Raw genomic sequence first — 72,089 nt, 5'->3', positions numbered from 1 at the left:
AAGTGGAAGCTTGTGATAGTGATCATGAAACTTCGGATCAAGTCACTACCAAACCTCGTAGGACGACGAGGATGCGTACTACTTCAGAGTAATGCATGATCTTGTCTTGAAAATCATGTTGTTGGACAACGATGAACCTATGAGCTATGGGGAAGCGATGGTGGGCCCGGATTCCGACAAATGGTTAGAAGCCATGAAATCTGAGATAAATGAATCTTTAAGAAGAAGACGGACATGGACGGTAATGTTACCGTCTATGAAGCTCGACTTGTGGCAAAGAGTATTTCCACAAGTTGAAGGAGTTGACTACGATGAGATTTTCTCATCCGTAGCGATGCTCAAGTCCGTCGGAATCATGTTAGCATTAGCTGCATTTATGAAATCTGGTAGATGGATGTCAAAACAAGTTTCCTTACCAGTTTTCGTAAGGAAAGGTTGTATGTGATACAATCAGAAAGGTTTTGTCGATCCTAAGGATGCTAAAAGGTATGCTAGCTCCAGCGATCCTTCTAAGGACTGAAGCAAGCATCTCGGAGTCAGAATATACGCTTTGATGGAGTGATCAAAGTTTTTGGGTTTATACAAAGTTTGTTAGAAACTTGTATTTACAATAAAGTGAGTGGGAGCGCTACAACATTTCTGATAAGTATATGTGAATGACATATTGTTGATCCGAAATGATGTAAAAATTTCTGGAAAGCATAAAGGGTTGTTTGAAAGGAGTTTTTCAAAGGAAGACCTGGATAAAGCTGCTTACATATTGGGCATCAAGATCTATAGAGATAGATCAAGACGCCTGATGATACTTTCAAAGAACGCACACCTTGACATGATTTTGAAAGAGTTCAAAATAGATCAACAAAGAAGGAGTTCTTGGCTGTGTTACAAGGTGTGAGTATTGAGTAAGACTCAAGACTTGACCACAGCGGAAGAGAGAGAAAGGACGAAGGTCGTCCCCTATGCTTCAGACGTAGGCTCTACAGTATGCTATGCTGCGTACCACACATGTAGTGTGCCTTGCCATGAGTTGGTCAAGAGGGTACAATAGTGATCCGGGAAAGGATCACATGACAGCGGTCGAACTTATCCTTAGTACCTAGTGGACTAAGGAATTTTCTCGATTATGGAGGTGAAAGGGAGTTCGTCGTAAAGGGTTACGTCGATGCGAACCTTGACACTAATCCGGATGACTCTGAGTAGTAAACCGGATTCGTATAGTAGAGAAATTATTTGAAATGGCTCCAAATAGCGCGTGGTAGCATCCACAAGATGACATAGATATTCGTAAAGCACACACGGATCTGAAAGGTTCAGACCCGTTGACTAAATAACCTCTCTCACAAGCATAACATGATCAAACGAGAACTCATTGAGGTATAATCACATAGAGATGTGAACTAGATTGTTGACTCTAGTAAACTCTTTAGATGTTGGTCACATGGTGATGTGACCAGTGAATGTTAATCACATAGTGATGTGAACTAGATTATTGACTCTAGTGCAAGTGGGAGACTGTTGGAAATATGCCCTAGAGGCAATAATAAATTGGTTATTATTATATTTCCTTGTTCATGATAATCGTTTATTATCCATGCTAGAATTGTATTGATAGGAAACTCAGATACATGTGTGGATACATAGACAACACCATGTCCCTAGTAAGCCTCTAGTTGACTAGCTCGTTGATCAATAGATGGTTACGGTTTCCTGACCATGGACATTGGATGTCGTTGATAACGGGATCACATCATTAGGAGAATGATGTGATGGACAAGACCCAATCCTAAGCCTAGCACAAGATCGTGTAGTTCGTTTGCTCAGAGCTTTTCTAATGTCAAGTATCAGTTCCTTAGACCATGAGATTGTGCAACTCCCGGATACCGTAGGAATGCTTTGGGTGTACCAAACGTCACAACGTAACTGGGTGGCTATAAAGGTGCACTACAGGTATCTCCGAAAGTGTCTGTTGGGTTGGCACGAATCGAGACTGGGATTTGTCACTCCGTGTAAACGGAGAGGTATCTTTGGGCCCACTCGGTTGGACATCATCATAATGTGCACTATGTGACCAAGGAGTTGATCACGGGATGATGTGAGTTACAGAACGAGTAAAGAGACTTGCCGGTAACGAGATTGAACAAGGTATAGGGATACCGACGATCGAATCTCGGGCAAGTAACATATCGATAGACAAAGGGAATTGTATACGGGATTGATTGAATCCCCGACATCGTGGTTCATCCGATGAGATCATCGTGGAATATGTGGGAGCCAACATGGGTATCCAGATCCCGCTGTTGGTTATTGACCGGAGAACATCCCGGTCATGTCTGCATGGTTCCCGAACCCGTAGGGTCTACACACTTAAGGTTCGGTGACGCTAGGGTTATAGGGAAAGTATGTACGTGGTTACCGAATGTTGTTCGGAGTCCCGGATGAGATCTCAGACGTCACGAGGAGTTCCGGAATGGTCCGGAGGTAAAGATTTATATATGGGAAGTCCTGTTTTGGTCACCGGAAAAGTTTCGGGTGATATCGGTAATGTACCGGGACCACCGGGAGGGTCCCGGGGGTCCACCAAGTGGGGCCACCAGCCCCAGAAGGCTGCGTGGGCCAAGTGTGGGATGGGACCAGCCCCAGGTGGGCTGGTGCACCCCCCACCAAGGCCCAAGCGCATGGGAGAGTGGGAGGGGGCAAACCCTAGGTCCAGATGGGCCTTAAGGCCCACCCTAGTGGCGCCCCCCTCTCCTCCCCTTGGCCGCCCCCCTTAGATGGGATCTAGGGCTGGCCGCCTCCTCTTGGGGTGGGAACACTAGAGGGGGGCGCAGCCCCCTCCCCCCCTATATATAGTTGAGGTTTGGGCTGCCCAAGACACATGAGAACGTCTCTCTTTCGGTGCAGCCCTACCCCTCTCCCTCCTCCTCCTCTCCCGCGGTGCTTGGCGAAGCCCTGCGGGATTGCCACGCTCCTCCATCACCACCACGCCGTCGTGCTGCTGCTGGATGGAGTCTTCCCCAACCTCTCCCTCTCTCCTTGCTGGATCAAGGCGTGGGAGACGTCACCGGGCTGCACGTGTGTTGAACGCGGAGGCACCGTTCTTCGGTGCTTAGATCGGAATCAACCGCGATCTGAATCGCTACGAGTATGACTCCCTCATCCGCGTTCTTGCAACGCTTCCGCATCGCGATCTACAAGGGTATGTAGATGCACTCCCCTTCCCCTCGTTGCTAGATTACTCCATAGATTGATCTTGGTGATGCGTAGAAAATTTTGAATTTCTGCTCCGTTCCCCAACACTCAGGTGTGTACACCCATCCCACTGAACATATGCAAATTTTGTTGAAGAAGATAAGAATTGGGAAAATTCAGTTCATAGGTGCTCCACTAGGGGCTAGTAATTCAGTTCATAGGGCATTTTTAGGTGCTCCACTAGGTCCATGCTGATCTAGTTCTAGGTATTTTTAGGTGCTCCACTAGGATGTTTGAGTTGCACAACATGTTTATGCTGCTGTATACTACTGTAATGTACAGTTTATGGTGCTGAGGAATTTAATACCATGGCAAAACTGGTTACAAAACAACCAAACCTGAAATTGTGGGTCAAGTTCATCATAATATGCTGCTGTATACTACTGTAATGTACAGTTTTCAGCCTATTTTTCATGTTTTTGAGGAGTTGATATTGTCCGGTGCATGATAATATGCTCATGTTGCTTATGTATATTTTTCAGCTATTGTAATGTATAGTTTTCCGCCTATTTTTTCATATATTTGAATAGTTCATATTGTCCAGTGCATGATAATATGCTCCTGTTGCCTATGTACTCTTTTCAGTCAATTTTTCATGTATTTTGGACAAGTGGTATGGTTAATATTCACCATATATATTTTGTTTTTCAGATTCTGATGGGAGCACTGGTAGTAAGTACCGGGGAGTCCCGACTGGTAGGACCGAGTCATCCGCCTCCCATCAGGCCACAACCGAGGCATCGTCATCATCGGATGGCAATGTCGGAGTGGACTTACATGCACCAGATCCGCTCGCTACCGAGTCAGGCGACATGGAGGCCTCGGACGGCTCGGGGTCTACCTCGAGCAACACTTCCAAGAGGAAGAAATCCGGGCGTGGTCCGGGGAATGTCCCGGAACCAACTGCTGCCAACAACCGTCCTGTCATTTGCCTGACAGGAGAGGGGTAAGCAAGCATTTCATTTGCATCATATTTTGGATGCCACAACTTTGACACTCACATATGCTTGTCTTTTATAACATGCAGTCAGTGGGAATTTATCCCGACACAACCTAAGGGGGCGCAGAACCACGTCATCGGCTCCCTCTTGAGGAAGCACTTCCCTGGATTGTCCAAGCCGGGTGATGACGATCCGCCGTCGGCAGGTTTAACCTGGGAGCATTAGCTACACAACAAGGATGAGCACGATGTCACCATGGACACTCGGGTCATGAATGCTTTTTTTGTAAGTATCTTCGCTCCGACCACTGCATTTTTCCATATCCAAATCCTTGCTTGCGTGGATGGTGAGAAGATGCCATATGCTTTCTTGTAGCAAACATTTACTTGCGTGGAAGGTGAGCAGCAGAAGGCGATCAAAGGCATCGTGAAATCTGCCCGAAAGATACTCTCTGACACCAAGCACACGCTGCGGTACAAAGCCGTGATGCAATGTCGGCCGCTCGATGAGAAGGGAGAGAAGATGACAAGGAAGACTGCTTGCCAGACCAACTTGTCGCGAGAAGAATACATGTCAGTGGTAAGTGACTACATCGGTTGCTAGTACTTTGATTCATCCCTCTTGTTCCTCAATTATTCGATTTTGTCTGACTAGGTGAAGGAACCCTGGATGAAGGACGGTTGTTGGAAGGCCCTGGTTTACATGTGGTGTGACCCAGCATGGCAGGCGCAGCATGTGGAGAAGGGAAACGAACGAGCCAAAATGCCAGGCCCGGCTCATGTCCAGGGGAGCCGGAACCTAACCGCTCTCAAGCAACACATGGTATGTGGATTAAGATGTTAACTTTTTCACACGGTGCATCTTGGTTCATTCAACTTGATGGTTAATTTTGCAGGAGGCGAAGGTTGGTCGCCCGGTCCACATCCTGGAAGCCTGGAGAGAAGGCCACAAGGGAAGGATGGCGCCGAGTTCTGCAGCGAGTCGGCGGAGGAGAAGTGGGGGGCCTTCAAAGAGGTCTTCCAGGAGGTGCACGGGCAGGAAGCCGAACCTACGTCCAAGCCCCTTGATCCTGAGCTTCTCATCATTGCCGGCGAGGGGAAGGGCCATGGCCGCCACCTCCTTTGCAACGGGGCGATTGCCACCTCCTCGCATCGCAAGCTGCACGAGATACACGCGTCGAGCACCAGCTCAACTCCGTCCATACGGAGTCGCCCAACCGCCGCATCACGTGAGATAGCGCGTCTCAAGGTTAGCATCCTAACCTTTCATTTATGTCCATGCCTCGAAATAGCACCGTTCCAACCTATATGAGCCTAATGCCATGTTACAGGATTTAATGGCGCATCGGGCTATTGAAGAGGAGCAAAGGCGGCAGGCTGAGCAGGAGTCCATAGAAAAGGAACGGGAAGACACGAACAAGAGGTTGAAGCTGCTTGAGGATCAACTACAGGTAGAACATTATCTAAACTAGAGTAGAAGATTCATTACATAGGGACGAACCACCCTCACGTGACTCTACTCTTATAGGTTCTTATGCAATCTCGAAGCAGTGCAAGTGATGCCCCTCCTCCTCCTCCGGAATGTTAACCCGATGGCCTCTCCTCCTCCAGATGATCTATATATGAACAAGTGTACTTCTATTGTGACGTGCACGTGTTTTGGAAGTAGTGACAATATGTATGAATTTGCGACTTGTGTGTGACGTCTACTAGGATAATACATTCGACTTGTGTGTGACAATATGTGGACTATCCCTAATTATGCCTATATATGTGTGGACTAGATCAAATTATGCCTATATATGATCAAATTATGCCTATATATGTGTGGATTAGATCAAATTATGCCTATATATGATACTTCTGTCAAGTAGTTGTTTTTATATGCAGGGATCAGAAAAGAAATAGCTTAAACATCAGAATGGATGGGAAAGATTTCCGAGAGCAACACTCGAAAAACTACATATTACCGATAGCCCCTCTTGAAAACATGGTCGTCTGGGAGATCTACTGTTGTGCCACACCTTTTCCGAGAGCAAGCTCTCGGAAAGGAAGGCGACATTGCCGAGACCAGCTCTCGGCAAAGCGATGTAAACTGTCAGCTCCCATGTGGGCCACGCTGTCCTACTGGTCAGGAGGATTGCCGAGAGCAGCTCTCGGCAAAGATATCGTCATTTTTTCAAGAATATTTAGGAAGTTATTTAAAAAATTTACTGATAAATGTGACCAGTGGGACCACATGTTAGTTAGAAAGAACACACACACAAAAATAAAATAGGATGTTGCATATGCTTTGCCGAGTGTCGTGCCGCGGCTCTCGGTAAAGTACGCAGTAATTGACGGAGCCGTCTGTTGCGGACGGGCATGCCGCGTGGCTCCTCTTTGCTGTGAGCGGCTCTCAGCGTCTGCAGGGTTTGCCGTGCGGTACCTCTTTGCCGTGAGGCAGTGACGATAAAGATGGTAGTTTGCCGTGAAGCTGGATTTGCCGAGAGTGACATTCGACAAAGTTTACTTTGCCGAGTGTCTGTGTTTTAGCACTCGGCGAAGAGCATTACACCCGGCGTACGTGAAAATTCCAGTAGTGAGTTCTAGGTACTCCCAAAGTATAATCAGGTTCGGTTACGGATACGAAAACACAGTGATATAATTGGTTTACATATACCCTCGTGAATCGGATCAATAGAACCATAAACACCAGATCTCTACTTGTACCGATCAACGCACGCAAGTCGATCTCAAGGCCAAGACCGAGAGCGTGGAGGCATCCATCTCAAGCTGAGCCATGGGTGCGCCCCTGCCTTCGCCCACTTACGCCGACGACGAGCAGACGGACTTCGTCCTCATCAAGAAATTTGGCTACGTCGCCGACCGCGAAGACGCCACCACCGCCACCGACCTCCTGCAGGGCCCCGACCTCAAGGGTAGCATCAAGGTCACATTCTGCGCCGCCTGCCCGCCGCGCATCTCCTACTTCTGCGTCCACGCCACCGAGTACGGCCGCGCCGACCTCGACCTCGACCCGTCCATCCTCGCCACGGAGGGCCCTCTCGTCCTCCTCAGCGCCTTCCTGCCCAGTTCATCCGACATGTTCCATCCCGTGGCGAAAGAGTATTTCGTCTACCACGCCGGCACCAGCGACACCGAGGGGGAGGGGAAGAAGAAGGCGAGCCGCCCGTCACTCATGCACCTCCCCAACCCTGGCCGCCACCACGAGTTCGTGGAAGCCTCGGCTACCCTCTTGCGAACCTGCAGCGAGCATCATAGCTCCAGCGGCTCCACCCTGCTCCCCCATGGAGGCAACCAGGAGGACCACAACTGCGAGGCATGCGAATTCGTCATCGCCGCGAAGCGTTCTGCGCGCGTTAGAAGTGTTAGAAGGGAGAGAGGGATTGGTGGAATAGTTTGTTGTATTGCTTGAGCCTCGTAGGCATATATATAGGAGTACAATCATCTACTTGGAGTACAAGACAAGCCAGAACAAATCCTAGTCTATCTCGTCTTTCCTAATAAACATTATACTCAACATCCCCCCGCAGTCACAACGGTAGCGACGCAGATGGTGAGACCGGAGAAGAATCTGAAGGCAAGCCGACGGACACCCCCCCACAGTCGTAACGGTCGACGCATCGCGGAGTCGTGGCTGGAGTGGCAACCGACGAGGTTGCTCAAGCAAGGCGGTAGCCCTTTCTGCCGTTTGTCGAGGTAGCCGAGAGCGTGTGTGTGGTGGAGCCGTGGTCGAGGTAGCCGTGCGAAGAATGCCGGGGTCGATGTCGAGTCGGGGTGGCCGGTGTCGAGGAAGTCGCCGTGGAGCCGCGGGCGCAAGAGAGGGCCGAGTTAGCATGGGCGCAGTGGTGTCGAAGTAGGGGTGCGCCGGGAAAAAAATGTTGTTGACGACGTGTCGCGGCGGGTTTGCCAAGCCCAGGGACACATCGTGGACGAAGGCACACACCGGTGTTGCCAGCACCGGGCATGCGCAGACGGACGAAGACGAAGTTGACGAAGCGCCGACCAGGCTTGCCAGGCCCGGGGACACGTCGTGGATGAAGGCACGCATCGATGTTGCCAGCACCGGACATGCGTAGACGAGGGACCTGCACGAGCTGTACGCCATGTCGGAGAAGTCGGAGGGGCCAGTAGAGAATAACTCGATGACGATTGCGGCGTCCATCGGCGTGGGGCCAATGTCGCCCACGGTTGTCGGAGTAGATGAAGCGGTCGGGATAGATGACGGCGACGCTGGCGACGAGCTGGTGCTGGGCGAAGATGAAGGGGGTGGACGGGTGGCGGCGGCAGCTACGAAGGTAGCGGCGGCGGCGGCCAAAGAAGAGCGGCGGCGGCTAGGTTAGGAGTGCGGCGGCGGTGCTCGAACTAGGCGAAGAACCCTGACAGCGTGACGAAGACCTGTGTGGACGGTGGTGTTCCCGCGCCAAGGGAGTCGGCGTGACACATACCACGGGAGGTCGACGCGCGGTGACGGCGGAGTGGAGCGCGGGCCGCGGCGCTACGGCCCGAAGGAGCGACGCAGCGGCGGCAGGCGGGTCGGGGCGACGGCGGGAAGACCTCGGGGCGACAGCGGGGACCGCGGGCCGCGATGCTGCGGCCCGAAGGGGCGACGCAACGGCGGTTCGCGAGTCGGCAACCGCGGGGACGGTCTCGGGACGGCGGCGTGGACCGCGTGCCACGCTCTCTACGACCCGACGGGGCGACGCAGCGGCGGCGCGAGGGTCGATGCAGCCACGGGACGGCCTAGAGCGGACGCCCTCGGGGCGGCAGGGGACCGCGGGCCGCGGCACTACAGCCCGAAGGGGCGACGCAGCGGTGACGCAGGTCGGTGCAGCCGGGAGAAGAACCACGGGGCGGCGGCGCTGCGGCCCGGCGGGGCGACGCAGCGCCAGCCTGATGCTCGATCGGTGGAGAGGCGCGCTGAACTCGGGGACGATCTTCACGGGACCTGCGGAGGCGCACGTAAACGACGGGCCAGGTCGGTCGCGCGGCGTAGATGAGGCGGATCGCGGCGGCGAGGGGGTGATCAAGCAGATCGCGCGCGAGGTCGGGGACGCCGCTCAATGGAGGCATGGTGGCGGCGGAGTCCGAGATGAAGCCGGCGCCGGCGGGCGGCAGAGCGGCTATGATTGGCCACAGCATGCCGCGAGGCTGCCGGGTCGGGGTGATGCAGGAGTCCCGGTCGGAGCAGGGCGGTGACGGCCGGCGTAGATCGACGGGCGGGCCGGCGCGCGAACGGCGGTGGTGAAGGGCCGCCGCATGACGCGAGGCCGCCGGGTCGGGGCGACCGGCGGGCCGACGCGCGGACGACGCGCGAGGACGCCTGGTCGGTGAAGAAGCCGGCCGATCGCGCCGGTGTTGGAGTAGTGGCGCACGGGGTCGACTGCGGCGGTGGGCGACGCAAACTGGATCACATAGACCGGAAAATCAAAAAGTAGACGCCGATCAAAGCAACCGGCGAGAGAGAGAAAATCCGGATCAAAAGATCAGGAAAAAAGACTCTCTAGGGCAGCCGGCCAACACGGCCGGTGGATGAACCCTAGGTACGGGCGGCGCGGCCCCCGGCGGCGGTCATGAAGGCCGACCGCCCCGGGGGCGGCGCGCGGGTGCGGAAGCGGCGGCGGCTAGGGTTTAGGATCGACTTGCGACAGATACCATGTTAGAAGGGAGAGAGGGATTGGTGGAATAGTTCGTTGTATTGCTTGAGCGTTGTATTGCTTGAGCCTCGTGGGCATATATATAGGAGTACAATCATTTATTTAAAGTAAAAGACAAATCCTAGTCTATGTTGTCTTTCCTAATAAACATTATACTCGACAAGAAGGGCACAGCACGAACTCTGCCTGTAGCCCTGTACCACTCGGAGAAGGAGGCCTGGAGCATCAAGACGGCCAAAGTATCAGGGGATGCTCCATACAATCATCATTGGACGGACAAAGCGATCGCCATTGGAAGGGACGACGGCGTGGTGGCATGGGTCAATCTCGGCCGGGACATTCTCTTCTGCGACGTGCTCGCCGAGACCCCCACGCTTTGCCCCATCGAGCTGCCGCCGCTGATCCCGCCGAGCAAGGGAGTTGGAACGAGCGGTGATCCAAGATGCAGCCGGGACGTCGCCATTGCTGATGGTTTCATCCACTACACCCAGCTGCAGACCCGGATCGTTCCCGGCTCGTTCATGGACGACGGAGCCGTCACATTCGATGGCTGGAAAGCTGCCAAATGCAGCATGGCGATCGACGCCCGTTCGCTGCCTTTGGCGGAGGCGTCTTGGCAGCACACGGGCCTCCTCGAGCTTGATTCCTCGCAGATTTCCATGTTGCTGCCAAGTCTTGTGGTTGATGATGGTAGCACCATAGCATTCGAGAGACTGCACGTTGGCCTACCCACCCTGAGCCTGCGAGATTGACGTTGTTTATTTCCTCGCCAAGATCGACTACCGGGAACGCACAACATATGTGCTTGCTGTTGACTTGAGAAACAAGACGATGAAGAGCGTTGCTGAGTTTGGAGCCAAACACACAATTGGGTTGGGCCAGGCGTTTATTGCAAGTAGCATCTCCAAATATCTCAAAGTTGCTCCTGGTGATTGATTATGTTTTACTGCTGCCACTATTAATTTCAAAGATCCTTTTACTCGGTATATTTGCTATGGATACCAGAAACATTCGGATTGCCATGCTTGCCGATTAAACTTGTCACCTCGCGTCAACTAAAGTTGTCATAAAAAACGTTCGGTTTGTCATGCTTAAAATCCTAATGTTCAGGATTTACACACGAGCAATCCACGCAGCGGATCGGGAAACGGTGACCGACGACCCCATCCGGCCATCTTATTAGTAGTAGCACCAACGACACAACGCAACAACGCACGCCTGACAATTGGGATCCTCTCCTGAGCGCCCCTTCCCCTCTCTGCGCCGGCGGCCACCAGATCGTCCCTCTCGCCTCCATAGCCTCGCGGGTCTCCCTCTCGGCGGGGTCCTCTTCCTCCTCTTCTGGGGGGTCGCCGCCCCCGCCAAGGCCGGCGCTCAGATCCGCCATTGTTGTTCCAGAGGTGCTTGGCACGGCGTTTGGGCCTATCCTCCAGGGGGCGGCGGTAGCGGTGGTGCCCAGAGGCCGGCGGAGCGGGCTTGGCAGACCAGGGTGGGTCGCCGGCCGCGCAGCCCGGCTTCCCCCCGCCTCGGCCGGCTACTAGGCGACGGATCTCACCGACGCTTCCCACCACCAGGCCCCCGCGGACTCGCATTGCGGCGGCCCTGCATGGGTGTTGTTACAACTGTGGAGATGACCGGCACATTTCGAGGGACTGCACAATTGAGACTCTGTGTGTGAGATGTGGAGGTTTCGGGCACATCGCCCGGGACTGTGAGATGCGGCGTAGCTTGTCGACGGAGGAGGGACAGATGAGGCCGCGGCCTGTGTCCCGGCTGCTTCAGCGGCAGGCGTGATACGTCTCCAACGTATCTATAATTTTTTATTGTTCCATGCTATATTATCTTCTATTTTGGACATTATTAGGCTTTATTATTCACTTTTATATTATTTTTGGGACTAACCTATTAACCGGAGGCCCAGCCCAGAATTGTTGTTTTTTGCCTATTTCAGAGTTTCGCAGAAAAAGAATATCAAACGGAGTCCAAACGGAATGAAACCTTCGGGAACGTGATTTTCAGAACGAACATGATCCAGGAGACTTGGACCCTATGTCAAGAAATAAAGGAGGAAGCCACGAGGTAGGGGGAGCGCCTACCCCCCCCACCCCAGGCGCGCCCTCGACCCTCGTGGGCCCCCTGTTGCTCCACCGACGTACTCCTTCCTCCTATATATACCTACATACCCCCAAACGATCAGATACGGAGCCAAAAACCTAATTCCACCGCCGCAACCTTCTGTACCCACGAGATCCCATCTTGGGGCCTGTTCCGGAGCTCCGCCGGAGGGGGCATCGATCACGGAGGGCTTCTACATCAACACCATAGCCCCTCCGATGATGTGTGAGTAGTTTACCTCAGACCTTCGGGTCCATAGTTATTAACTAGATGGCTTCTTCTCTCTTTTTGGATCTCAATACAATGTTCTCCCCCTCTCTCGTGGAGATCTATTCGATGTAATCTTCTTTTTGCGGTGTGTTTGTTGAGACCGATGAATTGTGGGTTTATGATCAAGTTTATCTATGAACAATATTTGAATCTTCTGAATTCTTTTATGTATGATTGGTTATCTTTGCAAGTCTCTTCGAATTATCAGTTTGGTTTGGCCTACTAGATTGATCTTTCTTGCAATGGGAGAAGTGCTTAGCTTTGGGTTCAATCTTGCGGTGTCCTTTCCCAGTGACAGTAGGGGCAGCAAGGCACGTATTGTATTGTTGCCATCGAGGATAACAAGATGGGGGTTTTATCATATTGCATGAATTTATCCCTCTACATCATGTCATCTTGCTTAAGGCGTTACTCCGTTCTTTTGAACTTAATACTCTAGATGCATGCTGGATAGCGGTCGATGTGTGGAGTAATAGTAGTAGATGCAGGCAGGAGTCGGTCTACTTGTCTCGGACGTGATGCCTGTATACATGATCATACCTAGATATTCTCATAACTATGCTCAATTCTGTCAATTGCTCAACAGTAATTTGTTCACCCACCGTAAAATACTTATGCTCTTGAGAGAAGCCACTAGTGAAACCTATGGCCCCTGGGTCTATCTTCATCATATTAATCTTCCAACACTTAGTTATTTCCTTTGCTTTTTATTTTGCTTTTATTTTACTTTGCATCTTTATCATAAAAATACCAAAAATATTATCCTATCATATCTATCAGATCTCACTCTCGTAAGTGACCGTGTAGGGATTGACAACCCCTTATCATGTTGGTTGCGAGGATTTATTTGTTTTGTGTAGGTGCGAGGGACTCGCGTGTAGCGCCCTACTGGATTGATACCTTGGTTCTCAAAAACTGAGGGAAATCCTTACGCTACTTTGCTGCATCACCCTTTCCTCTTCAAGGGAAAACCAACGCAGTGCTCAAGAGGTAGCAAAAAGGATTTCTGGTGCCGTTGCCGGGGAGGTCTACGCAAAAGTCAACATACCAAGTACCCATCACAAACCCTTATCTCCCGCATTACATTATTTGCCATTTCCCTCTCGTTTTCCTCTCCCCCACTTCACCCTTGCTGTTTTATTCGCCCTCTTCCTTTCGTTTGCTTGTATTGCCATGTGTCTTCTTTTTGCTTGCATCTTCGCTTGCTAAAAGTTTATGGATCCTCATCCACTTGCTAATCTCTTTAAGAGATCCAATTATGATGAACCTATTGCTAGTGAATTGAGTGCACTAGATTATCTTTACGAGGTTTTGCTTGAAATTCGTGAATCTGAAAATTGTGATGAAGTACTTTATGAAGCGATTCACGATAGATCTTTGAATAAAAAGCATGATTGCAATGATTTTATTGTAAATCCTATTGATTTAATTTGTGCTAATAATATGCAAAACCCTAAGCTTGGGGATGCTAGTTCTGCCATGTCCTCTACTTGTTGCAATGATCATGATTGGGGTGATTCTTCTTATGATCTTGAAAATTTATTTAAGCCGCATGATGAATATGAGATTGATAATAGTGTTTTCAATAATACTGAAAGTGGGTTTGGAAGAGTGTCAACTTTAGATCCTACATATTTGGAGAATGTTCAATCTTATGAAATGTTTGATAAAAGTGGGTTTGGAGAGGTCATGACTTTAGTTAATGTTAATCCCACTATTTTGGAAGAGTGTCAACTTTGCATGCATGTGGATCGTGTTGAAAATATTTTATGTGATAGCTATTTCGTTGAATTTGCCTATGATCCCACATGTAATTATTATGAGATAGGAAAATATGGTTGTAGAAATTTTTATCTTACTAAATTACCTCTCGTCATGTTAAGATTGCTATCCTCTCTTCCTTCTTCCTTGCATATGCTAATTTTTGTTTGCTATGATAATTTGTTTGCCTATAAGATGCCTATGCATAGGAAGTATGTTAGACTTAGATGTTTTTGTCACGTGTTTTATGATGCTCTCTTTGCGCTTCAATTCTTGTCTTTCATGTGAGCATCATTAAAATTAGCAATGCCTAGCTAGGGGCGTTAAACGATAGCGCTTGTTGGGAGGCAACCCAATTTTATTTTTAGTTTTTTTTTGCTATTTGCTTCTGTTTAGGAATAAATATTTGATCTAGCCTCTGGTTAGATGTTTTTTTATGTTTTAATTAGTGTTTGTGCCAAGTTAAACCTATAGGATCTTCTTGGATGATAGTTATTTGATCTTGCAGAAATTTCCAGAAACTTTCTGTTCACGAAATTAATTGTTAAAAATCACCAGAACGTGATAAAATATTGATTCCAATTGCTGCTGATCAATAAACAAATTGTCTAGGTCGTCCTATTTTGGCTGATTTTTTGGAGTTCCAGAAGTTTGCGTTAGTTACAGATTATTACAGACTGTTCTGTTTTTGACAGATTCTGTTTTTCGTGTGTTGTTTGCTTATTTTGATGAATCTATGGTTAGTAAAAGAGTTTATAAACCATAGAGAAGTTGGAATACAGTAGGTTTAACACCAATATAAATAAAGAATGAGTTCATTACAGTACCTTGAAGTGGTCTTTTGTTTTCTTTCGCTAACGGAGCTCACGAGATTTTCTGTTACAGTACCTTGAAGTGGCCCAGGGGGACGAGGCCCACCTGGCAGTGGCCCAGGGGGCACAGCCGGGCGCGGGCGTAGGTTACGGGCGAGGCGGCCGATCGGCGACCCGCACGCGGGGCGGCACGGCGTGGCCATGGCCGGAGCGGGGCGAGGCCGCGATGGTGCGGGGCCAGCCGCCAGAGGTGGCGCAGAGGGACGAGGCCACCGTGGCGACGGGGCGGAGATCTGCGGAGGTGAGGCAAACGACGGCGATGAGCACGGCCGTGGCGCGACGGTGCGGTGTGCGGGCGGAGGCACGGCGCGGTGAGCGCGGTCGTGGGCGTGACCAACGAGGCGGCTGGGCGACGGCGGCCAAGTGCGGCAGGCAGAGGCGGACGCTGGCGCGGTCGGCGAGTGGGAGGGCGCCGGCGGTAGCCGCCCGTGTGCACGAGCGGTGGTGGCGCAGGCGAAGCAGAGCCGCGGCGGGGCAGTGACGATGGGAGGCGGTGACGGGCAGGGGCCCGACGACGGGGTCGGCGCACGGACGATGCGAGCACAGGGCGGGCGCGGGCGGTGCACGACGGGGGGGGGGGGGGAGGGGGGGTGGGGCTGCGGGAGCGCGAGCTCGCGCGCAGCCACGGGCGCGAGGCAATGACGCGGGCCGCGCGACGGGGCGAGGGAAGGAGAGGAGGGGCGTGGAGGCCGTGGCCTCACCGGGGGTGTAGGGACGGGGCAGCGGGGCTCGTGGAGGGGGTCGGGGACGACGCGACGCAGGGGAGGAGGCGAGGCGACTCCGGGCGACGATGATCCGGGCGGCGGCGGAGAGGTCCAGGGGCGGCGGGGCGAGCGCGACGGCGAGGGCCTCCTCCCGATCCAGATCGGGGGAGAGGGGGGATATTTCGGGGGGAGTGGGGGGCTGTCGGTGGGGAGTGGGGGGAGGAGTGGATAAGGGAGAGGAGTGGGGGCCGACCTGGTTGGCCCAATGGCCAGCTGGGCCGTGGTCCAGCAGGGGGGCTTCTCCTCCTTTTGTTTTTGTTTTTGTTTTTTTTTTCTGTTTTAATTCATTTAAACGTATTTAGGCATTTTATAAAAATGTGTTTACTTCACCATAATTACCGATGCAATAATTGACATAGCCCAAACACTTTTATTTTAATATTTGAAAACTTTTGTCGTTTGACTTATCTAGGGTTTAAATTTGAAATGGTTTTGATTTAACCCGAGACTAATTACAGTGACAGAGGTGACGTGCCACCATTAACGTGAGATTACTGTAGCATGATTATCCGGGCGTTACAAATCTCCTCCACTACAAGAAATCTCGTCCCGAGATTTAGGAGGTAGAAGGAAACAGTGCGGGGTATTCTTCGCGCAGACGATCGCCTCGTTCCCAAGTGGCGTCATCTTCAGAATGGTGCGACCACTGGACCTTGAGAAGCTTGATCGCCTTCTGACGTGTGCGGCGTTCAGCTTGGTCGAGAATGCGGACCGGATGCTCCTTATAGGAGAGGTCCTGCCGCAATTCGAGCACTTCATGATCCACTGCTCGGATTGGGTCCTTGAAGCAACGGCGGAGCTGTGACACATGGAACACATCGTGAACCTGAGAAAGGTTCGGCGGAAGCTCCAGTTGGTATGCCACTTTTCCACGCCTTTCGAGAATAGTGAATGGGCCAATATAACGAGGAGCTAGTTTTCCCTTGATCCCGAAGCGGTGAGCACCCTTCATAGGTGTGACTCGAAGATAAGCCTTTTCGCCAGGTTGATAGACCATGTCTTTATGATGACGGTCATACTGACTCTTTTGACGTGACTGAGCAGTCTTGAGATTCTCGCGAATAATGCGGACTTGTTCTTCGGCATGTTGGATAATATCCGGACCGAAGAGTGGACGTTCCCCAGTTTCTGACTAGTTCAGAGGGGTTCGACACTTTCGTCCATATAACACTTCGAAGGGGGCCATCTTCAGACTAGCTTGATAGCTATTATTATAAGAGAACTCAGCATACGGGAGAGATTCCTCCCATTTCTTGCCGAAGGAAATAACACAAGCTCGAATCATGTCTTCGAGAACTTGGTTGACGCGTTCAACTTGCCCTTGCGATTGAGGATGAAACGCAGTACTGAATGACAGATGAGTTCCCATGGCTTCTTGGAAACTTGCCCAGAATCTTGAAGTGAATAAGCTGCCACGGTCTGAGCTGATAACCAATGGAATACCGTGGAGTGAAACAATCCTGGACATATAGAGCGTTGCCAGCCGACTAGCAGTGATCGTTTCCTTGACCGCCAGAAAATGTGCAACTTTGGAAAGCCGGTCAATGACGACAAGAATAGCATCATTACCTTTCTGTGATTTGGGAAAACCAGTGACGAAGTCCATCTCAACATGGTCCCATTTCCATTCAGGAATAGAGATAGGTTGCAGAGTTCCAGCAGGCCTTTGATGTTCTACTTTGATACGACAGCAAACGTCACACTCAGCAACATAACGAGCAATGTCTTGCTTCATATTAGACCACCAGAATCTCTGACGGATGTCTTGGTACATCTTTGTACTACCAGGATGGATACATAGAGGCGTATCACGAGCTTCTTTCATAACTTCCTGTGTCATATCCAGGTTTTTCTCTGCACATGGCACCACTAGGCGGCCCTTAAAGTATAGGGTGCCATCTTCAGCAATAGTGAAGAATGAGGGTTTTCCTTCTGCGAGGTAGCGCTTAATCTTGTGGGCTTCAGAGTCATACTTCTGTAGCCTTTTGATGCTGTCCTCGAGATCTGGTTTAGCAATTAGGGTATTGAGGGAACCCTGGGTAACAATGTGGAGGTTCACCTTGCCAAACTCCTTAGGAGGAGGAGCGAGTGCACCCGAAGGAACAATATGGAGGTTCAGCTTCCTGAATTCTTCAACAAGCGAGGGCTGAACTTTGTGAACCTGGAGGTGGTTGCAGTAAGACTTGCGGCTCAAGGCATCAGCCATTACATTAGCCTTGCCTGGCGTATAGGAAATACCCAAGTCAAAGTCTGCAACAAGCTCCATCCATCTCTGCTGACGGAGGTTCAGATCTGGCTGAGTAAACAGATACTTCAGACTTTGGTGGTCAGTGAAGATCTCGCAACGATTACCAAGAAGGTAATGTCGCCACTGCTTCAGCACATGAATGACAGCAGCAAGTTCGAGGTCGTGAACTGGGTAGTTCTCTTCGTGAGGGCGCAATTGCCGAGAGGCATAAGCAATCACTTTGCGGTCTTGCATTAGGACACAGCCTAATCCTTGACGGGAAGCGTCACAGTAAATGACGAAGTCCTTCTTAGTATCAGGTGGAGCTAGAACTGGGGCAGAAGTCAACTTGTCTTTGAGTGCCTGAAAACTTTCCTGACATTTGTCTGTCCATTGGAACTTGACGCCCTTATGTAACAGGTTAGTCAGAGGCCTGGCGATCTTGGAGAAGTTCTCGATGAATCGACGGCAATAGCTGGCGAGACCGAGAAAACTTCTGACTTGCTTAACGTTCTTGGGAGGAGTCCAATCAAGGATAGCCTGGACTCGTTCAGGGTTGACGGCAATACCATCCTTAGAGATGACATGCCCAAGATAGGTTACTTCTGGTAGCCAGAATTCACAATTGGAGAACTTGGCATATAGTTGATGCTCTCGTAGCTTCTCCAGCACAAGTCAAAGATGTTCAACATGTTCTTCTTTGTTCTTGGAAAATACCAGGATATCATCCAGATAAACCACAACGAACTTGTCGAGGTAATCCATGAATATATAGTTCATCAGACGAGAGAAGGTGGCTGGAGCATTGGTTAAACCGAAAGACATGACGGTGTACTCGTATGAACCATAGCGAGTCACGAAGGCGGTCTTTGCGATATCCTCTTCGCGAACACGGATCTGGTGGTAACCCAACCTCAAGTCGAGCTTAGAGAACACTGACGAACCCGCCAGTTGACATACAGATCATTGATCCGAGGAAGAGGGTATTTATTCTGAATGGTAGCTTGGTTTATAGGACGGTAGTCTTGAACTAACCGGTTTGTCCCATCCTTCTTCTTGACAAAGAGAGAAGGTGCTTCCCAAGGAGAGCAACTTGGGCGAATGAATCCTTTGCGAAGAGATTTGTCGATTTCCTCCTTAAGCTCAAGGAGTTCATGCGGCGGCATTTTGTAGGGTCGCTTGGCTATAGGAGTGGTGCCTGGTTTCAAGTCGATGATGAATTCGACAGCTCTAGCAGGGGGAATCCCTGGAAGTTCTTCAGGAAACACGTCGAGGAATTCACGCACGACGGGAATGTTTTCAATGCCCTCGAGTGGTGCAGCGTTCAATGCATTCAATGCATAGAGCCTGGCCTCGGCATTTTGCACCAGATGAGCTTGGTAAGCAACTATTTCATCTGAAGGGTGTAGCAGATGGACGGTCTTAGTGGCGCAAACTATAGAAGTAGTATGCGCTTTCAACCAATCCATACCCAAAATGAGGTCGATGTTAGACGACTTCAGGATAATGGGAGAGGCATAGAATTCCAGCCCTTCGATTTCCACGGGGACATCGATGCCAACCAAGGAGGTTTGACACTGTCCCACGGGGGTTTTGACCAATACCGAGGTGTTCATCTCCTCACATTTAACGTCGTGCTTGTATGCAAAATCTTCTGACATGAATGAATGCGATGCACCTGTATCAAATAAAACAGATGCTGGTACTGAATTTACGAGGAGTGTACCCATCACAGTAGCAGGCTGGTCTTGAGCTTCGTTGAGATCAACGTGGTTGGCATGAGCACGACCATAAGACTTAGCATTGTTGTTGCGGGGCTGATTGTTACCACGGCCAGTTGCTGGAAGGGCCAGTTGATTCTGGTTCTGGTTGCATTCTCTAGCACGGTGTCCTGGTTGACCACACCTGAAGCACAAGCCATTATTGGGAGTGGGAACAGGGGCTTGGGATGGTGGAGTTGGAAGTCTTGACTGCCTAGATGGTGGTGGAGGCAGACGAGGTGCAGCATAGGTCTGCCTTGGGGCAGATGCATTTGGATGGTACATGCTGTTCGGGATTCATATCTTATGCTTCTGTGAGGGCGAGCCCGAAGATGAGCCCGTGTCACGGTTGTGCCTGTGAGAGCTCTGGTATTCATGCAGACCAGTTTCGACATTGATGGCCTTGTTCACCAAGGTGGCGAAATCAGCAAAGTCATGCACTAGAAGTGCGAGCTTGATGTCAGCTTGAAGGCCATCACGGAACTTCTCCTGTCTGCGTGCATCAGTTGCAATGTCTTCTTCAGCATAGCGAGACAAGTCCAGAAACTCCTGCTGATAAGCTTCAACAGTCTTGTTGCCTTGGGTGAGGTTGCAGAACTCACGCTTCTTCCGGTCCATGACTCCTTGAGGAATGAAGCGAGCACGGAAAGCAGCTTGGAAGTCTGGCCAGGTGATGATTGTTCCAGCTGGCAGAGTATGCCTGTGGCTGTCCCACCATTGAGCTGCGGGTCCCTTCAGAAAGAAGGAAGCAAAGTTGACATAGCTGGCAGGGGCTACATCGGCAGACTCCATCTCATAGGTGATGTCACGGAGCCAGTCATCAGCATCCAGAGGCTGAGTTGAGCTGCGGTACACAGTTGGATTCAGGCGCATGAAATCCTGCAGGGTTACTGGGGTTGGTTGCTGGTCCATATTGGGGCGAGGAAACTGAGCCATCATATTTTCCATGAATTGGCGATTCAGTTCAAACTGTTGGATCATACCAGCCATGTACTCAGGTGGTGGTGGGGCATTGCCACCATGACCACGACCACCTGGTCTAACCATCCTGCTAATATATAACAGGGGTAGTTCAGCATTGAGAAAATTTGCAAAGACAAGAATCATTCATGATGAAACATGCATAATGAAGGGAGCACGATAGCTACTACATAGTAGTCGGCATATCTTACAAAAGGGGTCATGCATAGAGTTCAGTACACAGAGTTCAGTACATAGACTAAAACATCATAGGCGGCACACAGGCTCGCGGCGAATGCATCTAACTCTACAAGCAAGCCTACATCAGTCCCAAGAGGTACTGTGGAGGTAATCGTAGCCCGACAGCTGGTAGTGAGGCAACGGATAGCCCTCCACGTCAGCAGACTGGGGGCCGCGGATACTCAGGTGTAGAGCCCGATGCTCAGGTGGCAGAAGAGGACCAAGTGCGGGAGAGTAGCCTCCCACCTCTGGCCAACCGACACCGTGGGGCATCACGGTCCTGGCTGGGTAGATCGCAGTACGCGGTAGCTGTCCAGATCGGACAAAGGGGTGCAGCAGCGTCAGAGCACGGTAAAGGTGCTGACGGGTGGTGTACATCTCATGGCGAAGAGCTCGGTTAGCTCGATCCAGCCCATCAGCATGCAGAACCAGGTTCTGATGGTAGAAGGGCTCTCGGGTGACAGTGGAGTAGGCAGCAGTATAGTATCCCTCCGCACCAACATCAGATGCGATAGCAATGTGCCTGAAAGGGGAGGTGTCCAACTCCCGATACTCTCCACGAAGACGTGTCAGAGCAGCATAGGCAGCATCGTGGACAGCCATATCGATGGTCACACCAATACCATGTGCGGTGTGCAGCACAGTAGTGGAGTCATACTCCCGAGAGTAGAGGTGGACGATGGCACGGTACTGCTCCTGGTTAAAGTCCTGGTACTCCTCGTAGACGGTGTACTCAGGGTGCCAGCGATAACCCAGATAGGTCATCATCTCAGCTAGCACAGCAGGTGATCCCGAGGCACCAATGGCCGTCGTGTGGCGCACGACCTGCCTCGTGGGTTCCATCTGAAAGCAAAGACGTTTCAAAGGAGTCAAATGACAGTGTGTGAATTGTTCAAAATACTATTCTAAGAAACAACTATGGCTTATCCAACTTTGGGGTGAATGCGGTCACGGGATCCTAGTGTTAGAGTTAGTAACTTCGTTTAACCCGAGTAGAAGAGAGTTCAGAGTCCCAGAGTAAAGGTCGAGGAGTAAAAGATCCTAGTACCACCCAATGGCGACGTGGGCCCGTAAGACACACAGCCATGTTAGTAAAAGTTTTGTAATGTCTAGACTCGACTTCGGTCAAGGAGTGTGGAAAGGGGGATTCCTACAGGCAGTCGGCTCTGATACCAACTTGTGACGCCCCCGATTTGACCGTACACTAATCATGCACGCAAATGTGTACGATCAAGATCAGGGACACGGGAAGATATCACAACACAACTCTAAAACATAAATAAGTCATACAAGCATCATAATACAAGCCAGGGGCCTCGAGGGCTCGAATACAAGTGCTCGATCACAGACGAGTCAGCGTAAGCAACAATATCTGAGTACAGACATAAGTTAAACAAGTTTGCCTTAAGAAGGCTAGCACAAACTGGGATACAGATCGAACGAGGCGCAGGCCTCCTGCCTGGGATCCTCCTAACTACTCCTGATCGTCGTCAGCGGGCTGCACGTAGTAGTAGGCACCTCCAGTGTCGTAGGTGTCGTCGTCGACGGTGGCGTCTGGCTCCTGGACTCCAACATCTGGTTGCGACAACCAGATAGAAAGGAAAGGGGGAAAGAGGGAGAGGAGCAACCGTGAGTACTCATCCAAAGTACTCGCAAGCAAGGAGCTACACTACATATGCATGGGTATAGGTGTAAAGGGGCATATCAGTGGACTGAACTGCAGAATGCCAGAATAAAAGGGGGATAGCTAGTCCTGTCGAAGACTACGCTTCTGGTCATCTCCATCTTGCAGCATGTAGAAGAGAGTAGATTGAAATCCTCCAAGTAGCATCGCATAGCATAATCCTACCCGGCGATCCCCTCCTCGTCGCCCTGTTAGAGAGCGATCACCGGGTTGTATCTGGCACTTGGAAGGGTGTATTTTATTCAGTATCCAGTTCTAATTGTCATAAGGTCAAGGTACAACTCCGGGTCGTCCTTTTACCGAGGGACACGGCTATTCGAATAGATAAACTTCCCTGCAGGGGTGCACCACATAACCCAACACGCTCGATCCCATTTGGCCGGACACACTTTCCTGGGTCATGCCCGACCTCGTAAGATCAACGCGTCGCAGCCCCACCTAAGCACAACAGAGAGGTCAGCACGCCGGTCTAACCCTATGCGCGCAGGGGTCTGGGCCCATCGCCCTATGCACACCTGCACGTTGCGTACGCGGCCGGAAGCAGACCTAGCCTAGTGGCGTTCCAGTCCAATCCGGCGCGCGCCACTCAGTCGCTGACGTCACGAAGGCTTCGGCTGATACCACGACGCCGGGATACCCATAACTACTCCCGCGTAGATGGTTAGTGCGTATAGATCAAATGGCCAGACTCAGATCAAATACCAAGATCTCGTTAAGCGTGTTATGTCGAAGTAACCGCGGACGCCGACCAGGGCCAGGCCCACCTCTCACCTAGGCGGTCTCAACCTGCCGTGTCGCTCCGCCACAAAGATCCACTTGCGGGTACTCCTACGAGCCGACCCGACTTTATTCACCACATGTGTCATGTATATAGTATATAAGTATATACCCGTGATCACCGCCCGATAGTATAGCACAGCAGATGGACAAGAATGTAGGGCCACTGATGGAAAACTAGCATCCTATACTAAGCATGTAGGATTGCAGGTAAAGGTAACAACAGTAGTAGCAAGGATAGGCTATGCATCAGGATAGGATATCGGAAAGCAGTAACATGCTACACTACTCTAATGCAAGCAGTATAGAGAAGAATAGGCGATATCTGGTGATCAAGGGGGGGGGGCTTGCCTGGTTGCTCTGGCAAGTAGGAGGGGTCGTCAACTCCGTAGTCGAACTGGGCAGCAGCAGTGTCGGTCTCGTAGTCTACCGGAGAGAAGAGGGGGAAGAAACAGTAAATACAATGCAAACATAAACATGACGATGCGTGACATGACAATGAGCAGTGCGAGGTGTGTCCTAACGCGACAGTAGGTGGTACCGGCGAAGGGGGGGGGAAACATCCGGGAAAGTATTCCCGATGTTTTGCGTTTTCGGACAAATGGACCGAAGGGGGAAAGTTGTGAGTTCGATAGGTTAGGGAGGTGTGGTGGACGAACGGACTGCCTATCCGGATTCGTCTCGTCGTTCTGAGCAACTTTCATGTTGAAAATATTTTAATCCGAGTTACAGATTAAAAGATATGATTTTCTAAAGATTTTATTAATTTCTGGAATTTAATTAATTATTTAATTTAATTCGAAAATAGATTTATGACGTCAGCATGATGTCATGCTGACGTCAGCAGTCAATGTTGACCGTTGACCTGGTCAACCTGACAGGTGGGTCCCACCTGTCAGGGGCTGTTACCTAATTAACTACTGTTTAGTTAAATTAATTATCTAATTAGATTAATTTAAACAGGATTAATTAACTTAATTAATTTAGTTAGTTAATTAATTAAATTTATTTTTATTATTCGTTTTATTATTTATTTATTTTATTTTTTTGTTCTGTGGGCTGGGCCCCGTTTCTCATAGGCCAGGGGGGTTCGGGCCTAGGGGGCAGTGGCTCAGGGGGGGCGAGGCCCACCTGGCAGTGGCCCAGGGGGCACAGCCGGGCGCGGGCATAGGTTACGGGCGGAGCGGCCGATCGATGACCCGCACGCGGGGCGGCACGGCGTGGCCATGGCCGGAGCCGGGCGAGGCCGCGATGGTGCGGGGCCAGCCGCCGGAGGTGGCGCAGAGGGGCGAGGCCACCGTGGCGATGGGGCGGAGATCTGCGGAGGTGAGGAAAACGACGGCGACGAGCACGGCCGTGGCGCGACGGTGCGGTGTGCGGGCGGAGGCACGACGCGGTGAGCGCGGTCGTGGGCGTGACCAACGAGGCGGCTGGGCGACGGCGGCCGAGTGCGGCAGGCAGAGGCGGACGCTGGCGCGGTCGGCGAGTGGGAGGGCGCCGTCGGTAGCCGCCCGTCTACACGAGCGGTGGTGGCGCGGGCGAAGCAGAGCCGCGGCGGGGCAGTGGCGATGGGAGGCGGTGACGGGCAGGGGCCCGACGACGGGGTCGGCGCACGGACGATGCGAGCACAGGGCGGGCTCGGACGGTGCATGACGGGGGGGGGGGGGGGGTGGGGCTGCGGGAGCGCGAGCTCGCGCGCAGCCATGGGCGCGAGGCAACGACGCGGGCCGCGCGGCGGGGCGAGGGAAGGAGAGGAGGGGCGTGGAGGCCGTGGCCTCACCGGGGGTGTAGGGACGGGGCAGCGGGGCTCGTGGAGGGGGTCGGGGACGACGCGACGCAGGGGAGGAGGCGAGGCGACTCCGGGCGACGACGATCCGGGCGGCGGCGGAGAGGTCCAGGGGCGGCGGGGCGAGCGCGACGGCGAGGGCCTCCTCCCGATCCAGATCGGGGGAGAGGGGGGATATTTCGGGGGGAGTGGGGGGCTGTCGGTGGGGAGTGGCGGGGGGGAGGAGTGGATAAGGGAGAGGAGTGGGGGCCGACCTGGGCCGGCCTGGTTGGCCCAATGGCCAGCTGGGCCGCGGTCCAGCAGGGGGGGCTTCTCCTCCTTTTGTTTTTGTTTTTGTTTTTTTCTTTCTTTTATTTATTTTCTTTTCTGTTTTAATTCATTTAAACGTATTTAGGCATTTTATAAAAATGTGTTTACTTCACCATAATTACCGATGCAATAATTGACATAGCCCGAACACTTCTATTTTAATATTTGAAAACTTTTGTCGTTTGACTTATCTAGGGTTTAAATTTGAAACGATTTTGATTTAACCCGAGACTAATTACAGTGACAGAGGTGACGTGCCACCATTAACGTGAGATTACTGTAGCATGATTATCCGGGCGTTACACTAAGCTTGGGGATGCCCATGGCACCCCCAAGATAATCTAAGGACACCAAAAAGCCAAAGCTTGGGGATGCCCCGGAAGGCATCCCCTCTTTCGTCTACTTCCATCGGTAACTTTACTTGAAGCTATATTTTTATTGACCACATGATATGTGTTTTGCTTGGAGCGTCTTGTATGATTTGAGTCTTTGCTTTTTAGTTTACCACAATCATCCTTGCTGTACACACCTTTTGAGAGAGACACACATGATTCGGAAATTATTAGAATACTCTATGTGCTTCACTTATATCTTTTGAGTTATATAGTTTTTGCTCTAGTACTTCACTTATATCTTTTAGAGCACGGTGGTGGATTTGTTTTATAGAAACTATTGATCTCTCATGCTTCACTTAGATTATTTTGAGAGTCCTAAATAGCGTGGTAATTTGCTTAAATAATCCTAATATGCTAGGTATTCAAGATTAGTAAAAACTTTCTTATGAGTGTGTTGAATAGTAAGAAAAGTTTGAGGCTTGATAATTGCTTTGAGATATAAAGATGGTGATATTAGAGTCATGCTAGTTGAGTAGTTGTGAATTTGAGAGATACTTGTGTTAAAGTTTGTGATTCCCGTAGCATGCACGTATGGTGAACCGTTATGTGATGAGGTCGGAGCATAATTTATTTATTGATTGTCTTCCTTATGAGTGGCGGTCGGGGACGAGCGATGGTCTTTTCCTACCAATCTATCCCCCTAGGAGCATGCGCGTAATACTTTGCTTTGATAACTTGTAGATTTTTGCAATAAGTATATGAGTTCTTTATGACTAATGTTGAGTCCATGGATTATACACACTTTTCTTCCTTCCACCTTTGCTAGCCTCTCTAATACCGCGCACTTTTCGCCGGTATCATACACCCACCATAAACCTTCCTCAAAACAGCCACCATACCTACCTATCATGGCATTTCCATAGCCATTCCGAGATATATTTCCATGCAACTTACCACCGTTCCGATTATTATGACGCGCTCCATCATTGTCATATTGCTTTGCATGATCATGTAGTTGACATCGTATTTGTGGCAAAGCCACCGTTCATAATTCTTTCATACATGTCACTCTTGATTCATTGCATATCCCGGTACACCGCCGGAGGCATTCACATAGAGTCATATTTTGTTCTAAGTATTGAGTTGTAATTTTTGAGTTCTAAGTAAATAAAAGTGTGATGATCATCATTTTAGAGCATTGTCCCAAGTGAGGAAAGGATGATGGAGACTATGATTCCCCCACAAGTCGGGATGAGACTCTGGACGAAACTAGAAAAAAAGAGGGCATAAAAAAGGCCCAAAATAAAAAAATGAGAGAAAAAGAGAGAAGGGACAATGTTACTATCCTTTTACCACACTTGTGCTTCAAATAGCACCATGATCTTCATGATAGAGAGTCTCTTATGGTATCACTTTCATATACTAGTGGGAAATTTTTCATTATAGAACTTGGCTTGTATATTCCAATGATGGGCTTCCTCAAAATGCCCTAGGTCTTCGTGAGCAAGCGAGTTGGATGCACACCCACTTAGTTTCTTTTGTTGAGCTTTCATATACTTATAGCTCTAGTGCATCCGTTGCATGGAAATCCCTACTCACTCACATTGATATCTATTGATGGGCATCTCCATAGCCCGTTGATACGCCTAGTTGATGTGAGACTATCTTCTCCCTTTTTGTCTTCTCCACAACCACCATTCTATTCCACATATAGTGCTATGTCCATGGCTCACGCTCATGTATTGCGTGAAGATTGAAAAGTTTGAGAATGTCAAAAGTATGAAACAATTGCTTGGCTTGTCATCGGGGTTGTGCATGATTTAAATACTTTGTGTGGTGAATATAGAGCATAGACAGACTATATGATTTTGTAGGGATAACTTTCTTTGGCCATGTTATTTTGAGAAGACATAATTTCTTAGTTAGTATGCTTGAAGTATTATTATTTTTATGTCAATATTAAACTTTTTTCTTGAATCTTCCGGATCTGAATATTCATACCACAATTAAGAACAATTACATTGAAATTATGCCTAGTAGCATTCCACATCAAAAAATCTGTTTTTATCATTTACCTACTCGAGGGCGAGCAGGAATTAAGCTTGGGGATGCTTGATACGTCTCCAACGTATCTATAATTTTTTATTGTTCCATGCTATATTATCTTCTATTTTGGACATTATTGGGCTTTATTATTCACTTTTATATTATTTTTGGGACTAACCTATTAACCGGAGGCCCAGCCCAGAATTGCTGTTTTTGACTATTTCAGAGTTTCGCAGAAAAAGAATATCAAACGGAGTCCAAACGGAATGAAACCTTCGGGAACGTGATTTTCAGAACAAACATGATCCAGGAGACTTGGACCCTACGTCAACAAATAAAGGAGGAAGCCACGAGGTAGGGGGGCGCGCCTACCCCCCCCCCCCCCCCCCCCCAGGCGCGCCCTCCACCCTCGTGGGCCCACTGTTGCTCCACCGACGTACTCCTTCCTCCTATATATACCTACGTACCCCCAAACGATCAGATACAGAGCCAAAAACCTAATTCCACCGCCGCAACCTTCTGTACCCACGAGATCCCATCTTGGGGCCTGTTCCGGAGCTCCACCGGAGGGGGCATCGATCACGGAGGGCTTCTACATCAACACCATAGCCCCTCCGATGATGTGTGAGTAGTTTACCTCAGACCTTCGGGTCCATAGTTATTAGCTAGATGGCTTCTTCTCTCTTTTTGGATCTCAGTACAAAAGTTCTCCCCCTCTCTCGTGGAGATCTATTCGATGTAATCTTCTTTTTGTGGTGTGTTTGTTGAGACCGATGAATTGTGGGTTTATGATCAAGTTTATCTATGAACAATATTTGAATCTTCTGAATTCTTTTATGTATGATTGGTTTGTTGGAAATATGCCCTAGAGGCAATAATAAAATGGTTATTATTGTATTTCCTTGTTCATGATAATTGTCTGTTGTTCATGCTATAATTGTATTAACTGGAAACCGTAATACATGTGTGAATACATAGACCACAACATGTCCCTAGTAAGCCTCTAGTTGAGTAGCTCATTGATCAATAGATGGTTATGGTTTCTTGACCATGGACATTGGATGTCATTGATAACGGGATCACATCATTAGGAGAATGATGCGATGGACAAGACCCAATCCTAAGCATAGCACAAGCTCGTGTAGTTCGTTTGCTAGAGCTTTTCTAATGTCAAGTATCATTTCCTTAGACCATGAGATTGTGCAACTCCCGGATACCGTAGGAATGCTTTGGGTGTACCAAACGTCACAACGTAACTGGGTGGCTATAAAGGTGCACTACAGGTATCTCCGAAAGTGTCTGTTGGGTTGGCAAGAATCGAGACTGGGATTTGTCACTCCGTATGACGGAGAGGTATCTCTGGGCCCACTCGGTAATGCATCATCATAATGAGCTCAATGTGACTAAGGAGTTAGCCACGGGATCATGCGTTACGATACGAGTAAAGTGACTTGCCGGTAACGAGATTGAACAAGGTATTGGGATACCGACGATCGAATCTCGGGCAAGTAACGTACCGATTGACAAAGGGAATTGTATACGGGATTGATTGAATCCTCGACATTGTGGTTCATCCGATGAGATCATCGTGGAACATGTGGGAGCCAACATGGGTATCCAGATCCCGCTGTTGGTTATTGACCGGAGAGTCGTCTCGGTCATGTCTGCATGTCTCCCGAACCCGTAGAGTCTACACACTTAAGGTTCGGTGACGCTAGAGTTGTAGAGATATTAGTATGCGGTTAACCGAAAGTTGTTCGGAGTCCCGGATGAGATCCCGGACGTCACGAGGAGTTCCGGAATGGTCCGGAGGTAAAGATTTATACATGGGAAGTCCTATTTTGGCCACCAGAAAATGTTCGGGATTTTTCGGTATTGTACCGGGAAGGTTCTAGAAGGTTCCGAAGTGGGGCCCACCTGCATGGGGGGACCCACATGAACGTGGGTAGTGCGGGCAAGGCCCCACACCCCTGGTCAAGGCGCACCAAGATCCCACCTTAGAAGGAATAAGATCATATCCCGAAGGGATAAGATCAAGATCCCTAAAAAAGGGGGATAACAATCGGTGGGGAAGGGAAATGATGGGATTTCTTTTCCCCACCTTTGCCAACGCCCCAATGGACTTGGAGGGCAAGAAACCAGCCCCCTCCACCCCTATATATAGTGGGGAGGCGCATGGGAGCAGCACCCCAAGCCCTGGCGCCTCCCTCCCTCCCGTGACACCTCTTCCTCCCCGCTTGCGCTTGGCGAAGCCCTGCCGGGATCCCGCTACTTCCACCACCACGCCGTCGTGCTGCTGGATCTCCATCAACTTCTCCTCCTCCCTTGTTGGATCAAGAAGGAGGAGATGTCCCTGCTCCGTACGTGTGTTGAACGCGGAGGTGCCGTCCGTTCGGCGCTAGGATCATCGGTGATTTGGATCACGACGAGTACGACTCCATCAACCCCGTTCTCTTGAACGCTTCCGCTCGCGATCTACAAGGGTATGTAGATGCACTCCTCCCCTCTCGTTGCTAGCATCTCCTAGATTGATCTTGGTGACACGTAGGAAAATTTTGAATTTCTGCTACGTTCCCCAACAGTGGCATCATGAGCCAGGTTTATGCGTAGATTCTATGCACGAGTAGAACACAAAGTAGTTGTGGGTGACGATTTGTTCAATTTGCTTACCGTTACTAGTCTTATCTTGATTCGGCGGCATTGTGGGATGAAGCGGCCCGGACCGACCTTACACGTACTCTTACGTGAGACAGGTTCCACCGACTGACATGCACTTGATGCATAAGGTGGCTAGCGGGTGTCTGTCTCTCCCACTTTAGTCGGATCGGATTCGATGAAAAGGGTCCTTATGAAGGGTAAATAGCAATTGGCATATCACCGTTGTGGCTTTTGCGTAGGTAAGAAACGTTCTTGCTAGAAACCCATAGCAGCCACGTAAAACATGCAAGAACAATTAGAGGACGTCTAACTTGTTTTTGCAGGGTATGCTATGTGATGTGATATGGCCAAAAGGATGTGATGAATGATATATGTGATGTATGAGATTGATCATGTTCTTGTAATAGGAATCACGACTTGCATGTCGATGAGTATGACAACCGGCAGGAGCCATAGGAGTTGTCTTAATTTATTGTATGACCTGCGTGTCAATGAAAAACGCCATGTAATTACTTTACTTTATTGCTAACCGTTAGCCATAGTAGTAGAAGTAATAGTTGGCGAGACAACTTCATGAAGACACGATGATGGAGATCATGATGATGGAGATCATGATGATGGAGATCATGGTGTCATGCCGGTGACGAAGGTGATCATGCCGCGCCTCGAAGATGGAGATCAAAAGGCGCAAGATGATATTGGCCATATCATGTCACTTTATGATTTGCATGTGATGTTTGTCATGTTTACATCTTATTTGCTTAGAACGACGGTAGCATAAATAAGATGATCCCTCACTAAAATTTCAAGAGATGTGTTCCCCCTAACTGTGCACCGTTGCGAAGGTTCGTTGTTTCGAAGCACCACGTGATGATCGGGTGTGATAGATTCTAACGTTCGCATACAACGGGTGTTGACGAGCCTAGCATGTACAGACATGGCCTCGGAACACAAGCAAAACACTTAGGTTGACTTGACGAGCCTAGCATGTACAAACATGGCCTCGGAACACAAGAGACCGAAAGGTCGAACATGAGTCGTATAGTAGATACGATCAACATGGAGATGTTCACCGATGATGACTAGTCCGTCTCACGTGATGATCGGACACGGCCTAGTCGATTCGGATCATGTATCACTTAGATGACTAGAGGAATGTCTATCTAAGTGGGAGTTCATTAAATAATCAGATGAACTTAATTATCATGAACATAGTCAAAAGGTCTTTACAAATAATGTCATAGCTTACGCTTTAGTTCTACTAAGATATGTTCCTAGAGAAAATTTAGTTGAAAGTTGATAGTAGCAATTATGCGGACTGGGTCCGTAAACTGAGGATTGTCCTCATTGCTGCACAGAAGGCTTATGTCCTTAATGCACCGCTCGGTGTGCTGAACCTCGAGCGTCATCTGTAGATGTTACGAAACATCTGACATACACGTTTTGATGACTATGTGATAGTTCGGTGTGTGATGCTAACGGTTTAAAATTGTGGCACCAAAGACGGTTTTGAAACGTCGCAGAACATATGAGATGTTCCAAAGACTGAAATTAGGATTTCAGACTAATGCCCACGTCAAGAGGTATGAGACCTCTGACAAGTTTCTTAAGCCTGCAAACTATGGGAGAAAAGCTCAATCGTTGAGCATGTGCTCAGATTGTCTGAGTACTACAATCACTTGAATCGAGTGGGAGTTAATCTTCCAGATGAGATAGTGATGGTTCTCCATAGTCACTGCCACCAAGCTATTAGAGCTTCGTGATGTACTATAACATATCAGGGCTAGACATGATGATCCTTGAGCAACTCGCGATGTTTGACACCGCGAAAGTAGAAATCAAGTAGGAGCATCAATTGTTGATGGTTAGTAAAACCACTAGTTTCTAGAAGGGCAAGGGCAAGAAGGGATACTTCATGAAACGGCAAATCAGTTGCTGCTCTAGTGAAGAAACCCAAGGTTGAACCCAAACCCGAGACTAAGTGCTTCTGAAATGAGGGGAACGGTCACTGAAGCAGAACTACCCTAGATACTTCATAGATGAGAAGGCTGGCAAGGTCGACAGAAGTATATTGGATATACATTATATTAATGTGTACTTTACTAGTACTCCTAGTAGCACCAGGGTATTAGATACCGGTTCGGTTGCTAAGTGTTAGTAACTCGAAATAAAAGTTGCGGAATAAACGGAGACTAGCTAAAGGTGAGATGACGATATGTGTTGGAAGTGTTTCCAAGGTTGATGTGATCAAGCATCGCATGCTCCCTCTACCATCGAGATTGGGGTTAAACCTGAATAATTGTTATTTGGTGTTTGCGTTGAGCATAGACATGATTGGATTATGTTTATCGCAATATGGTTATTCATTAAAGGAGAATAATGGTTACTCTGTCTATTTGAATAATACCTTCAATGGTCTTGCACCTAAAATGAATGGTTTATTGCATCTCGATCGTAGTGATACACATGTTCATGGCAAAAGGTATAAGATAATAATGATAGTACCACATACTTGTGGCACTGCCACTTGAGTCATATTGGTATAAAACGCATGAAGAAGCTCCATGTTGATGGATCTTTGGACTCACTCGTTTTTGAAAAGATTGAGACATGCGAACCATGTTTATTAGTATATATGCATGAAGAAAGACCATACAGATGGATCGTTTGGACTCACTTGATTTTGAATCAATTGAGACATGCAAATCATACCACATGGGCAAGATGACTGAAAGGCCTCATTTTCAGTAAGATGGAACAAGAAAGCAACTTGTTGGAAGTAATACATTTTGATGTGTGCAGTCCAATGAGTGCCGAGGCATGCAGTGGATATCGTTATGTTCTTGCTTCACAGATGATTTGAGTAGATGCTGAGTATATTTACTTGATGAAACACAAGTCTGAATTATTGAAAGGTCCAAGTAATTTCAGAGTGAAGTTGAAGATCGTCGTGACAAAAGGATAAAATGTCTGTGATATGATCATAGAGATGAATATCTGAGTTACGAGTTTGGCACACAATTAAGAAATTGTGGAAATTTTTTCACAACTAATACCGCCTGGAACACCATAGTGTGATGGTGTGTCCGAACATCATAACTGCACCCTATTGGATATGGTGCATACCATGATGTCTCTTATCGAATTACACTATCGTTTATGGGTTAGGCATTAGAGACAACCGCATTCACTTTAAATAGGGCACCACGCAATTCCGTTGAGACGACATCGTATGAACTATGGTTTAGAGAAACCTAAGCTGCCGTTTCTTAAAAGTTTGGGGCTGCAATGGTTATGTGAATAAGTTTCATGCTGATAAGCTCGAACCCAAAGCGGATAAATGCATCTTCATAGAATACCCAAAACAGTTGCGTATACCTCCTATTTCAGATCTGGAAGCAAAAGTGATTGTTTCTAGAAACGGGTCCTTTCTCGAGGAAAAGTTTCTCTCGAAAGAATTGAGTGGGAGGATGTTGGAGACTTGATGAGGTCATTGAACCGTCACTTCAACTAATGTGTAGGAGGGCACAGGAAGTTGTTCCTGTGGCACCTACACCAATTGAAGTGGAAGCTTATGATAGTGATCATGAAACTACAGATCAAGTCACTACCAAACCTCATAGGACGACAAGGATGCGTACTACTTCAGAGTGGTACGTAATCCTGTCTTGGAAGTCATGTTGCTAGACAACAATGAACCTACGAGCTATGGAGAAGCGATGGTGGGCCCGGATTCCGACGAATGGCTCGAGGCCATAAAATCCGAGAGGATCCATGTATGAAAACAAAGTATAGACTTTGAAAGAACTACTTAATGGTCGTAAGGCTGTTGGGTACAGATGGATTTTAAAGGGAAGACAGACAATGATGGTAAGTGTCACCATTAAGAAAGCTCGACTTGTCGTTAAGATGTTTTCCGGCAAGTTCAAGGAGTTGACTGCGATGAGACTTTCTCACTCGTAGCGATGCTAAGAGTCTGTTAGAATTATATTAGCAGTTACTGCATTATTTATGAAATCTTGCAGATAGGATGTCAAAACATTGTTTCCTCGACGATTTTCTTGAGGAAAGGTTGTATGTGATACAACCAGAAGGTTTTGTCAATCCTGAAAGATGCTAACAAGTATGCAAAGCTCCAGCAATCCTTCTAAGGATTGGAGTAAGCATCTCGGAGTTGGAATGAACGCTTTGATGAGATGATCAAAGATTTTGGGTTTATACAAGGTTCATGAGAAACTTGTATTTCCAAAGAAGTGAGTGGGAGCACTATAGAATTTTTGATGAGTATATGTTGTTAACATATTGTTGATCAGAAATAATGTAGAATTTCTGGAAAGCATCCAGGGTTATTTGAAAAGTGTTTTTTAATGGAAAACCTGGATTAAGCTACTTGAACATTGAGCATCAAGATCTATAAGGATAGATCAAAAAACGCTTAATAGTACTTTCAAATCAATACATACCGTGACAAGATTTTGAAGGAGTTCAAAATAGATCAGCAAAGAAGGAGTTCTTGGCTGTGTTACAAGGTGTGAGTATTGAGTAAGACTCAAGACCTGACCACGGCAGAAGAAAGAGAAAGGACGAAGGTCGTCCCCTATGCTTTAGACGTAGGCTCTACAATATGCTATGCTGTGTACCGCACCTGAAGTGTGCCTTGCCATGAGTTAGTCAAGGGGTACAATAGTGATCCAGGAAGGGATCACATGACAGCGGTCGAACTTATCCTTAGTATCTAGTGGACTAAGGAATTTTCTCGATTATGGAGGTGGAAAGGGGGTTCTTCATAAAGGGTTACGTCGATGCAAACTTTGACACTAATCCGGATGACTCTGAGTAGTGAACCGGATTCGTATAGTAGAGCAGTTATTTGGAATAGCTCCAAGTAGCGCGTGGTAGCTGCATCTACAAGATGACATAGAGATTTCTAAAGCACACACGGATCTGAATGTTGCAGACCCGTTGACTAAAACCTCTCTCGTAAGCATAACATGATCAAACCCTAGAACTCACTGAGTGTTAATCACATGGTGATGTGAACTAGATTATTGACTCTAGTAAACTCTTGGGTATTAGTCACATGTCGATGTGAACTTTGAGTGTTAATCACATGGTGATGTAAACTAGATTATTGACTCTAGTGCAAGTGGGAGACTGCTGGAAATATGCCCTAGAGGCAATAATAAAATGGTTATTATTGTATTTCCTCGTTCATGATAATTGTCTGTTGTTCATGCTATAATTGTATTAACTGGAAACCGTAATACATGTGTGAATACATAGACCACAACATGTCCCTAGTAAGCCTCTAGTTGACTAGCTCGTTGATCAGTAGATGGTTATGGTTTCCTGACCATGGACATTGGATGTCATTGATAATGGGATCACATCATTAGGAGAATGATGTGATGGACAAGACCCAATCCTAAGCATAGCACAAGATCGTGTAGTTCGTTTGCTAGAGCTTTTCTAATGTCAAGTATCATTTCCTTAGACCATGAGATTGTGCAACTCCCAGATACCGTAGGAATGCTTTGGGTGTACCAAACATCACAACGTAACTGGGTGGCTATAAAGGTGCACTATAGGTATCTCCGAAAGTGTCTGTTGGGTTGGCAAGAATTGAGACTGGGATTTGTCACTCCGTATGATGGAGAGGTATCTCTGGGCCCACTCGGTAATGCATCATCATAATGAGCTCAATGTGACTAAGGAGTTAGCCACAGGATCATGCGTTACGGTACGAGTAAAGTGACTTGCCGGTAACGAGATTGAACAAGGTATTGGGATACCGACGATCGAATCTCGGGCAAGTAACGTACCGATTGACAAAGGGAATTGTATACGGGATTGATTGAATCCTCGACATCGTGGTTCATCCGATGGGATCATCGTGGAACATGTGGGAGCCAACATGGGTATCCAGATCCCGCTGTTGGTTATTGACCGGAGAGTCATCTCGGTCATGTCTGCATGTCTCCCGAACCCGTAGGGTCTACACACTTAAGGTTCGGTGACGCTAGAGTTGTAGAGATATTAGTATGCGGTTAACCGAAAGTTGTTCAGAGTCCCGGAGGAGATCCCGGACGTCACGAGGAGTTCTGGAATGGTCCGGAGGTAAAGATTTATATATGGGAAGTCCTATTTTGGCCACCGGAAAATGTTCGGGATTTTTCGGTATTGTATCGGGAAGGTTCTAGAAGGTTCCGAAGTGGGGCCCACCTGCATGGGGGGACCCACATGAACGTGGGTAGTGGAGGCAAGGCCCCACACCCCTGGTCAAGGCGCACCAAGATCCCACCTTAGAAGGAATAAGATCATATCCCGAAGGGATAAGATCAAGATCCCTAAAAAAGGGGGATAACAATCGGTGGGGAAGGGAAATGATGGGATTTCTTTTCCCCACCTTTGCCAACGCCCCAATGGACTTGGAGGGCAAGAAACCAGCCCCCTCCACCCCTATATATAGTGGGGAGGCGTATGAGAGCAGCACCCCAAGCCCTGGCGCCTCCCTCCCTCCCGTGACACCTCTTCCTCCCCGCTTGCGCTTGGCGAAGCCCTGCCGGGATCCCGCTACTTCCACCACCGCGCCGTCATGCTGCTGGATCTCCATCAACTTCTCCTCCCCCTTGCTGGATTAAGAAGGAGGAGACGTCCCCGCTCCGTACGTGTGTTGAACAGGGAGGTGCCGTCCGTTCGGCGCTAGGATCATCGGTGATTTGGATCACAACGAGTACGACTCCATCAACCCCGTTCTCTTGAACGCTTCCGCTCGCGATCTACAAGGGTATGTAGATGCACTCCTCCCCTCTCGTTGCTAGCATCTCCTAGATTGATCTTGGTGACACGTAGTAAAATTTTGAATTTCTGCTACGTTCCCCAACATGGTTATCTTTGCAAGTCTCTTTGAATTATTAGTTTGGTTTGGCCTACTAGATTGATCTTTCTTGCAATGGGAGAAGTGCTTAGCTTTGGGTTCAATCTTGCGGTGTCCTTTCCCAGTGACAGTAGGGGCAGCAAGGCACGTATTGTATTGTTGCCATCGAGGATAACAAGATGGGGTTTTTATCATATTGCATGAATTTATCCCTCTACATCATGGCATCTTGCTTAAGGCGTTACTCTGTTCTTATGAACTTAATACTCTAGATGCATGCTGGATAGCGGTCGATGTGTGGAGTAATAGTAGTAGATGCAGGCAGGAGTCGGTCTACTTGTCTCGGACGTGATGCCTATATACATGATCATACCTAGATATTCTCATAACTATGCTCAATTCTGTCAATTGCTCAACAGTAATTTGTTCACCCACCGTAAAATACTTATGCTCTTGAGAGAAGCCACTAGTGAAACCTATGGCCCCTGGGTCTATCTTCATCATATTAATCTTCCAACACTTAGTTATTTCCTTTGCTTTTTATTTTGCTTTTATTTTACTTTGCATCTTTATCATAAAAATACCAAAAATATTATCCTATCATATCTATCAGATCTCACTCTCGTAAGTGACCGTGTAGGGATTGACAACCCCTTATCGCGTTGGTTGCAAGGATTTATTTGTTTTGTGTAGGTGCGAGGGACTCACGCGTAGCCTCCTACTGGATTGATACCTTGGTTCTCAAAAACTGAGGGAAATACTTACGCTACTTTGCTGCATCACCCTTTCCTCTTCAAGGGAAAACCAACGCAGTGCTCAAGAGGAAGCAAGGCACCGGGGCCTGTCGGCATGCCTTCTGCCCTTCCTGTTTGGCAGGTGGAACCTGCGGCGTCCCCGGAGACGATGATGCTCCCACCGCCTCCGCCGGGGCCGCTGCCCCTCGGCGCGCGCAGGGTAGAGCGCCCGTGGAGCCAGGTGGCAGGGATGGGGCGGCCGGATGTTCGGGTGGTCCGGGCTTCTCGGTGCCCTTCGAGCCGGTGGAGGCGACCAGGACAGTCGCCGTCGCGCAGCAGTCTACCGCCCAGGAGGTAGGCTGCTGCTACATGGAGGAGGCAGAGGACCTCTGGCAGATGGAGGCGGAGCTGTCCAAAGCTGTGGTGGTCACGATCACGAGTACCAGGCCGGAGGTCGACCTGGCTTCGGTGGCGGCGGCGTTGCATGAGGAGTTCCGCGTCGGGCCGATGGACATGTCAATTCGTGTTCTTTCCGGAGGATTTCTTGGTGCTGTGCCGGGAACAGAGCACGCGTGACAGGATGGTGAGGTAGGGCGGCTTGTCGCCGGCCTCTTCGGCTAGCTTCACGTTGTCGCTGCGGCCTTGGCTGAGACAGGCGCAGGCTACCGGAGCGGCGCTGTCCTTCCTGGTGTCGGTGGCGTTGGTGGGCGTGCCGGTGGATGCATGGACAAGGAGGACGGCCAACGCGTTGCTCCATGGCCTGGGGATTGTGGTCGGAGTTGTGGACAGCACGGCGAGGAGAAACGACATGTCCAGCTACAAGGTGTGGCTTCGGACTAACCGGCCAGATCGAATTCCGGAGCAAAGGCGGCTATTTGTGGAGGAGCCGCGTCGGCGCCGGGGCAGAGTATGGCCACGGGCGGCGCGGTTGGCGGCGTTGTGTTACAACATTCGCATAGTCCGGTTGGCAGAGCCGGTGGTCGACGAGGACGACGATCCTGAGCTGTCGCCGCCGCCTAGCTCGCCGGTGCCGCCTTCCGGTGCGGACGAGGGCTTTGGTGGGGATGATGGTCGTGGTCGTGGTAGAGCAGAAGGTGGACGTAGGCCAGATCCAGAGGCGCCAACCTCGCCGTCGCCGGGATGCTCCTCGGCGGGGTCAGCACCGGCGGCCGGTCACGGGCGAATTCAAAATAAAGTGGCTGCAGAAAGCGAGCATGACGCACGAAAGCGGCAGGGTGGCCCTATGGTGCAGGTGGACGGAGCTTTGACTGTGAGATCGGTGGTGCAAACGGCTCGGGGACAACTGTCTCTGGGCGCGGTGATCAGCAGGGTGGAGGGTTCTGGAGTGGCCCCTTTCGTGTCGTCTTGTGCCTCGGGAGATGCGATGAGGGGCAGAGAGGAGGCAAATCCCGCGCTAGGATCGTCGCCACCTTCTGTTGCGCTGTCTCGATGGTGCAGGGCAGGCCAACTGGAGGCGACGGGATTGGAGCTCGAGGATTCGGTGCAGGTGGTGCAGGCTGGGAGGATTCTATTGGTTGGCTCGGTGGAGATGTCGGTGGGGCCGGGGCCAGAGCTGGAGCTGGGGGTGGACTGGTCTGCAGCAGACCCAGGCAGGATGATGGACACCCAATTGGACAGCGACTCCTGTAGGCTGATTGGGACGGACGTTTTTGGCAGGGCCTGCGTGTCGGGGGATGGGCCAGGATCCATGCAACCATGCATGGCGGAACACGTGGACTGCGGGACACCGGAGTTTTCATGCACGTTGGATTGTACAGCGCTTCGGCTGCCCTTGCTAGGTGTGCGATCCGAAAGGCAGGTGGGTCTCGCGGAGGCCTGGGAGATGTTCAAAGTAAGCTTGTCGGGGTGTGATGAGCCACCATCAGGAAGTATCACCCCGTGCACGCCTAGGCCGGCCGAACCAGCGTTGGTGGAAGTTGAGCAGCTCTGCGAGGACATGCGAAGAGCGATCGAGCCTATCTTGGCAAGGCCGGATGCGCGCACGCATGGGGTGCAAGCCCGTAGACCAAGAAAAAAGCGGATTATGGAAGTTATGCCACGGAGAAGTGAGAGGATTGCGAAGCACGGGGCCAGCAAGCAACAGCAGGTGCTTATCCGCAAGCTGTGTTTGGCTCACGAGGGAGAGGTCATCTCGGAGGAGGCGCTCAGGATGTACGTCGAGCTTTTCAACAGGCCACTCTCAGAGGCTCATATTGCTGCCGTGTTGGCACTGTTCGGATGGGAATCACCGCCGGCACCGTTGTTTGACACGATCCAGGCCGGGGCTGCCGTGGTCTAGGGGTGGAGCCGGTGGACACGGTAGGATGTGACAATGAATGCACAACATTTGAGAGTGCTTGTGTGGAATGTGCGCGGGCTAAATGCCCCGGCACGTAGAGATGCGGTGAGGCAAGTGGTGCTTGGGGCAAAACAGGGCATTGTTTGTCTTCAGGAGACCAAGTTGCAAGTAGTTTCATTAGCGGATGTACAACGTTGCCTCGTCAATAAATTTAACAACTTTTATTATGTTCCTGCGGATGGTACGCGAGGTGGGATTCTGGTGGCTTGGGATGAGACAATCATCAAGTTGTCCAACCCACACTACTAAAGCAACTCTTTAACGGCAATTGTGAAATCCGCCGATGCGCCGGAGTGGTGGCTTACGTGTGTGTATGGTCCACAAGAGGATAGGGACAAGGTGGAATTTCTGCAAGAACTTGTGGACATTCGAGAGTTGCATGCGGGCCCGTGGCTAGTGGCGGGTGACTTTAACCTAATTGCACGGCAAGAGCATAAGAGTAATGACTCGATCAACAGGAGGATGCTGGGCCGATTTCGGGCCAAGTTTAATAGGCTAGAGTTAAAGGAGATGTACTTGAATGGCCGACGTTACACATGGTCCAATGAGAGGCAACTTGCTACGTTGGAAAAGATCGACCACGTCTTCGTCACGAACGAGTGGGATCAGGCATTCCCGACGTGCTTCCAGTCAGCGCTGGGCACTGCAATTTCGGATCATTGCCCGTTGATGTTGGACATGAATGTGGAGATTAAGGCGCACAAACGCTTCCGGTTCGAAGCCTTTTGGACGAAGGCGGCAGGTTTTATGGAGACTGTGCAGACGGTGTGTGATTCTACCCCTCCAGCCTCGAACGACTACCTCACGTTGCACTATAAGCTAAGGGCAACGGCAAAGGCTTTGCAGAAATGGAGCGACCGGTGGATTGGGAATGTAAAACTACAGATAGCCATTGCTTTGGAAGTGATTACGCGGCTGGATATCGCAATGGAGGCTCCGGTGTTATCAGACGAGGAACGAGAGCTACAGAAGTGCTTAAAGCACAAGCTGCTGGGGCTATGCTCGTTGGAACGATCGATAGCGCGGCAGAGATCGCGGCTGTTACAGTTGCGCGAGGGAGATGGGAATACTAGACTGTTTCATCAACAGGCGAGTCACAGGCAGCGGAAGAACGTGTTGCGTTCAGTCAGGTACAATGGGCAGATTTACTCGGGGCAAGATGAGGTGGCCTCAGCGGTGGATACATACTATGGCCGTGCTTTTGGATGGTGTGAGGCGAGACAACACACGCTGAACCTGGAGGGGCTCAACCTGCCACGGAGAGACTTGTCGCGACTAGAGGAGCCGTTTTCACCTGAGGAAGTGGAGAAGGTCATCAAGGAGATGCCAATGGACAAAGCGCCCAGGCCAGATGGCTTCACAGGAAGGTTCTATGCCGCATGCTGGCATATTATTAAGGTGGATTTCATGAGGGCTATGGACTGCATGTATCGGGAGGACATGCGGGGCATGGTGGCAATAAATAGATCGCTGGTGTCCCTACTGCCAAAGAAGGAAGGTGCGCTAGATGTAGGCAATTTTCGTCCCATAAACCTGGTGCATGGAGCAATCAAGATCTTTGAGAAGGTCCTCTCGACAAGGCTAGCTGTGGAGCTCCCTAACCTGGTGGGGAACCATCAAAGTGCGTTTGTGAAAGGAAGGTCCTTGCACGACAATTTCATGCTTGTACAAAGTACGGCGAGACGGCTGCACGCCTTGAGGAACCCGGCGGTGCTGCTCAAGCTTGATATTTCGGAGGCATTCGATTCGGTACAATGGCCTTTTTGTTGGAAGTCCTGCAGCAGTTCGGGTTTGGGCACAAATGGAGAGCGTGGATTTGTGGGATACTTGCCACATCAACTACTAAGGTGATGGTCAATGGAGAGCCCGGTGAAACAATTTTCAACTGCAAAGGTATGCGTCAAGGAGACTTGTTGTCACCCATGTTGTTCATTCTCACGATGGAGCCGCTACAACGTATGTTTGAGGTTGCGGTGCGGAAGCAAGTGTTGGAGCCGTTGGCACGGACGGGTGTGAGGCAAAGAATGTCGATATATGCTGATGACGTGGTGCTTTTCGTGAGGCCGAGGCTTGTGGAGTTGGCAGCCTGTAGAGCAATCTTTGAAATGTTTGGCGAAGCCTCAGGATTATGCATAAACATGGGCAAATCGGCTGCTTTGCCAATCAGATGCGGTGAGAGCATCATAGCATGGGTAAGCCAACAATTGGGATGTCCGGTGGCATCGTTTCCGATCAAGTACCTCGGACTACCACTCTCGCTAAGTAAGCCATCGGCAAGACAGGTACAATACTTGGTGGACAACTTGGCAAACCAGTTACCAAAATGGAGGGCAACGCTAATGCCCAAGAGCGGGAGGTTGACACTGGTTCAGTCGGTACTGTCTGCTATGCCAATTCATGCGATGATGGCGCTGGACCTACAAACGAAGACAATTGCGGCAATGAACAAAGTGTGTAGGGGCTTCTTATGGTGCAAGAGGGCTGAGGCAAATGGAGGTAACTGTGCGGTAGCCTGGGAGGCAGTGTGTGCTCCAAAATGGGCAGGAGGACTAGGCATTCCTAACCTACACTGGCTGAATGTGGCCATGCAAGCGAGGTGGCCATGGTTGAAACGAGTTGACGCTTCAAGACCGTGGAGTGAATTCCCTATCAAAGTGCCAAAAGAGTCTATGCAGCTCTTCCAAGCGGCAACTAGAGCCGAGGCTAGAGACGGAAGGACAACATTGTTTTGGGAAGACAGGTGGTTGGATGGCATGAGGGTGCAGGAGGTGGCACCGGACTTGTATAACAGGATCCCGGCAAAGATCAGACGAGGAGCCATGGTTGGTCAGGTAGTAGTAAGTGGCGAATGGGCACAGGCATATGCTGAGGCAGTTCTTGGAGTTGTGGAGTAGGGTGGCCGCATGGGTGCCCACTGAGGGGGTGCACGATGAGGTGCGTTGGTCTTGGGATGCGCATGGACCACCGTGAGATCAGCGTATGCGAGCAGATTCTGGGGACGTGAGGAGGTCCCCACTTCGAAGTTGACGTGGAAATCAAGGGCACCGTTGGAATGCCACTTCTTTGCGTGGTTGGCTCTCAAAAATCAGTGTTGGACCTCCGACAGGCTAGCCAGGAGGGGTCTACCGCACCAAGACGCATGCTCTTTTTGTGATCAGGAAGAGGAAACTATAAACCACATCTGGCTCACGTGCGTGTTCGCCAGGATGGCATGGATGGTAGTGGGAGAGGCACTTGGCAGGGAGGACTGGCTGCCGAACCAGGACGACACACTTGCGGACTGGTTATGTGCTAGATGTGGGGGCAATGCTGCGGGCAACAAGGACTTACGTGCGGTGCTGCTTCTGGTCATGTGGGAGTTATGGAAGCATCATAACCCCATTGTTCTCGATGGTGATGCCCCATCGATTGAGAGGCTAATCAACAAGGTGAAGACGGAGGCCAAGGTGTGGGCAACGGCCGGGCTAATCAAGACGGATTTGGAGGGCTTCTTAGGTAGACTGCATAGGTGGGCTATGAGGGAGGAGTAGGTTAGTGGTGTGGTGGGTGGAGTGGGTGCGAGCTAAAAGCCGCACAGACATGTAAATGTAACTTGTCGCGGAGGCCTTCTCTGCCTTTTCTTCTTTAATATATGATATGCACACTCGTGCATATTCGAGAAAAAGGATTTATCATTTCTTAATTGATTATGCATATGCTTTGCTGCTGCCACTATTACTTTCAAAGATCCTTTTACTGGGTATGTTTGCCATGGGTATCAGAGACATTCAGATGTTTTTTTTGGGATATCCAAATTTAGCAGATCAATGCATATCCATTGGGGTCGTCGTAGTATAGGGATGAGGGTGAACTATCTAAATTGAACCAAAATAAGTTATGCTAGGTGAGGGCACCAGTCATCTCAAATAGAGTTGGCTGATACTACTTCATGACCCCGATACTTCTCACACCTGATTGTGGAAGACCCTGGTGAGGTCATAAATGAATTATTAGTATGTATATACATGTATGGCTATACCAAATACCCCATACTTAACACCTATTTATTATTAATTAACAATAATGTAGGACAGTGCATTTTTCTGTTTTTTTCCGTCCATAATGATAATTGCCTATGAAGTTAAGGAAATTACCCACTATTGCCACATGTAAGATGTACTACCTCAGTCTAGGTTTATTAGCCCTCATTGTATTTTTGGTCAAAGTTTGACCACATATCTGACTAGCAAAATTATATTGTTGGATTCGTATTTGACAGTTTTTCTAACGATATTATTTTTGCTATGTATAACTTATATTTTACTAATTAAAATCATGGCCAAAATATGATCTAAAATACGAGGGGGGCTAATAAACCAGGGCGGGTAGTAAAGGGTAGGATAATTTTCTTTCCGCATCGCATCCATTACTAAGGATATGGTATGCACTTGGACGAATCCGCCGGATGGCGGATATGGATTTTGTTAACCGAATATCTGACAGATATGGTATCAATAATATCCGGAGGATGAGGACTATCCAGTATTTTTGCCGATTATCCGAGGTTATCAAATAGAATTATCCTATAAATTTAGCCCAAATCGACAAGCTCAAATATCAAGCCCACTAATTAGAATCATCACATATATTGTGGCCATATTTGTGTGAGTTATGCCTTTGAATGCTTGGTCACTCTATGTGTTATGTGGATGTGTTTGGATAAAAATTTGTATTTATATTGTTTGCATGGTATAAATAAAATCATGTCTCATTGCACGTATGACTCGATATTTTTGGTCTATTTCCTGTCCGAGTCCACTACGTTTCCACTCCGGATCCATAGTTCGATAAAATTCGCATCTGAACCTGCATCCGGTCATTATCCGTTCACCTCTGAATCTGACAAAAAAATATGATAAAGAATATGGGAACTAATCTGATCCGATCAGTTTACATCCGTAATAAGCAGGGGCGAATCTACTAGGGGGGCTTTAACAGGCTGAAGCCCCCCCTACAGCACTGCAAAAAAGTATTTTACTACTAGTTTCAAGGCCCAACTCAGCCACTTGCAAGCCCAACCCAACAGATATTCGCATCATACAGGCTTTGAGCCCACCCTTCAGTTTCTGTCTAGATTCTCCACTGGTAATAAGTAACAATGTATCGTGTAATGTAACATTCATTTCGTTGGGATTTTTTCTTGAGCGAACAGACTCAATTTCATACGCCTCGCCCAAGATCGCTCCACTGGGCCTCGACATGCGCCTGGGCCTCAACTTTCATTGGGATTTTTTCTTGAGCGAACAGACTTAGTTTCATATGCCTCGCCCCAAGATCGCTCCATTGGGCCTCAGCCCACACGCTGGTAGCCGGCCTAGACAGTCCTTGCAGGAAGAGGCAAAAAATAGGCGCTCACATGGGGGATCGAACTTCTGACCTGTGGTGCAGTCTCGGTAAGGAATTAAAATTAGGACGCCGATATCTCCCGAACGTTCGGTCTGGGGACTTCCCAGACGGAACGAACAGTTCGGTACGAGGGTTCCCCCCTCACGAACGCTTTCGTTCGGGAGGAGAGGATCGAAATCACGAACGCCCTCCCCAGGCCCCTACAAGGCCTTGCCTTTTTCAATGTAAAACAAAAAGACATTTTTTACCCGCAAAAAAAAGTAAAACAAAAAGAAAAAAAAGCCCAATATCAAAACAAAAGAAGAAGCCCATTTTTTTTCCTTTTTCTGTGACAAATAAAAAGACTAGTTTTTGATGTACTACGGAAAAATGTCATCAACTTTAGAAGCAGAAAAATGCCAGTGAAAATTCCAAAAAAATGCCATTTGAACTTGACCAAAATATTTTATGATTTGCCATGATGTAATTTTACAAATGGCAAGGTTTACAACATATTTGATTCCTAAGAAAAAGCACGGCAAAGGTGCCATGGCAAAAAATTCAAAAATACCATGGCAAAAAGTAATTCCCATGATGCATACAATAATAATCGCCATGGTCCTGTACAACTAGATTATACAAAAAGTTAAACAAAAAATTTGCCATGTGAATATTAGTATTTACTATGGTAGAAATAGTGTACATTTTACCATGGCAAAACTAAAGTAAATTTTGTCATGAGAATAATTTAAAAATTGCCATGGCGACACGAGTTAAAATACCATGCTACATAGTATAATTTGCCATGCTCTGGAAATGTAAATTTGCCATCATATTTGAACTAAGATTGCCATGGCAAAAAATGTATAATTTCCATGGCAATAAAAAGTAAAATTGCCATGGCAATAAAAGTTAAAAAAATATTTGCCATGTCGATTTATGTAAATTTTCCATGCCAAAAATAAAGTAAAAATTGCCATGACAATAAAAGTAAAAAATTGCCATGGCGATTTAGGTGAATTTGACGTGTCAATTAAGGTAAATTTGCCATTGAAAAAATAAAGTAAAAATTGCCATGGCGATTTAGGTAACATTGTCGTGTCGATTAAGGTAAATTTGCTATGGCAAAAAAATTAAAAATTGCCATGGCAATAAAAAATAAAAATTGCCATGGCAAAATAAAAAGTTAGTTTGTTTGCCATGATATTTTACTATAAACACGAAGACACAAAAAATGTGGATTAAAAATTTGGCATGGCAAATAAAAGTAAAATTTCCCATGGATGTAATAAGTTAATTTACCATGGCAAGAAAAAAAGAAAAGTTGCCACGAGTAAAACTAAAAGTAAAAAAGTTGTCATGTATGTAAAAAAAAGGAAAAATGCCATGTATGTAAAGGTAAAAGAATTTGCCATGGAAAAACAAGGTAAAGTTGCCATGGCTGTAAAGTAAAATTTGCCATGGCTATAAAACTAAATTTGCCAGGGCTATAAATTAAAAATTGCCATTGTTATAAAACTAAACTTGCCATGTTGAAAAAAGAAATAATTCTTCCATGCCTTTCTTACAAAAATTTGACATGGTCCATGCACTGAAAATGTAAAAATTTGCCATGGACAATTGTAAAAATTTGACATGAAACATTTTTTTCTTGGCAAATTGCTTTTTATTTACCATATTAATTTACTAAGAATATCAGTTTGCACATGGCAAAAACTAGGAGGGAAAATGTTCCTTTGACAATTGTGGACTATAAAGGGATTTGCTCCCTAGAAAAAAATGTAGATGGTACATGGCAATTGTATTTACGTTTTGAAAGTGGGCATGTCAAAAGTTGCCATGGGTAATGAAACTAACTTGCAAAAAATGTGTCATCAAACCAAAATTGCCATGTGTTATTAGAAGTAAACATGTTTTTTTACTGCATTTTCCATGAGCCCATAGACCGAAGAATTAAGAAATTATCAAAAAAAGAAACTTTTGCCATGGGATAAAAACATAGCTACAAACTAGAGAACACAAACATAAAAAAGTCAAGGTAAAACACACACACACACACACACAAAAACACAAACACATCTATGCCAAAACACATCACGACAAAATTGGGTATATTAAAACATATCATGATGCAAAAGACACTACTTGCCATTATGTTAAAAAACACATCATGATGACACGCTAGTTTGTTTAGAGTTGCCATCAAAGTTGGATAAAATAAGATTCCGGTTTGTAATAAAAGTTTCCATGAGTGTACTATAACAAATGTCACCCCCGAGACAAATATATCATGACCATGAGAACAAGTTTCAGTTTGTAAGAAATTGCCAGCATTTCAATTTAATGATTCCGACCCGAATACTAAAAAGGATGTTGCCATGCTACATGGCAAAATGGTCATGATGAAGATCTATTTTCGCTTCAAAATTACCATGGACCTAAAAAAACATTTCAACAAATTTCATGTCCTGTGATAGCATACATGCACTAAGCACTAAATGTTCATGGCAATTCCACTACCAAAATTTCCATGGCTCCAACAAAATGATGCTGTCGTGCTACATGGCAAAATGGCCATGATATACATCTATTTTTGCCTCAAAATTGCCATGGACCTAAAATATACAAAACATTTCAACAAATACCATGTGCTGTGACAACCAACATGCACTAGCCACTAAAATGTTTATGGTAAGTCCACTACAATAGTTGCCATGGCTGCAAAAAAATTCACATTATCTACTGCAATTTCATGGAAAAAACCACTACACAAATTGCCATGGCTGCAAAAATACACAAATTGCCATGGCGGAGGAGATGACCATCGGGCGGGGGGAGATGGTGAAGGGAGGCGGCTGCGCTGTGTTGCGCCGCGGCAGCCTGACGTGCCGCGGGGGATGGGGCCGGCCCCGCTGATCTGTGATACGTCCATTTTGCATCATACTTTTATATTAATATTTATTGCATTATGGGCTGTTATTACCTATTTGGGTACAATACGTATGCCTTTTCTGTCTTATTTTATAAGGTTTATATGAAGAGGGAGAATGCCGGCAGCTGGAATTCTGGGCTGGAAAAGGAGCAAATATTAGAGACCTATTCTGCACAACTCCAAAAGTCCTGAAAATTTACGGAGAGTCATTTTGGAATTAATAAAAAATATTGGGCAAAGAAAGTACCAGAGGGGACCCACCTGACAGCCACAAGGGTGGAGGGCGCGGCCTACCCCCTGGGCGCGCCCCTACCTTGTCGTCCACCTGGCAGGCCCCCGGTGCCCATCTTCTGCTATATGCAGGGTTTTTACATGGAAAAAATCAAGAGGAAGCTTTCGGGACGAAGCGCCGCCGTCTCGAGGCAGAACTTGGGCAGAACCAATCTAGGGCTCCGACGGAGCTGTTCTGCCGAGGAAACTTCCCTCCGGGAGGGGGAGATCGAAGCCATCGTCATCACCAACGATCCTCTCATCGAGAGAGGGTCAATCTCCCTCAACATCTTCACCAGCACCATCTCCTCTCAAACCCTAGTTCACCTCTTGTATTCGATCTTTGTCTCAAAACCTTAGATTGGTACATGTGGGTTGCTAGTAGTGTTGATTACTCCTTGTAGTTGATGCTAGTTGGTTTATTCGGTGGAAGATCATCTGTTCAGATCCTTAATGCTATTCAATACCCCTCTGATTATGAACATGAATATGCTTTGTGAGTAGTTACGTTTGTTCCTGAGGACATGGGAGAAGTCTTGTTATAAGTAATCATGTGAATTTGGTATTCGTTCGATATTTTGATAAGATGTATGTTGTCTTTCCTCTAGTGGTGTTATGTGAACGTCGACTACATGACACTTCATCATAGTTTAGGCCTAGGGGAAGGCAGTGAGAAGTAATAAGTAGATGATGGGTTGCTAGAGTGACATAAGCTTAAACCCTAGTTTATGCGTTGCTTCATAAGGGGCTGATTTGGATCCATATGTTTCATGCTATGGTTAGATTTATCTTAATTTTTCTTTCGTAGTTGCGGATGCTTGCAAGAGGTGTTAATCATAAGTGGGAGGCTTGTCCAAGCAAGGGCAGCACCCAAGCACCAGTCCACCCACATATCAAATTATCAAAGTAATGAACGTGAATCATATGAGCATGATGAAAACTAACTTGACAACAATTCCCATGTGTCGTGGAATTGTCATGTCAGATGTCCTAAGGAAAGGACTTAGTCGTGGAGCCATCGCTATGGATTAGCTTAAAGGGGTTAAAGCGGACAAGGGACGCAGAGAGTTTATACTGGTTCGGCCCCTTGCGGTGAAGGTAAAAGCCTACAATCCAGTTGTTGTGGGATTGCTTGGGTTTCGATGACCAGGGAGCGAATACGCTTTGCCTTTGTCTCGAGTTGTTGTTTGTTGTCCTTAAACCGCCGCCGGGGCATCCCCTTATATACACGGATTGACGCCCGCTAGTTTACAGGGTTCCGAGGCCGGCTCATGAACGTGTCCGGCTCGGTCTCTGCTCTTTCTATCTTACAACACAAGTTTACATATTTATGTCGGTTTATATCTACAGGCCTTAAGCCGGCTTTGGGCCCTGGGCCTTCATAAAGCGTCACCGTCTTGGTCTTCTTGGGCTTCAGATATAGTGAACTACTATGGGGTTAACCCGGCCTCTCCTGTCCGGTTTACGCCCAGTGGTAATATCCCCAACAGCATGTGTCCTCGGGAGCGCTTTGCTTTATATAAGAGTTCGTCCAAGCTTGTCCTTTGCTATAAAAAGGATTGGGCCACCTTGCTGCACCTTAGTTACTTTTGTTACTTGTTACCCGTTACGAATTATCTTATCACACAACTATCTGTTACCGATAATTTCAGTGCTTGCAGAGAATACCTTGCTGAAAACCGCTTGTCATTTCCTTCTGCTCCTCGTTGGGTTCGACACTCTTACTTATCTAAAGGACTATGATAGATCCCCTATACTTGTGGGTCATCAAGACTCTTTTCTGGCGCCATTGACGGGGAGAGAAGTGCCTTTGGTAAGTGGAATTTGGTAAGGAGACATTTATATTGTGTGCTGAAATTTACTGTCACTTGTCACTATGGAAAATAATTCTTTGAGGGGCTTGTTCGGGGTACCTTCACCTAGATCGGAAGAGCAAACAGTTGCTCGTCAACCTACTGCACATACTGAAAATATTTATTATGAAATTCCTTCGGGTATGATAGAGAAACTGCTAACTAATCCTTATGCAGGAGATGGAACATTACATCCTGATATGCATCTAATCTATGTGGATGAAGTTTGTGTATTATTTAAGCTTGCAGGCTTGCCCGAGGATGATATCAAGAAGAAGGTCTTCCCTTTATCTTTGAAGGGAAAGGCATTGACATGGTGGCTATGTGATGATATTGGATCTTGGTACTACAACTGGAATTGGAATTTCATCAGAAGTTTTATCCTATGCATCTGGTTCATCGTGATCGGAATTATATATATATATATGATTTTTGGCCTCATGAAGGAGAAAGTATCGCTCAAGCTTGGGGGTAGGCTTAAGTCAATATTATATTCATGCCCCAATCATGAGCTCTCAAGAGAAATTATTATTCAGAAATTTTATGCTCGGCCTTCTCGCAATGATCAATCCATGCTCGATACTTCTTGTACTGGTTCCTTTATGAAGAAGACTATTGAATTAAAATGCAATTTATTGGAAAGAATTAAATTCAACTCTGAAGAATGGAAACTCGACAAAGGTAACGAGTCAGGTATAAACCTTAAGTTTGATTGTGTTAAATCTTTTATGGATACCGATGCTTTTCGCGAATTTAGCACTAAATATGGACTTGACTCTGAGATAGTAGCTTCTTTCTGTGAATCATTTGCTACTCATTTTGATATCCCTAAGGAGAAGTGGTTTAAATATCATCCTCCCATTGAATTGAAAGTAGTAGAACCTATTAAAGTTGAAGGAGAAACCATCACTTATAATGTTGATCCTATTGTTCCTACGCTTATATTGAGAGACCACATTTTCCTGTTAGGATAAAGGATCATGCTAAAGCTTCAGTTGTGGTTCGTAAGAGTAATACTAGGACACCTACACCCCCTGAACAAATTAAAGTTGAACCTAGTATTGCTATGGTTAAAGATCTCTTGGTTGATAATATTGATGGGCATGTTATTTATTTCTGTGATGAAGCTGCTAGGATTGCTAAACCCGATATTAAAGATAAACATATACCTATTGTTGGCATGCCTGTTGTTTCTGTTAAAATAGGAGATCATTGTTATCATGTCTTATGTGATGTGGGTGCTAGTGTGAGTGCAATTCCTTTTACTTTGTACCAAGAAATTATGAATGATATTGCATCTGCTGAGATAGAAGATATTGGTGTTACTGTTAAGCTTGCCAATAGAGATACTATATCACCAATTGGGATTGTTAGAGATGTTCAAGTCTTGTGTGGGAAAATAAATTACCTTACTGATTTTCTTGATCTTGGTTCCCCACAAGATGATTTTTGTCCCATTATATTTGGTAGACCTTTCTTGAACATTGTTAATGTTAGGATAGATTGCGAAAAGGAAATTGTTACTATCAGTTTTGGGGATGTGTCTCATGATTTTAATTTCTCGAAGTTTCGTGGACAACACCATGATAATGAATTACCTAGTAAAGATCTTCTTCTATTGTTGTGCCTCCTACTAATCCTTTAGAACAATATTTGCTAGACCATGAGAATGATATGTTTATGAAAGAAAGGAATTAGATGAAATATTCTTTAACCAAATGCATGTTTTGAAACACAATTTACCTGTTGAAATCCTTGGAGATCCTCCTCCACCCAAGGGTGATCCCGTGTTTGAGCTTAAACAATTACCTAATACTTTGAAATATGCTTATCTTAATGAAAAGAAGATATATCCTGTTATTATTAGTGCTAACCTTTCAGAGCATGAAGAAAAGAAATTATTGGAAACTCTTAAGAAGCACCGCAGCTATTGGCTATACTCTTGATAATCTTAAGGGCATTAGTCCCACTCTATGTCAGCACAAAATTAATATGGAGCCTGATGAAGTTGTTGATCATCAACGACGTTAAATCCTAAGATGAAAGAAGTGGTAAGAAATGAAATACTAAAGCTTCTGGATGCAGGTATAATTTATCCTATTGCTGATAGTAGATGGGTAAGTCCTGTTCATTGTGTCCCTAAGAAAGGAGGTATTACTGTTGTTCCTAATGATAAGAATGAATTGATTCCACAAAGAATTGTTACAAGTTATAGAATGGTAATTGATTTTCGCAAATTAAACAAAGCTACTAGAAAAGATCATTACCCTCTACCTTTTATTGATCAAATGCTAGAAAGATTGTCCGAACATACACATTTTTTGCTTTCTAGATGGTTATTCTGGTTTCTCTCAAATACCTGTGTCAAAAGAGGACCAAGAAAAGACCACTTTTACTTTCCCTTTCAGTACTTTTGCTTATAGACGCATGCCTATTGTTTTATGCAATGCACCTGCTACCTTTCAAAGATGTATGACTACTATATTCTCTGACTTTTGTGAAAAGATTGTTGAGATTTTCGTGGATGATTTCTCCGTTTACGGAACTTCCTTTGATGATTGCTTAAGCAACCTTGATCGAGTTTTGCAGAGATGTGAAGAAACTAATCTTGTTTTGAATTGGGAGAAGTGCCACTTTATGATTAATGAAGGTATTGTCTTGGGGCATAAAATTTCTGAAAGAGGTATTGAAGTTGATAAAGCTAAAGTAGATGCTATTGAAAAGATGTCGTGTCCTAAAGATATCAAAGGTATAAGAAATTTCCTTGGTCATGCTGGTTTCTATACGAGGTTTATTAAAGACTTCTCTAAAATTTCTAGGCCTCTTAGTAATCTCTTGCAAAGATGTTCCTTTTGTTTTTGATGATGATTGTGTAGAAGCATTTGAAATACTTAAGAAAGCCTTGATTTCTGCACCTATTGTTCAGCCACCTGATTGCAATTTACCCTTTAAAATTATGTGTGATGCTAGTGATGTTGTTGGTGTTGTTCTAGGGCAAAGAGTTGATAAGAAATTGAATGTCATTCATTATTCTAGTAAAACTCTAGACAGTGCCCAGAGAAATTATGCTACTACTGAAAAAGAATTTTGAGCAGTTGTTTTTGCGTGTGATAAGTTCAGATCTTATATTGTTGATTCCAAAGTAACTGTTCACATTGATCATGCCGCTATTAAATATCTTATGGAAAAGAAAGATGCTAAGCCTAGACTTATTAGATGGGTTCTCTTGCTACAAGAATTTGATTTGCATATTATTGATAGAAAGGGAGCTAAGAACCCCGTTACGGACAACTTGTCTAGGTTAGAAAATGTTCTTAATGACCCACTGCCTATTGATGATAGCTTTCCTGATGAGCAATTAGCTGTCATAAATGCTTCTCGTAATACTCCATGGTATGCTGATTATGCTAATTACATTGTTGCTAAATTTGTAACACCTAGTTTCACATACCAGCAAAAGAAAAGTTTTTCTATGATTTAAGACATTACTTTTGGGATGACCCACACCTTTATAAAGAAGAAGCAGATGGTATTATTAGACGTTGTGTGCCTGAGCATGAACAGGAACAGATCCTACGCAAGTGACACTCCGAAGCTTACGGAGGACACCACGTTGGAGATAGAACCGCACACAAGGTATTACAATCTGGTTTTTATTGGCCTACTCTCTTCAAGGATGCTCATAAGTTTGTCCTGTATTGTGATGAATGCCAGAGAATTGGTAATATTAGTAGACATCAGGAAATGCCTATGAATTATTCACTTGTTATTGAACCATTTGATGTTTGGGGCTTTGATTATATGGGACCTTTTCCTTCCTCTAATGGGTATACACATATTTTAGTTGCTGTTGATTACGTTACTAAGTGGGTAGAAGCTATTCCAACTAGTAGTGCTGATCATAACACTTCTATTAAGATGCTTAAATAATTTATTTTTTCGAGGTTTGGAGTCCCTAGATACTTGATGACTGATGGTGGTTCACATTTTATTCATGGTGCTTTCCATAAAATGCTTGCTAAATATGATGTCAACCATAAAATTGCATCTACATATCATCCTCAGTCTAGTGGTCAAGTAGAATTGAGCAATAGAGAAATTAAATTGATTTTGCAAAAGACTGTTAATAGATCTAGAAAGAATTGGTCTAAGAAACTTGATGATGCATTATGGGCTTATAGAACTGTGATACGTCTCCAACGTATCTATAATTCTTGATTGTTCCATGCTATTATATCATCTATTTTGGATGTTTTATATGCTATTTTATATTATTTTTGGGACTAACCTATTAACCTAGAGCGCAGTGCCAGTTTTTCCTTGTTTTAGAGTTTCGCAGAAAAGGAATACCAAACGGAATAAAACTTTCGCGATGATTTTTTTGGACCAGAAGACATCCAGAGGACTTGGAGTGCAAGTCAGGGAAGCCACGATGTGGCCACAAGGATGGAGGGCGCGCCCCCACCCTTGTGGGCCCCTCGTGACTCCACCGACCTATTTCTTCCACCTATATATTCTCATATATCCCAAAACAATAGAGAGAGAGCCACGAAAACAGTTTTCACCGCCGCAACTTTTGGTACCCGTGAGATCCAATCTAGGGGTCTTTTCCGGCGTCCTGCCAAAGGGGGATTCGATCACGGAGGGCTTCTACATCAACACCATTGCCCTTCTGATGAAGCGTGAGTAGTTTACCACAGACCTACGGGTCCATAGCTAGTAGCTAGATGGCTTCTTCTCTCTCTTTGATTCTCAATACTATGTTCTCCTCGATGTTCTTGGAGATCTATTCAATGCAATACCTTTTTGAGGTGTGTTTGCCGAGATCCGATGAATTGTGGATTTATGATTAGCTTATCTATTAATATTATTTGAATCTTCTCTGAATTCTTATATGCATGATTTGATATCTTTGCAAGTCTCTTCGAACTATCAATTTGGTTTGGCCAACTAGATTGGTTTTTGTTGCAATGGGAGAAGTGCTTAGCTTTGGGTTCAATCTTGCGGTGTCCTTTCCCAGTGACAGTAGGGGCAACAAGGCACGTATTGTATTATTGCCATCGAGGATAAAAAATGGGGTTTTCATCATATTGCTTGAGTTAATTCCTTTACATCATGTCATCTTGCTTAAAGCGTTGCTCCGTCTTTATGAACTTAATACTCTAGATGCATGCTGGACAGCGGTCGATTTTTGGAGTAATAGTAGTAGATGCAGGCAGGAGTCGGTCTACTTGACACGGACATGATGCCTATATTCCTGATCATTGCCTTAGATATAGTTATAACTTTGCGCTTTTCTATCAATTGCTCGGCAGTAATTTGTTCACCCACCGTAATATTTTCTATGTTGAGAGAAGCCTCTAATGAAACCTATGGGCCCCAAGTCTATTTTCCATCATATAAGTTTCCGATCTACAATTTTATTTTCCGATTTACTTTCTTTGCAATCTTTTACTTTCCGATCTATAAACCAAAAATATTTACTTTACCGTTTATCTATCTCTATCAGATCTTACTTTTGCAAGTAGTCGTGAAGGGATTGACAACCCCTTTATCACGTTGGGTGCAAGTTGTTAATATTTTGTGCAGGTATTCGGTGACTTGTGCATCGTCTCCTACTGGATTGATACCTTGGTTCTCAAAACTGAGGGAAATACTTACTCTACTTTGTTGCATCACCCTTTCCTCTTCAAGGGAAAAACCAACACAAGCTCAAGAGGTAGCAAGAAGAATTTCTGGCGCCGTTGTCGGGGAGATCTACGCCAAGTCAAGACATACCAAGTACCCATCATAAACTCTCATCTCTTGCATTACATTATTTGCCATTCGCCTCCCGTTTTCCTCTCCCCCACTTCTAAAATGATTTTTGAAAATATTTGCCTTTTTCTTCGCCCCTCTTCCATTCGTCTTCTTCGTTTGCCTTTGGTTGCTCATTTGCTAGATCTATTTGCCGCCACCATGTGTAAAATTGGGGAGGTTATCGTTGAAATTCTTGAGGAGAAACTTGAATCTTGTTCTTTGGATCATGAAATTGAAAAACCTCCTAATTACAAAACAAAAACCTTTCGTGTGGGGGACGGTAATATTATTGGAAAGAGCGTCATCCAAGAATTCTTTGATTGTACGGGATCGATGCCTATTAATAAGAGATCTATTCTTCTTGAGACAAATTGTTATGCAGATGCTATTGTTATGCTTGTTGAGAAATTAGAAAGAAAATATGTGCATCTTCATCCTGCTTTACAAAAGGTGTTTTATGAACTTCCTAATATTAATCATCCAATAGCTAAAAAGATTGCCACTATTATCCTTATGCGTGAATTCGATTTTATAATACAAGAAGCTAGGGATATTTTTGCTTTATATAAAAAGGATGTTGAACACCCTCCAATTATAGATATCCCCCATGATAAAGAAACTATGCGTAGTTTGGAATCTAGGGACTATCAATCTAATAGTCAAAATCTTAGGAGGAGAGTCCCCCATTCAAAGATATCTCGATCTTTGTATCTTGAGGCTTTTGAGGAGTTTGATCGGATAACTAGGGGAATTTATGTAGGATTTAATAGGGATTGGTTGAATAAAATGATGAAGGAACCCATTAGAAACGAGGTACGTATTTTGTATGATGATATATACGGTGATGACTGATACGTCTCCATCGTATCTACTTTTCCAAACACTTTTGCCCTTGTTTTGGACTCTAACTTGCATGATTTGAATGCAACTAACTCGGACTAACGCTGTTTTTAGCAGAATTGCCATGGTGTTATTTTTGTGCAGAAATAAAAGTTCTCGGAATGACCTGAAACTTAACGGAGAATATTTTTGGAATATATAAAAAATACTGGCGAAAGAATCAAGACTAGGGGGCCCACACCCTGTCCACGAGGGTGGGGGCGCGCCTACCCCTGGGCACGCGCCCCCTGTCTCGTGGGTCCCCTGAGGCTCCACCAACCTCAACTCCAACTCCATATATTCACGTTCGGGGAGAAAAAAATCAGAGAGAAGGATTCATCGCGTTTTACTATACGGATCCGCCGCCAAGCCCTAAACTCTTCGGGAGGGCTGACCTGGAGTACATTCGGGGCACCGGAGAGGGGAATCCGTCGCCGTCGTCATCATCAACCTTCCTCCATCACCAATTTCATGATGCTCACCGCCGTGCGTGAGTAATTCCATCGTAGGCTTGCTGGACGGTGATGGGTTGGATGAGATTTATCATGTAATCGAGTTAGTTTTGTTAGGGTTTGATACCTAGTATCCACTATGTTATGAGATTGATGTTGCAATGACTTTGCTATGCTTAATGCTTGTCACTAGGGCCCAAGTGCCATGAATTCAGATCTAAACCTATTATGTTTTCATGAGTATATGTGAGTTATTGATCCTATCTTGCAAGTCATTAATTGGTCACCTACTATGTGTTATGATCCGGTAACCCTGAAGTGAAAATAATCGGGACCACTCCCGATGATGATCGTAGTTTGAGGAGTTCATGTATTCACTAAGTGTTAATGCTTTGGTCTGGTACTCTATTAAAAGGAGGCCTTAATATCCCTTAGTTTCCAATAGGACCCCGCTGCCACGGGAGGGTAGGAGAAAAGGTGTCATGCAAGTTCTTTTCCATAAGCACGTATGACTATATTCGGAATACATGCCTACATTACATTGATGGACTGGAGCTAGTTCTGTGTCACCCTATGTTATAACTGTTACATGAGGAATCACATCTGACATAATTATCCATCACTGATCCAATGCCTACGAGCTTTTCACATATTGATCTTTGCTTAGTTACTTTACCGTTGCCACTGTTACAATTACTACAAAACTACTACTATTACCTTTGCCACCGTTACCGTTATTTCCATACTACTTTGCTACTAAATACTTTGCTGTTGATATTAAGTTTTCTAGGTGTGGTTGAATTGACAACTCAACTGCTAATACTTGAGAATATTCTTTGGCTCCCCTTGTGTCGAATCAATAAATTTGGGTTGAATACTCTACCCTCGAAAACTGTTGCAATCCCCTATACTTGTGGGTTATCAAGACTATTTTCTGGCGCCGTTGCCCGGGAGCATAGCTCTATTCTTTGAGTCACTTGGGATTTATATCTGCTGATCACTATGAGGAACTTGAAGGGCGAGAAAACCAAAATTTATCCCTCAACTATGAGGCTAGGTAAGGAACTGCCATCTAGCTCTGCACTTGATTCACCTCTGTTATGAGTAAATTTGCGACATCTACACCTGCTATTGATTCTGATAGGTCGCATGTTATTGATGATGCCACTTCTGCTATGCATGATACTTATGGTGAAACTACTTCTATGCTTGATAATACTGTGCCACTAGGTGAATTTCTGGATGAACAACTTGCTAGGGCTAGAGAGAATGAAAATTTTGAAACTGATAATATTGATGAAAGTGATGATGAAGATTCTCCCCCTAGATATGAATTGCCTGTTGTGCCTTAGGGTTATGTTATGGATGAAGAAACTGCTAGAGATTTTCTTGCTTGCAATGATAGATATGATCTTAAGAAATTATTGGCTAAGCTGAAAGAAAAATCTTTGAATGCTAGAATGAAATATGACCCTGCTTTTGCTACTTCACCTATCTGTATTTCCGATAAGGATTATGATTTCTCTGTCGATTCTGAGTTAATTACTTTGGTTGAATCTGATCCTTTTTATGGCTATGAATCTGAAACTGTTGTGGCACATCTTACTAAATTGAACGATATAGCCACCCTATTCACTCATGAGGAAAAAATTCATTACTACTTAAGCTATTTCCGTTCTCATTAAAGGGTGATGCTAAAACATGGTTTAATTCTCTTGATCCTGGTTGTGTGCGTAGTCCCCAGGATATGATTTATTATTTCTCTGCTAAATATTTCCCTGCTCATAGGAAACAAGCTGCTTTAAGGGAAATATATAATTTTGTGCAAATTGAAGAAGAGAGTCTCCCACAAGCTTGGGGGAGGCTTCTCCAATTACTTAATGCTTTTCCTTATCATCCTCTCAAGAAAAATGAAATACTTGATATCTTTTATAATGGACTAACCGATGCGTCCAGAGACCACTTGGATAGTTGTGTTGGTTGTGTTTTCAGGGAGAGAACTGTTGATCAAGCTGAATTGCTATTGAATAATATGTTGAGTAATGAAAATAATTGGACACTTCCTGAACCAACTCCTAAGCCAACTCCGAAGAAAAGGGGTATTCTATTTCTCAGTCCTGAAGATATGCAAGAGGCAAAGAAATCTATGAAAGAAAAAGGTATTAAAGCTGAAGATGTTAAGAATTTACCACCTATTGAAGAAATACATGGTCTTGATAATCCGACATAGGTAGTAAAGGTAAATTCTCTCTATAGATTTGATGAAGGTGATATCCCTTGTAATAAGTCTCCTAGTCAATGCTTGGATGAGTTTGATAATTTTATTGTTAAACAAGAAAACTTCAATGCTTGTGTTGGTAGACAATTGAAACGCAATGCTTATATGATTGAACACTTGAGTGATTATATGTCTAGACTTAAAGGTGAACTTAAACTTATTACTAAACATGCTTCTATGGTTACCACTCAAGTAGAACAAGTGCTTAAAGCTCAAAATGATTTGCTCAATGAATTAAATAATAAGAAAAATGATAATGCTGTTAGAGTTATGACTAGAGGGGGTAAAATGACTCAGGAACCTTTGTATCCTGGGGGCCACCCTAAGAGAATTGAGCAAGATTCTCAGAGAACTAATGTTGATGCACCTAGTCCTTCTAAGAAGAAGAAAAAGAAAAATGATAGGACTTTGCATGCTTGTAGTGAACCTGTTGTTGACACACCTGAGAATCCCAATGATATTTCTATTTCTGATGCTGAAACACAATCTGGTGATGAACATGAACCTAGTGATAATGTTAATGACGATGTTCATGTTGATGCTCAACCTAGCGCTAACAATGATGTAGAGATTGAACCTGCTGTTGACCTTGATAACCCACAATAAAAGAATCAACGTTATGATAAGAGAGACTCTGTTGCTAGGAAGCACGGTAAAGAAAGAGAACCATGGGTTCAGAAACCCATGCCTTTTCCTCCTAAACCATCCAAGAAAAAGGATGATGAGGATTTTGAGCGCTTTGCTGAAATGATTAGACCTATCTTTCTGCGTATGCGTTTGACTGATATGCTTAAAATGAATCCTTATTCTAAGTATATGAAAGATATTGTTACTAATAAAAGAAAGATACCGGAAGCTAAAATTTCCACCATGCTTGCTAATTAGGCTTTTAAAGGTGGACTCCTAAGAAACTTGGAGATCCAGGAGTACCAACTATACCATGCTCCATTAAAAGAAACTATGTTAAAACTGCTTTATGTGATCTTGGAGCCGGTGTTAGTGTTATGCCTCTCTCTTTATATCATAGACTTGATTTGAATAAGTTGACACCTACTAAAATATCTTTGAAAATGGCCGATAAATCAACCGTTATACCTGTCGGTATTTGTGAGGATGTGCCTGTTGTGGTTGCAAACGTTACTATCTTAACGGACTTTGTTATTCTCGATATTCCCGAGGACGATAGTATGTCGATTATCCTTGGTAGAGCCTTTTTGAATACTGCATGGGCTGTTATTGATTGCAACAAAGGCAATGTCACTTTTCATGTCAATGGTAATGAGCATACAGTACACTTTCCGAGGAAACAACCTCAAGTCCACAGTATCAATTCTATTGGAAAAATTCCAACGGTTATGGTTTTGAATTTCCTCTTCCTACTGTCAAAAAGAAATATGATATTCTTATTGTTGGGGACATGCATATCCCCGTTGAGGTAACCTAGTGCTATTCGAAAATTCTCCGATTTCATGCGATTCGGAATGAGTTTGTTAACAAGACTTGATCAACCTTGTTAGTGGATTCCTTTGGAAGAGCATGAGGTGGATGAAGTTAGAAAGCACAACTCTCTGTACCCTCCTTTTACTTTCTGTTATTTAGATTAAATAAAGCAAAAATAGTACTTTCTGTCTATTTTTTGAATTATCTATGCAATAAAAATACCCCGAAAATAAAAGTTCTCCAAATGCCCTAAAATTGAAATATGAATTTTTGTAGAATATTTAAGAATATCTAGCACTGAGAACACATCAGGGGGAGCCACCACCTGGCCACGAGGGTCCAGGGCGCGCCCCCTGCCTCATGGGCCCCACGTGCCCCCTCCACTTATTCCAGCACCCACACACTTTGTCTTCCTCCAGAAAAAATCACCACACAACTCAAACTCGTGTTCTAGCTCGTTTTGCTGCGATTTTCGATCTCCTTGCTCAAAGCTCCACTCAGAAAACTGCTTTGGGGGATTGTTCTTCGGTATGTGACTCCTCCAATGGTCCAATTAGTTTTTGTTCTAGTGCTTTACTCATTGCAAATTTTTGCTGCTTAGGTGACCCTGTTCTTGAGCTTGTATGTCAAATTTATTTGGTCCCAAGTAGTTCTAATGCATGATATAGTCTCTAGGCACTTGTGGGAGTAGTTGCTATCAATTTTATTGAGTTTGGTTCACTTTTATTTTGAGTCATTAAAAATTTATGAAATTTTCAGAAAAAGAAAATGATGAAGAGATTGTTGAGAGGCTCTTCGAGCCGAAGCTCGAAGGATAAGAAAAGTGAGGAGGATAAGAAGCCCAAATATAATCTCCCTTGCACTGCGGAGGTTTGGCCGTGTGAATGGCCTTGTGATGAGTTCTTGAAGGCAGCTGGGATTCATGATGATTTTTATTATTTGGCTGAGAATGCAGGCCTCACCGACTTCCTCCGTGACCAGTGCAAACAGTATCTCCTACTCACTAATATTTTTGTGCAAAATTTTCATTTCCATGCTAGGAGATCACCACCTTCAGTGGAGTTTCATTTTATGATGAAGTTAAGGAGATGTCCCTATATGATTTTTGTCGGGTATGCAAGATACCCTTTGAGGGCAGCACAGAGGAACCCCACCGTAATGATGTGGATGGATTTATTAATGAAATTGCTATAGGGGAAACAAGGAAAGTTTCAGGTGCAAGAATTACTAGCATAAATTTTCCTGTTCTACGTTACTTTGCAATATTTGCTAGTAGATGCTTGATTGGTTGCGGGAACAGTGGAAATTTTAGTGCTCCTGATATTGTTATTTTGCGCCATGCTTTGTTTCATGATACAACTTTCAGTTTAGGCGCTATTATTGCTAAACGATTAAGTCTGAACCGTACAAAGGGGCCCATCTTCGGTGGCATCTTTGCTTCGCGCCTTGCTGCACACTTTAATATACCTATTAGGCATTATGAGAAAGAAGAAAAGGTTCTTCCCCCTGTCTTTCTAGATTATAAGAGTATGGTTGCACATGACTTTATTGTTAAAAATAAGAAGAAACTGCTTAAGTATAATTTGATATTTGATAAAAATTATTGTGATTTTATTACCTTGCCTGCGCCTTCTTTGTTTAACATATTTTCAGGCACGTACCTCATTTTGCCGGAGGCCATTCATGCATACTTGAGTGCGACACCTGCTCCAGAGGCTGAGCCGGAGCCACCACTTGACCCTTATCGGCAGTCTGTTTATCAGTGGGATCTGGAGGAGATCGCCAACAAGTGGCACCCCGAGGATCCTCCTCAGTACACTGGAGAGGACCACTTTGATCCATGGGCATAGACCAACTTAGGCCAAAAGCCTAAGCTTGGGGGAGTGCGTATTTCTCACCGACATTACATTCATGTTCACACACTCATGCCAGTTGCCGGTGCTCATACTTTTTCATTGTACTATCCATGCTAGTTTATTTTCCTTTTTTTGCTTTCTTCTTGTGTGCTTGAATAACCTTAAGAAAAACCAAAAAAATTAGTTGTAGCTTTTAGCTAGTTTACTTTCCATGCCTGTAGTAGTAGTAATTAAAAGAAAACCCAAAAAGATTTCTCGTTCTTCTTTTACTAGTTGGGAGCTTTCCCGTGTAAATAGTTTTATTTCCTTTCTTTTCTTGGGGGGTCGAGAGGAAAGACCATAATGAAAATGTTGAAGTGGCTCTTATATGCATTATTGTTGATTTAACCAGGAGCCCATATTACCTTGTATTCTTCCTTGTATTAAAATGTTTGCAGATTCCAGCTTAGTCCAATTGCACATGCACTATTATTATTATCCACATCGTTCGGTCGTGCAAGTGAAAGGAAATAATGATGATATATGATGGACTGGTTGAGATAAGAGAAGCTGGTATGAACTCGACCTATCTTGTTTTTGTAAATATGATTAGTTCATCGTTCTTGATCCAGCCTATTATGAATGAAACATGTTTGCAATGACAATTAGAGATTGTAGTTGCTCATGCCATGCTTAATTAGCTAGGAGTTTATAATGGTTTACCTTGCGTGCCAACATGCTATTAAAATGGTTGTGATGTGGTATGATAGGGTGGTATCCTCCTTTGAACGATTCAAGTGGCTTGACTTGGCACATGTTCACACATGTAGTTGAAACAAAATCAACATAGCCTCCACGATATTTATGTTCATGGTGAATTATATCCTACTCATGCTTGCACTCAATGTCTATTAATTTTAATGCATGCTCATGACTGTTGTCGCTCTCTAGTTGGTCACTTCCCAGTCTCTTTCTAGCCTTCACTTGTACTAAGCGGGAATACTGCTTGTGCGTCCACTTCCATAAACCCCAAAGTTAATCCATATGAGTCCACCATACCTTCCTATATGCGGTATCAACCTGTCGTTCCAAGTAAATTTGTATGTGCCAAACTCTAAACCTTCAAATGAAATTATGTTTTGTATGCTCGAATAGCTCATGTATCAACTAGGGCTGTCAGTATCTTCCATGCTAGGCGGGTTATTCTCAAGAGGAGTGGACTCCGCTCCTCACTCACGAGAAAATGGCTGGTCACCAAGATGCCCAATCCCATGCTCAAACCAAATCAAAATAATTTCAAACAAAACTCCCCAGGACTGTTGTTAGTTGGAGGCACCCGTTGTTTCGGGCAAGACTGATGCTTGTTGGTGGAGGGGGAGTATAAACTTTACCATTCTGCTTGGGAACTGCCTATAATGTGTGTAGCATGGAAGATATCGAGATCTCTCGGTTGTTATGTTGACAATGAAAGTATGACACTCACAATATTATTTATCTCTATTTCAAAAACCGAGCTCTGGCACCTCTACAAATCCTTGCTTCCCTCTGCGAAGGGCCTATCTATTTACTTTTATGTTGAGTCATCCTACTCTTATTAAAAAGCACTAGTTGGAGAGCACCGCTGTCATTGGCATCCATTACTATAAATTTACATTGAGTATGACTATGACTGGATCTCTTTTACCATGAATTACAATGTTTAGTCAGTCCTTGATCTTCAGAGGTGCTCTGCATTTAAGTTTTGCGGTCTCAGAAAGAGCTAGCGAGATACCATCTTGTTATATCATATTATGATTGTTTTGAGAAAGTGTTGTCATCCGAGATTTATTATCATTGCTCGCTAGTTGATTATGCCATTGATATGAGTAAACATGAGACCTAAATGTTATTGTGAATATGGTTAGTTCATAATCTTTGCTGAAACTTGAATGCTGGCTTTACATATTTACAACAACAAGAGGAGACAAAGTTTGTAAATGTTTTTCTTTATCACTTTCAGTTTGTCAACTGAATTTCTTGAGGACAAGCAAAGGTTTAAGCTTGGGGGAGTTGATACGTCTCCATCGTATCTACATTTCCAAACACTTTGCCCCTTGTTTTGGACTCTAACTTGCATGATTTGAATGGAACTAACCCGGACTGACGCTGTTTTCAGCAGAATTGCCATGGTATTATTTTTGTGCAGAAATAAAAGTTCTCGGAATGACCTGAAACTTCACGGAGAATATTTTTGGAACATATAAAAAATACTGGCGAAAGAATCAAGACCAGGGGGCCCACACCCTGTCCACGAGGGTGGGGGGCGCGCCCCCTGTCTCGTGGGCCCCCTGAGGTTCCACCGACCTCAACTCCAACTCCATATATTCACGTTCGGGGAGAAAAAATCAGAGAGAAGGATTCATCACTTTTTACGATACGGAGCCTCCGCCAAGCCCTAAACTCTCTCGGGAGGATTGATCTGGAGTTCGTTCGGGGCTCCGGAGAGGGAAATCTGTCGCTGTCTTCATCATCAACCTTCCTCCATCACCAATTTCATGATGCTCACCGCCGTGCGTGAGTAATTCCATCATAGGCTTGCCGGACGGTGATGGGTTGGATGATATTTATCATGTAATCGAGTTAGTTTTGTTAGGGTTTGATCCCTAGTATCCACTATGTTCCGAGATTGATGTTGCTATGACTTTGCTATGCTTAATGCTTGTCACTAGGGCCCGAGTGCCATGAATTCAGATCTTAACCTATTATGTTTTCATGTATATATGTGAGTTCTTGATCATATCTTGCAAGTCATTAGTCACCTACTATGTGTTATGATCCGGTAACCCCGAAGTGACAATAATCGGGACCACTCCCGGTGATGATCGTAGTTTGAGGAGTTCATGTATTCACTAAGTGTTAATGCTTTGGTCCGGTACTCTATTAAAAGGAGGCCTTAATATCCCTTAGTTTCCAATAGGACCCCACTGCCACGGGAGGGCAGGACAAAAGGTGTCATGGAAGTTCTTTTCCATAAGCACGTATGACTATATTCGGAATACATGCCTACATTACATTGATGAACTGGAGCTAGTTCTGTGTAACCCTATGTTATAACTGTTGCATGAGGAATCACATCCGACATAATTATCCATCACTGATCCAATGCCTACGAGCTTTTCACATATTGATCTTTGCTTAGTTACTTTACCGTTGCCACGGTTACAATTACTACAAAACTGCTACTGTTACCTTTGCCACCGTTACCTTATTTCCATACTACTTTGCTACTAAATATTTTGCTGCAGATATTAAGTTTTCCAGGCGTGGTTGAATTGACAACTCAACTGCTAATACTTGAGAATATTCTTTGGCTCCCCTTGTCGAATCAATAAATTAGGGTTGAATACTCTAGCCTCGAAAACTGTTGCGATCCCCTATACTTGTGGGTTATCAATGACCCCGACTATGGGTTTATGAATGTTAAATTACCAATCAAAGTCCTTTTCATGACTTAAGTTCATCTACTAGGAGGGAAATAAAGGAAAGGATAGAATTGTTAAGACAATTTTTGGAAGACTTGATGCGAAAAGAGCTGCATACCGAAGATGAGAATACCCAGTTCTATTCGTGTTTTATGCCAAGCTAAGGGCGTTAAACAATAGCGTTTGTTGGGAGGCAACCCAATTTTATTTTTGTTTTTGCTTTTTAGGTTTTGTTTTGCAATAAATAATTCATCTAGCCTCTGGTTAGATGTGGTTTTGTGTTTTAATTAGTGTTTGGGCCAAGTAAGACATTTGGGATAGCTTATGGTGATAGTTGATTTGATCTTGCTGAAAAACAGAAACTTTTGCACCCAGGAAAATAATTCTCCTTTTTACAGAAGCGTGCTTTTGAGTTGATTCTTTTTGAAGAAGAATAATAAAAAAATTGCTTAGGTCTTCCTAATTTTTCAGAATTTTTGGAGTTACAAAAGTATTCGAAATATCCAGATTGCTACACACTGTTTTGTTTTTGACAGATTCTGTTTTCTATGTGTTGTTTGCTTATTTTGATGAATCTATGGCTAGTATCAGGGGGTATGAACCATGTAAAAGTTGGAATACAGTAGATATTACACCAATATAAATAAATAATGAGTTCACAACAGTACCAAAAGTGGTGATTTATTTTCTTATACTAACGGAGCTTATGGGATTTTCCACTGACCTCAACTACAACTCCATATATTCACGTTCGGGGAGAAAAAATCAGAGAGAAGGATTCATCGCGTTTTACGATACGGAGCCTCCGCCAAGCCCTAAACTCTCTCGGGAGGGTTGATCTGGAGTTCGTTCGGGGCTCCGGAGAGGGAAATCCGTCGCCGTCTTCATCATCAACCTTCCTCCATCACCAATTTCATGATGCTCACTGCCGTGCGTGAGTAATTCCATCATAGGCTTGCCGGACGGTGATGGGTTGGACGATATTTATCATGTAACCGAGTTAGTTTTGTTAGGGTTTGATCCCTAGTATCCACTATGTTCCGAGATTGATGTTGTTATGACTTTGCTATGCTTAATGCTTGTCACTAGGGCCCGAGTGCCATGAATTCAGATCTTAACCTATTATGTTTTCATGTATATATGTGAGTTCTTGATCTTATCTTGCAAGTCATTAGTCACCTACTATGTGTTATGATCCGGTAACCCCGAAGTGACAATAATCGGGACCACTCCCGGTGGTGATCGTAGTTTGAGGAGTTCATGTATTCACTAAGTGTTAATGCATTAGTCGAGTACTCTATTAAAAGGAGGCCTTAATATCCCTTAGTTTCCAATAGGACCCCACTGCCACGGGAGGGTAGGACAAAAGGTGTCATGCAAGTTCTTTTCCATAAGCACGTATGACTATATTCGGAATACATGCCTACATTACATTGATGAACTGGAGCTAGTTTTGTGTCACCCTATGTTATAACCGTTGCATGAGGAATCACATCCGACATAATTATCCATCACTGATCCAATGCCTACGAGCTTTTCACATATTGATCACTTTACTGTGCCACTGTTACAATTACTACAAAACTGCTACTGTTACCTTTGCCACCGTTACCTTATTTCCATACTACTTTGCTACTAAATATTTTGCTGCAGATATTAAGTTTTCCAGGTGTGGTTGAATTCACAACTCAACTGTTAATACTTGAGAATATTCTTTGGCTCCCCTTGTGTCGAATCAATAAATTTGGGTTGAATACTCTACCCTCGAAAATTGTTGCGATCCCCTATACTTGTGGGTTATCAATGACCCCGACTATGGGTTTATGAATGTTAAAATTACCAATGAAAGTCCTTTTCATGACTTAAGTTCATCTACTAGGAGGGAAATAAAGGAAAGGATAGAATTGTTAAGACGATTTTTGGAAGACTTGATGCGAAAAGAACTGCATACCGAAGATGAGAATACCCAGATCTATTCATGTTTTATGCCTAGCTAAGGGCGTTAAACAATAGCGCTTGTTGGGAGGCAACCCAATTTAATTTTTCTTTTTTCTTTTTAGGTTTTGTTTTGCAATAAATAATTCATCTAGCCTCTTGTTAGATGTGGTTTTGTGTTTTAATTAGTGTTTGTGCCAAGTAAGACATTTGGGATAGCTTATGGTGATAGTTGATTTGATCTTGCTGAAAAACAGAAACTTTTGCACCCAGGAAAATAATTCTCATTTTTACAGAAGCGTGCTTTTGAGTTGATTCTTTTTGAATAAGATTAATAAACAAATTGCTTAGGTCTTCCTAATTTTTCAGAATTTTTGGAGTTACAAAAGTATTCGAAATATCCATATTGCTACAGACTGTTTTGTTTTTGACAGATTCTGTTTTCTATGTATTGTTTGCTTATTTTGATGAATCTATGGCTTGTATCGGTGGGTATGAACCATGGAAAATTTGGTGATTTATTTTCTTATACTAACGGAGCTTATGAGATTTTCTGTTGAGTTTTGTGTTGTGAAGTTTTCAAGTTTTGAGTAAGGATTTGATGGACTATGGAATAAGGAGTGGCAAGATCCTAAGCTTGGGGATGCCCTAGGCACCCCAAGGTAATATTCAAGGATAACCAAGAGACTAATCTTGGGGATGCCCCGGAAGGCATCCCCTCTTTCGTCTTCGTCTATCGGTAACTTTACTTGAGGCTATATTTTTATTCACCACATGATATGTGTTTTGCTTGGAGCATCTTGTATGTTTTGAGTCTTTGCTTTTTAGTTTTGCACAATCATCCTTGTTGTACACACCTTTTTAGAGAGACACGCATGAATCGTGATTTACTAGAATACTCTATGTGCTTCACTTATATCTTTTGAGCTAGGCAATATCGCTCTAGTACTTCACTTATATCTTTTTAGAGCACGGCGATGGTTTTATTTTATAGAAATTGATGAACTCTCGTGCTTCACTTATATTATCTTGAGAGTCTCTAAAAAGCATGGTAATTTGCTTTGGTTATAAATTTAGTCCTAATATGATAGGCATCCAAGAGGGATATAGTAAAAACTTTCATATAAAGTGCATTGAATACTATGAGAAGTTTGATTCCTTATGATTGTTTTGAGATATGAAGATGATGATATTAAAGTCATGCTAGTAAGTAATTGTGAATTTGAGAAATACTTGCGTTAAAGTTTGTGATTCCCGTAGCATGCACGTATGGTGAACCGTTATGTGATGAAGTCGGAGCATGATTTATTTATTGATTCTCTTCCTTATGAGTGGCGGTCGGGGACGAGCGATGGTCTTTTCCTACCAATCTATCCCCCTAGGAGCATGCGCGTAGTACTTCGTTTCGATAACTAATAGATTTTGGCAATAAGTATATGAGTTCTTTAGGACTAATGTTGGGTCCATGGATTATACGCACTCTCAACCTTCCACCTTTGCTAGCCTCTCTAGTACCACGCAACTTTCGCCGGTACCATAAACCCACCATATATCTTCCTCAAAACAGCCACCATACCTACCTATTATGGTATTTCCATAGCCATTCCGAGATATATTGGCATGCAACTTTCCACCGTTCTGTTTATTATGACACACTCCATCATTGTCATATTGCTTAGCATGATCATGTAGTTGACATCGTATTTGTGGCAAAGCCACCGTTCATAATTCTTTCATACATGTCACTCTTGATTCATTGCACATCCCGGTACACCGCCGGAGGCATTCATATAGAGTCATATTTTGTTCTAAGTATCGAGTTGTAATTTTTGAGTTGTAAGTAAATAAAAGTGTGATGATCTTCATTATTAGAGCAGTGTCCCATGTGAGGAAAGGATGATGTAGACTATGATTCCCCCACAAGTCGGGATGAGACTCCGGACGACAAATAAAAAAATGAGAGAAAAGAGAGAAGGGGCAATGCTACTATCCTTTTACCACACTTGTGCTTCAAAGTAGCACCATGATCTTCATGATAGAGAGTCTCCTATATTGTCACTTTCATATACTAGTGGGAATTTTTCATTATAGAACTTGGCTTGTATATTCCAATGACGGGCTTCCTCAAATTGCCCTAGGTCTTCGTGAGCAAGCGTGTTGGATGCACACTGATACGTCCATTTGGCATCATGTTTTCCTACTGTTATTTACGATGTTTTTATGCATAATAATGCTTTTTGGAGTAATTCTAATGCCTTTTTTCTCATAATATGCAAGGTACACACAAAGAGGGAGAATTCTGGCAGCTGGAAATCTGGACCTGGAAAAGCTACGTCAGGCTACCTATTTTGCACAATTCCAAACAAGTTGAAACTTTATGGAGAATTTTTATGGAATATATGAGGAATATTGGAGCCAATAAGTACCAGAGGGGGCCACCCTGGTGAGCACAAGACACCAGGGCGCGCATGGGCCCCCAGGCGCGCCCTGGTGGGTTGTGCTCACCTAGGCCCACCTCCGGTGCCCATCTTCTGGTATATAGGTCATTTTGACCTAGAAAAAACAAGGAGGGGACTTTCAGGACGGAGCACCGCCGTCTCGAGGCGGAACTTGGGCAGGAGCACTTTTGCCCTCCGGCGGAGCGATTCCGACGGGGGAACTTCCCTCCCGGAGGGGGAAATCATCGTCATCATCATCACCAACAACTCTACCATCTTGGGGAGGGCAATCTCCATCAACATATTCAACAGCACCATCTCATCTCAAACCCTAGTTCATCTCTTGTGTTCAATCTTGTTACCGGAACTATAGATTGGTGCTTGTGGGTGACTAGTAGTGTTGATTACATCTTGTAGTTGATTAGTATATGGTTTATTTGGTGGAAGATTATATGTTCAGATCCAATATGCTATTTAACGCTCCTCTGATCTTGATCATGATTATCATTTGTGAGTAGTTACTTTTGTTCTTGAGGTCACAGGAGAAATCATGTTGCAAGTAATCATGTGAACTTGATATGTATTCGATATTTTGATAGTATGTATGTTGTGATTCCCTTAGTGGTGTCATGTGAACGTCGACTACATGACACTTCACCATATTTGGGCCTAAGGGAATGCATTGTGGACTAGTAATTAGATGATGGGCTGAGAGAGTGACAGAATCTTAAACCCTAGTTTATGCGCTATTCCGTAAGGGACCGATTGGA

The sequence above is a fragment of the Aegilops tauschii genome, chromosome 6, assembly GCF_002575655.3.
Source record: "Aegilops tauschii subsp. strangulata cultivar AL8/78 chromosome 6, Aet v6.0, whole genome shotgun sequence".
In the NCBI taxonomy this organism is placed as follows: Eukaryota; Viridiplantae; Streptophyta; class Magnoliopsida; order Poales; family Poaceae; genus Aegilops; species Aegilops tauschii.
Note: the sequence above shows the minus strand (reverse complement) of the source record.